We start from the raw sequence: 66226 nt of genomic DNA on the forward strand, positions 1-66226 counted from the left end.
AATTTGCAGATCACCTCAGTTTACAAATAGTGTTAAAACATAAATAAGTTGTTAAAGGTACTACGACTAAGATAAAAATAATATTACATTTTTATGGTTAATCAAACCACCTAACTGAATATACACTGCAGCCAACATTATCTTACTACTATAATGATTCAATGTTAGCTTACAAAACGATTTTAGTTTCATTGTTAGCTTCAAATATAGAAAAATGATCAAGGCAGAAACTAGTGAATATATGGGTGCAAGTGATCATTGCTCTATTAGGTTCAATGTTTTGTTACGTATGGATATAATAAATGATATTTTGATTACACATTTCTAAAAGCAAATTTTGAAAGGATGCAAAAAGTTATCTGTTGTGAATAGAGAAGTGGAGACACTGATTAGATGTGGAAAATGTTTAAAGTCAAATTTTTAAATATTCAAAGTAAACACATTCAATTTAGACAGAGAAGAGTAGTTACAAATAAACAAACCTCAATGGATCACAAAAAGTATAAGTGATAAAATTAATTAAAAGCATCATAAATTTTGACAGGAGATTTAGATTGTAGAAAATTAAGAACGTTGGTTGAACAGGAAATTAGGACATCAATAAGGTTGGTATGAGAAAAGTTGACAAAAAGGTAACAAAATATACGAATGGGGCAGGACCCTTGAAGGATAATAAAGGAAGATAAGTTTCTGATGATGATGAGATAACAAGGTCATTCATTTTACTTTTCTTACTAATAAAGAATTAAAGATGTTTACAATAAAGTTCCTATGCCACATACTTATTCCTCAAAGGTTCTGAAGGAGGTTAACACTTACTAATATTTTTTGAATAACAGGCAGGAACCAGAGGATTGGTATTTAGTTAACTTAATTCCTCTTTTCAAAAGAAGTGATAACAATTTTCCCACTAATTATAATCCCTATAGTCTTACATCAGTTGTGGGAAAAGTTTTGAAAGGACCAATAACATATGTTTTGTAAAGCCATTTAACAAATAGTAGAATTTTATTGGATAGTGAACATAGTTTCACTAAGGGAAAATCTTGCTTTACAAATCCTTTAATATTTTTGGAAAAAGTTACTTCTTATGTAGCTGAAGGTAAAGGTGTAGATTAGGTGTATATGGATTTTCAGAAAGCTTTTGACAAAGTGCTACATAAATGGTTTGTAAAGAAACTTAGAGGATAAGTTAACTAATTCGATAGAAGAGTGGCTGGATGGAAGAAAGCAGAAGGTTGTTATAAATAGAGTTCAATCAAACTGGATTAATGTTGTAAGTGGTGTATCTCAGGGTTCAGTCTTAGGACCTTTACTCTGTTTTATTTACATTGATGACATGGATGAAGGAATGGTCAATAAATTATTAAATTTACTGATGATATTAAGGTCTTGGGTGGAGTTAGTTGTGAAGAGGATGTTGCTGATTTACAAAATGATTTATATCATTTAGTAAGTTGGGTGAATAAATGGTAGATGTGTTTTAATTATAATGAATGCAAAATAATGCATGTGGGTTATCATAATTTGGATGGGAATAGCCTTAGAAGTGTCATGAATGAAAGGAATCTTGAAGTAATAGTTGATCACTCTCTAAAGCCATCCAAACAATGTGCTGTTGCTAATAGTAGAACAAATAGGATTTTGGAAATGTATACAGAAATATTGAATACAAATCTTAAAGAGGTTATAATTTCTAGTGAATTAAGGTTAAGGCCACATATAAAATACTGTGTTCAGTCTTGGGCTCCTTTACCGTAGAAGAAGGGTTGCTAGAATGGTGTCTCTGATGGAAGGGTTATAGTACGAGGAGAAATTAAAATTGTTTTCTCTTGAAAATAAGAGTTAGGTGAGGGACTTAATGAGGTGTTTAAGATTGTAAAGGGAATCTTTTTTTCATATTCAACAGCGAGAATAGTTCGACCAGAGGATAGAAACTTACATTTTGGCAAGATAAGAGTCATCTTCAGGTGAGACAGTTATATTTTTCTAACAGGGTGATTGATCTCTGGTATAGGTTAACTTTGGATGTTGTAGATACAGTAAATTTAAGTGAGTTTAAAAAGCTTGATAAGTGTATTGAATGATAAAAGCTGGATTTAAGATTTAAAAAACCATTCATTAATAGTTTAGAGGATGGAAGAGACAAGATGGATGGTAGGTCACATGTTGTCCCAGAATATTACGCTATAATATTACAATGCAATACAACTATAGTATGTCTGTTTGTAGCTGAGCATAAAGCTACACAAGAGGCTATTTGTGCAGTGACCACCATGGGTATCAAACCCTATTTTTAGAATTATAAGCCTTAAACCTTACCACTGTGCCATCAAAGGGCCCATACCAAAGGAGTATAACATTAATAGTATTCTAACAAAATGAACATTTTTCTATGTATGAAAGTTACAATGAGTTGAAAAATGTCTTCCTGTTGATAAATACTGCCTTTGGCTTTGTAATGGTCAGTTGTAACCACATCCATATAAAGATCAGCAGAGAAATACATGAATATTGGCTATTATCAGCAAAAAATGTGTTAATAATCAGGACAGTCATGAGTAGAACTTAATGTAGCTTAAAAAGATTAAAAGAAAACAAAAAAATTATTAGTTGTATGTTTAATACATTTTAATTCTGTCTATATGACAGTGTCAAAGAGTGAATGTTACAACCTATTACAGTGTAACATTTACACTTTACACAAATTCATCATCAAAAATGTCAGTAAACATACAAAAACAGTCTGTAATTAAACTTTGTGTATCATCTACTCTTAAAAACATAGTGTATCATTAAACTTTGTGTATCATCTATTCTTAAAAACATAGTGTATCATTAAACTTTGTGTATCATCTACTCTTAAAAACATAGTGTATCATTAAACTTTGTGTATCATCTATTCTTAAAAACATAGTGTATAATTAAACTTTGTGTATCATCTATTCTTAAAAACAGTGTATCATTAAACTTTGTGTATCATCTACTCTTAAAAACATAGTGTATAATTAAACTTTGTGTATCATCTACTCTTAAAAATATAGTGTATCATTAAACTTTGTGTATCATCTACTTTTAAAAACATAGTGTATCATTAAACTTTGTGTATCATCTACATTTAAAAAGTCTATAATTAAATTGTGTATCATCCATGTTTAAAAACAGTCTAAAATTAAACATTTTGTATCATCTATGTTTAAAAACAGTCTATAATTAAACTCTATGTATGATCTACATTTAGAAATTCTGTAATTAAACTTTGTGTGTCATATACATTTAAAAACAGTCTATACTTAAACCATGTGTATCACACATTTAAAAACATAGTCTAGAACACTATGTAACACAAATTTTGTTCCTGGATAGTATGCGTTATTTCTTAATTACTTATGTTGTAAACATACAGAAAATGGCCATTATTCCCTTCAAACTTTGCTTTTGTGACTTGGATAAAGAAATTAACCTATTTTTATTTTTTAGTAACCTATTCTTTTGACACTGTGCTTCCCCACAGAGATCTCAGTCCATTGTGGCTGGTGCTTCCTGTTGTAGTGTGCTGCAGTGTTCCTGCTGTCCCAAAGGCAAAGATAACAGGGAAACTTGGTAAAGCCACATAGATAGCAGATTGCTTGCAGCTTCTTGATGCCATCTCTGACAAAATCAGATAGGTCTATGTGTTCACTTAGGCAGCTAGAACTAAACTGAGGTGGTGAGCCCCTGTATATATATATATATATTACTATGGAAAGTTCTATAAAATTCTAAAAGGTTCTTGAAAAATCTTGCAAGTTCTACAACATTCTTGAAAATTCCTATCAGCTACTCAGCACTGAATCTACCTGGAATGTTCTGGAAAATGGGTAAGTTTGAAAATTTCATTACCAAGGTCATGAAAGCAGAGTTTGATGAGAAAAATACAGTTACGACAGAAAGTGTTTGTACCCTGCATCGCGGACTCAGATCTTTTCTCATAACTTCAAAAGTATCACGATTAGGATAATGAAAGTATAACATATTATAAATATTATACTAACACACATCTACATAAATTTTTATGTAAATTAAACGACAAATAAACTGTTTATAAACAAATAACCAAAATAGGAGGAGCAGAAAGTGTTCGTACATTTCAGAACGTGTGAAAATAACTGATATTCCTGTAAAAATTTTATTTGGTTTGGCAAATAAACTACATTATACCATTCCAGAACTAGACACTTGGTTCATAATTATTGGAATTTAGCCAGCAAAAAATTTACTTCTGGCAATTTCTTGCCGTCTCTGTCATTATCTGCTTGGTTATCACGGCGAACAGGAAACAACTGTCCAGTGATTTAAAAAAACGAATTATTGTGAAACACAAGTCTTGTGTGTCTCTTTTCAGTATTGCTATATCACTTAATGTGCCGAAATCTACTGTATCCCAGGCCCGTTTTTGAGCCTTCCGTGCCAAGTGGCAAGCAGGATTCCACCATGGACGAGGATATCGTGGAAAACGCGTGTCAAGGTTTTAGGAGTACACTGAGCAGCTGCTTGTATAATACAGTTAGTTACTGCTGCCACACAGTCATCTATTGATGGCTGATTCATGATGGCAGGATCAAGTTCTGTGAGAGCAGTGAAAGTGGACCAGTCTGCCTGATCCAGCTTCCACCAGGGCACGTGGGTAAGGTGGCATTGACCATGGCCAGTCTCTCTCAAAGGTATAGGAAAATGATCACTGCCTGGTGGATTATTGTCAACCCTCCATGAAAAATGGGAAAATAATGAAGGGGAGCAAACTGAGAGATCAATAGCAGTAAAGGACTGACTAGGTGCGTGAAAATAAGTGGAAGAACCAGTATTGAAAAGAGAAAGATTGTGATCAGAGAGCATACGCTCTACAGAGCAACACATCCTATCAATATCAGCACTTCCCCAGAGGGGATGATGTCCATTGAAGTCGCCCAGAATTAGAAATTGAGACGGCAACTGTTCAACGAGAGCATCAAGGTTTGATTGATCATATGTCTCCAGGGACAGGTAGAGAGAACATACAGTGATGGTGCGACCCAAGGAAACATGGATGGCTACAGCCTCAAGGGTGTGTTGAGTGACAAAGACAGGATGGGCACATGCTGATCAACCAATAGTACCACCCTTCCATGTACTTGTCCATCACACAGCCCATCATTTCTGTACAGAGAAAACTGCCGAATGGTGACTGTATCAGCAGGTTTTAGAAATGTTTCTTGTAAGGAAAGACATACAGGATGGTAGGAAGCAATCAGTGTTTTGATATCATCCAGATTAGAACGTAAACCTCGACACTTCAGTTGTATCAAGGTGGCCATTTTAATGACAGATAGGCTGAAGTGGCTGGAGAACCCTTCTGTTTAAGACCACAACTTTTTTCCTTACTGTCCTTATTCAGAGGAGGTCTATCGATCTCCAGGAATTCAAGGCCAAAGTGGTGTGTTAAGGTTGGGCCCCTCAACCACCAGGATCCTCTCCTCCCCTTTATGGGTCGCCACTTACGGCAAACACGTGGGTGGGTGTTTAGATCCCAGAGGAGGTAAACTGAAAGAACAGAACCTTCCCTTGGAGGTCCACTCATCACATACAGGGGACTATGAGGAGAGATTGTGCCAAGTAATTCACCTGAAAGGCTACACAACTGACCATTAAAGTAGATGCATGAACACTTTCTGTCCCTCCTATGTTTGGTTATTTGTTTATAAACAGTTTATTTGTCATTCAATTTACATAAGTATTTATGTAGATGTGTGTTAGTATAATATTTATAGTATACTACACTTTCATTATCCTATTCATGATACATTTTAAGTTACGAGGAAAAAACTACTCATGATGCAGGGGTATGAACACTTTCTGTTGTAACTGTAAGTCTTTTCCATTTACTGGAGGCATAAGCAATTGGGAAATTATACTTTCTGGCCAGAAACAAGAAAAAGTAAAACTTTTGTTACTTAGTGTTATTAAACTTTGTTCATCATCCATGTTTAAAAACAGTTTGTGATTAAACCTTGTGTATCACCTATGTTTAAAAACAGTCTATAATTTAACTTTGTATATCATCTAAGTGTAAGTCCACACTTAAACTTTGTGTATCATATACATTTAAAAACATAATCTATAATTATATTTCATGTATCATTTATGTTTTGACTTTAACTATCACACCTTCTTTATTTGTTAAGATATTAATAAGTTTGTGAAATCCACTATAATATCCCTCCCTCTGATTTTGAAAGCTTGTTAACAAACCTTATAAGGATGATGGGTATATAAATTAACAATAGAATTAGCAGATTTTCTTTTACTTTAATATTACAATTCTACATTAAGTTTCTCATCAATATGTCAACATTTAATTTTCCTTTCATGTCCGACGATGTTTAGCAAACAATATTTCATTACTACTGTCACATCATAATGTATGACACAGAACACTTCATACTCTCTTATATCATAATGTATAGCACAGTGGACACTTCATACTCTCTTATATCATAATGTATAGCACAGTGGACACTTCATACTTCCCTGACATCACAAGATATGACACAGTGGACACTTCATACATCCCTGACATCACAAGATATGACACAGTGGACACTTCATACTTCCCTGACATCACAAGGTATGACACAGTGAACACTTCATACTTTCCTGACATCACAAGGCATTACACAGTGGACACTTCATACTTCCTGACATCACAAGGTATGACACAGAGGACACTTCATACTTCGTGACATCACAAGGTATGACACAGTGAACACTTCATACTTCCGACATCACAAGGTATTATACACAGTGGACAGTTCATACCATTGTGACATCACATGGTATGACACACTGGACACTTCATACTTTCCTGACATCAAAAGGTATGACACAGTAGACAACACATACTTCCCTGACATCACAAGGTATCACACAGTAGACACCTCATACTTCCTGACATCACAAGGCATTACACAGTGGACACTTCATACTTCCCTGACATCACAAGGCATTACACAGTGGACACTTCATACTTCCTGACATCACAAGGTATGACACAGAGGACACTTCATACTTCCTGACATCACAAGGTATGACACAGTGGACACTTCATACTTCCTGACATTACAAGGTATTACACAGTGGACACTTCATACTCGTGACATCACAAGGGTATGACACAGTGAACACTTCATACTTCCTGACATTACAAGGTATTACACAGTGAACACTTCATACTTCCTGACATCACAAGGTATGACACAGTGGACACTTCATACTTCGTGACATCACAAGGTATGACACAGTGAACACTTCATACTTCCCGACATTACAAGGTATGGCACACTGGACACTTCATACTTCCTGACATCACAAGGTATGACACAGTGGACACTTCATACTTCCTGACATCACAAGGTATGACACAGTGAACACTTCATACTTCCTGACATTACAAGGTATTACACAGTGAACACTTCATACTTCCTGACATCACAAGGTATGACACAGTGGACACTTCATACTTCCTGACATCACAAGGTATGACACAGTGGACACTTCATACTTCCTGACATCACAAGGTATGACACAGTGAACACTTCATACTTCCTGACATTACAAGGTATTACACAGTGAACACTTCATACTTCCTGACATCACAAGGTATGACACAGTGAACACTTCATACTTCCCGACATTACAAGGTATTACACAGTGGACACTTCATACTTCCTGACATTACAAGGTATGACACAGTGCACACTTCATACTTCCTGACATTACAAGGTATTACACAGTGAACACTTCATACTTCCCGACATCACAAGGTATGACACAGTGGACACTTCATACTTCGTGACATCACAAGGTATGACACAGTGAACACTTCATACTTCCTGACATCACAAGGTATGATACAGTGGACACTTCATACTTCCCTGACATCTTACTTTTAGATTAACCCATGACAGTAACAAGACTGAACATGAACATCTTGACTACAAATGGGCCTTAACATTTTCTTTGGGTTTTTAAGTCAACCAAATGGCAGTAAGTGTACATGTAATCCAAGAACAAAAAAGGAGAAACACTGAGTTATCTAACCTCAAAAGTGAAAGTTTCAAAGAGGTTACAGCTGAAAACCTACTTACACAATTTTAAACCATAAACTAGTGTCCAGAAATATGTTTAATGATAAATCAAAAGACTAAACTTTTCAACATAATTTTTTATTCAAAATTGATTTTACTACAATTTATATATATATATATATATATAAAAACTGATAAAAATTGTAAGTACATTACTGTTTCAGCAACACCAACAGCCAATTATCAACATCCATTGTGTAGGCACTACAATGTTCTGGTCTTAAATTACTGAATAAATATGAACATACCACTCCTACACTCAAATATTAAATCAGGATAAACCCGGATGTATAGATCACAGCTGGAATGACCCTTTATTTAAAATAATAGTTAAAAAACAATAAACTTTACTAAAATAAAACAAAACTTATTTTTTCATATGCGCAGGGATATTCAGAGCTGAAAAGCAAATTTATGCTGACAAGGATTTTTGAAATTGTAAAACCCAATTTCTTTATTGCATTCAATCATCTGGTAGAGATTACCAAATGCATACAGCATGAAACATTTAGAGTTTCTTTCATTTGTAAGGCAATGCAGTTTTTTATGGTTAATGTATATTTATTTGAATACTTAGTTCTCTCAATTTTCAGTTGACCAAAGTGCTAAAGCCTAGTTCTGATTGAATAATTTTTAGTTTCTGCAAATATTATGAGTTACTTGACAGAATGACAGGACACTCAAGTAGTTTTATTTTTATAAGAACTGTCCATTTTACAACACTCTTTCTCTTTTAACCCTCTTTGAAAGTGTCAAAGACAAAAGAAAAACAGGTCATGATATTAACACTAAATAAGATAAGCCAACATTCAAGAAGTGAGGAGATCTTTCACTTCCCATTTCCTACATCTGTTTGTCCTAGGAGAAACAGTTTACTCAAAAAAAAGCATGACTTTTGAAGAGCTTCTAATCATAAAATTCAACAGAAAACACCAATACAATAAGCTGTTATAGAAGTTTAATGCATAAAAAGCATTAATGAAAAACAGAAAAAAGAACAGTGGGATAAAATTATAATTATGACAGAAGAGATTTTACTTCTGCTACACTGCATGATAAAACAGTTTCCATGCAAATAATAAAACTTTCTGTTACAATGAAATGAATGATGACTATGACTGAGAGATAAAATAAGCTATGGCTTCTATGTGAAAGATATTAGTCATTTTTTCATTGAAAGAAGGAGTGTTTCCACATAACATCATATTCAGTTTGTGACTGTCAGTGTAACTTTCTCACAGTATGGAGACATCTTGTTATTAAAACTGTTGTAGTATCAGTGCAACTTTCTCACAGCATGAAGACATCTTGTTATTGAAACTGTTGTAGTATCAGTGTAACTTTCTCACAGTATGGAGACATTGTTATTAAAACTGTTGTAGTATCAGTGTAACTTTCTCACAGTATGGAGACATCTTGTTACTAAAACTGTTGTAGTATCAGTGCAACTTTCTGACAGTATGGAGACATCTTGTTATTAAAACTGTTGTAGTATCAGTGTAACTTTCTCACAGTATGGAGACATCTTGTTATTGAAATTGTTGTAGTATCAGTGTAACTTTCTCACAGTATGGAGACATCTTGTTATTGAAACTGTTGTAGTATCAGTGCAACTTTCTCACAGTATGGAGACATCTTGTTATTAAAACTGTTGTAGTATCAGTGTAACTTTCTCACAGTATGAAGACATCTTGTTACTAAAACTGTTGTGGTATCAGTGTAACTTTCTGACAGTATGGAGACATCTTGTTACTAAAACTGTTGTAGTATCAGTGCAACTTTCTCACAGTATGGAGACATCTTGTTATTAAAACTGTTGTGGTATCAGTGTAACTTTCTGACAGTATGGAGACATCTTGTTACTAAAACTGTTGTAGTATCAGTGTAACTTTCTGACAGTATGGAGACATCTTGTTATTAAAACTGTTGTAGTATCAGTGCAACTTTCTGACAGTATGGAGACATCTTGTTATTAAAACTGTTGTAGTATCAGTGCAACTTTCTGACAGTATGGAGACATCTTGTTATTAAATCTGTTGTAGTATCAGTGTAACTTTCTCACAGTATGGAGACATCTTGTTATTAAAACTGTTGTAGTATCAAAGTAACTTTCTCACAGTATGGAGACATCTTGTTATTAAAACTGTTGTAGTATCAGTGTGACTTTCTCACAGTATGGAGACATCTTGTTATTAAAACTGTTGTAGTATCAGTGTGACTTTCTCACAGTATGGAGACATCTTGTTATTAAAACTGTTGTAGTATCAGTGCAACTTTCTGACAGTATGAAGACATCTTGTTATTAAAACTGTTGTAGTATCAGTGCAACTTTCTCACAGTATGAAGACATCTTGTTATTGAAACTGTTGTAGTATCAGTGTAACTTTCTGACAGTATGGAGACATCTTGTTATTAAAACTGTTGTAGTATCAGTGCAACTTTCTCACAGTATGGAGACATCTTGTTATTAAAACTGTTGTAGTATCAGTGTAACTTTCTCACAGTATGGAGACATCTTGTTATTGAAACTGTTGTAGTATCAATGTAACTTTCTCACAGTATGGAGACATCTTGTTATTAAAACTGTTGTAGTATCAGTGCAACTTTCTCACAGTATGGAGACATCTTGTTATTAAAACTGTTGTAGTATCAGTGTGACTTTCTCACAGTATGGAGACATCTTGTTATTAAAACTGTTGTAGTATCAGTGCAACTTTCTGACAGTATGAAGACATCTTGTTATTAAAACTGTTGTAGTATCAGTGCAACTTTCTCACAGTATGAAGACATCTTGTTATTGAAACTGTTGTAGTATCAGTGTAACTTTCTGACAGTATGGAGACATCTTGTTATTAAAACTGTTGTAGTATCAGTGCAACTTTCTCACAGTATGGAGACATCTTGTTATTAAAACTGTTGTAGTATCAGTGTAACTTTCTCACAGTATGGAGACATCTTGTTATTGAAACTGTTGTAGTATCAATGTAACTTTCTCACAGTATGGAGACATCTTGTTATTAAAACTGTTGTAGTATCAGTGCAACTTTCTCACAGTATGGAGACATCTTGTTATTAAAACTGTTGTAGTATCAGTGTGACTTTCTCACAGTATGGAGACATCTTGTTATTAAAACTGTTGTAGTATCAGTGTAACTTTCTGACAGTATGGAGACATCTTGTTACTAAAACTGTTGTAGTATCAGTGTAACTTTCTGACAGTATGGAGACATCTTGTTATTAAAACTGTTGTAGTATCAGTGCAACTTTCTGACAGTATGAAGACATCTTGTTATTGAAACTGTTGTAGTATCAGTGTAACTTTCTGACAGTATGGAGACATCTTGTTATTAAAACTGTTGTAGTATCAGTGCAACTTTCTCACAGTATGGAGACATCTTGTTATTAAAACTGTTGTAGTATCAGTGTAACTTTCTCACAGTATGGAGACATCTTGTTATTAAAACTGTTGTAGTATCAGTGCAACTTTCTCACAGTATGGAGACATCTTGTTATTAAAACTGTTGTAGTATCAGTGTAACTTTCTGACAGTATGGAGACATCTTGTTACTAAAACTGTTGTAGTATCAGTGTAACTTTCTGACAGTATGGAGACATCTTGTTATTAAAACTGTTGTAGTATCAGTGCAACTTTCTCACAGTATGGAGACATCTTGTTATTAAAACTGTTGTAGTATCAGTGCAACTTTCTCACAGTATGGAGACATCTTGTTATTAAAACTGTTGTAGTATCAGTGCAACTTTCTGACAGTATGGAGACATCTTGTTATTAAAACTGTTGTAGTATCAGTGCAACTTTCTGACAGTATGGAGACATCTTGTTATTAAAACTGTTGTTGTATCAGTGGAACTTTCTCACAGTATGGAGACATTTTGTTATTAAAACTGTTGTAGTATCAGTGTAACTTTCTCACAGTATGGAGACATCTTGTTATTAAAACTGTTGTAGTATCAGTGTGACTTTCTGACAGTATGGAGACATCTTGTTATTAAAACTGTTGTAGTATCAGTGTAACTTTCTCACAGTATGGAGACATCTTGTTATTAAAACTGTTGTAGTATCAGTGCAACTTTCTGACAGTATGGAGACATCTTGTTATTAAAACTGTTGTAGTATCAGTGTAACTTTCTGACAGTATGGAGACATCTTGTTATTAAAACTGTTGTAGTATCAGTGCAACTTTCTGACAGTATGGAGACATCTTGTTATTAAAACTGTTGTGGTATCGGTGCAACTTTCTCACAGTATGAAGACATCTTGTTATTAAAACTGTTGTAGTATCAGTGCAACTTTCTGACAGTATGGAGACATCTTGTTCTTAAAACTGTTGTAGTATCAGTGTAACTTTCTCACAGTATGGAGACATCTTGTTCTTAAAACTGTTGTAGTATCAGTGTAACTTTCTCACAGTATGGAGACATCTTGTTATTAAAACTGTTGTAGTATCAGTGCAACTTTCTGACAGTATGGAGACATCTTGTTATTAAAACTGTTGTAGTATCAGTGTAACTTTCTCACAGTATGGAGACATCTTGTTATTAAAACTGTTGTAGTATCAGTGCAACTTTCTGACAGTATGGAGACATCTTGTTATTAAAACTGTTGTAGTATCAGTGTAACTTTCTCACAGTATGGAGACATCTTGTTATTAAAACTGTTGTAGTATCAGTGCAACTTTCTGACAGTATGGAGACATCTTGTTATTAAAACTATTGTAGTATCAGTGCAACTTTCTGACAGTATGGAGACATCTTGTTATTAAAACTGCTGTAGTATCAGTGTAACTTTCTGACAGTATGGAGACATCTTGTTATTAAAACTATAATAGTATCAGTTTAAAGTCCTGACAGTGTGGAGACATCTTGTTATTAAAACTATAATAGTATCAGTTTAAAGTCCTGACAGTGTGAAGGCATCCTGTTATTAAAAGTTACAAACAAGTGCAACTACTTCTATTGATAGTAACAACAAAGTCCATCTCAAGTTTCGTTCTTTAACAACTACTGGAAACATGAATGCTTTATTTGTAACAACCACAACTCATGTTGAGTTCATGTTTTTATATGAGATCTTATGTTAATTATTTATAGTCCTATTTAAAATAAACATATTGGTGAAAATAGGGAAGAAGAGAAAAAAATGTACTACTGGTAATAATTAAGAAATACCATGGTAACATGGAAATACAGATTGTGGTAACAACACAGTACATAGAAGAAATGATCCTACTGACATCACAACACACAGACGTTTCCTGGTGACAACGGAACACTTAGAATAAACCATTCGTTTAAAACAAAACACATGGATTGAAGATCTCCTTGTGACAAAACAACACTTAGAAGAAATAATCCTGTTGAGAACACAACACAGATTAAACACCTCCTGGTGACAATACACAGAAGAAACCATCCTGCTGAGAGTACAACATATGGATGAAAAAAACCTACCTCCTTGTAACAACAGAGCACACAGAAAACAACAAACCTGGTGAGGATAGTAGAAACAGAAACAAACCCTATAGTACTGACAATATAGCATATGGAAGATAACCACCCTGATCATAACAGAATTTATGGTACTTCACTACTAGTTCTTGAACCTGAAATAAGTTTAGACATGGAAAATATGCAGTGTTTTAAATTCTGGATTACTCCTATTTCTGAGATAGCACAATGCCTGTTTTATATGAACATTAACACTGTGAACACAAAATCCTATGTTACATAATTATCATTATTTACAGCATCAATGGCAGAAAATTTCTTACAGATAACTTACAATACTGATCTCAACTGCTGCACAATGTGTATAAAAAAAAAATCAAAAATATAATTAAATTCTTTTAGTATGGCACTCACTGATAACAAAACATGAACAGTGACACATGGTAAAGAAAATCAATCAGAACATAATATCTTTATCTTTCATTACAAGTAAAATCAATAACTTATGGTTTAGAACTTAAAATAGGCAAAATTAAGGTATAGAACTACCACAAATAACAAATTATCTCTGTTGTGAATAATGTGCAGAACAAAAATTATTTTTGGCAAGTATGTGGCAGCAACTTTCAAGAAAGCCCATGAACATGATTTGAGCATTAGACTACACGATGTCTTTAAAAACACAGAATAACAATATTAATTACGGTCAACTATTAATAACACTGAAGATGGTGTATGGTTATTTATATTTAAATAACAGAAATATTCAAACCTCAGAAGAATTTAATAACTTTAAAAAATTTGACCTTTTGGTTGCATAAAAACAGTTCCGAGTAGCTGCCTACTTGTGGTCATGCAGTGCACCATTTATTATTTCTATTACAAAATAAGCTATCTTAATTAATCACTTTACAACAGTTCAGTTAATGTTCAACCTTCGGGGACAGTTTTCACCTTTTTATGTTTCCTTGGTAACCTCTCAAGTTTTTTCTGTTGCTTATCACGTGCACGCTGTTCTCTCTCATGAGCTTTCCTCTCTCTCTCCAAGTGAGTTCTGATTTCTTTTACCTTTTTCTTAATGATGGAGCGGTCTGAACTGTTACTTACTCCTATGGACTGAAAGAAATATGTTCATTTGCATATGAGAACAGACTTAGTTTCTTAATAAATATACTTCTGGATAACAACGTTTGATACAATAAGGAAAAACTCAAAAATATTAATGAAACCTTTTGAAAACATTCATGTTTCAAACTCTTAGATACTTAAATACACAATCAGTGTAATACACAAGTCTGCCAGGCCTGCTGGATCTTTCTCAGTTATGTCAGGCACTGAACCATGTTTACAAAGTCCTTTCAGTCTGTGATGAAAGGTTGTAAGTGTAACATTGTTCAAGTAATGAATCTTGTAATAATATTTCACATAATATACCTTATAATAGGGTTATCTGGGTAATATCACTCATGTAATTTCAACACATACAAACAAGAAATGTACAATAAAATTCTAAAACAAAAGTTTATATTCTATTCTTTTTTTTAAAAAATAAATAAAAAATTACTTACTAACAAATTATATAGACTTCAAATCTAAATAAAATAGAATATCAACTATGTATGGCTGATTTAAATGTACATGACAATCAGAATGGTTAAATACCACTACAGAAGACAGTGGTATCATAGGTCATGTGACTGATTTAAGCATACATGACAATCAGAATGGTTAAATACCACTAGAGAAGACAGTGGTATCATAGGTCATGTGACTGATTTAAATGTACATGACAATCAGAATGGTTAAATACCACTACAGAAGACAGCAGTATCATAGGTCATGTGACTGATTTAAACATACACAACAATCAGAATGGTTAAGTACTACTACAGAAGACAGTGGCATCACAGATTATGTGACTGATTTATATTTATATTGTGTGAACCAGAACAAGTTCAGTTTCACATCAGTCCCCAACTTTGTTACAATGTTGGAGAATATCAATATGAATTAGAACAACTTGTTACTTCTGGATGAACAGTACAGGTCATGATGACATGTGGTTGAACTGCATTAACCTTGTTACCTATGTATGATCAGTACTGGTGATGGTGACACATTGTTGAACTGTATTAACCTTGTTACATATGGATGAACAGTACAGGTCATGATATGCTGTTGAACTGTATTAACCTTGTTACATATGGATGAACAGTACAGGTCATGATATGCTGTTCAACTGCATTAACCTTGTTACCTCTGGATGAACAGTACAGGTCATGATATGCTGTTCAACTGCATTAACCTTGTTACCTCTGGATGAACAGTACTGGTCATGATGACATGTGGTTGAACTGCATTAACCTTGTTACTTCTGGATGAACAGTACTGGTGATGGTGAAATGTTGTTGAACTGCATTAACCATGTTAAATCTGGATGAACAGTACTTGTTATGATGATATTTCATGAACTGCATTAACCTTGTTACCTCTGGATGAACAGTACTGGTAATGGTGACATGTTGTTGAACTGTATTAACCTTGTTAAATCTGGATGAACAGTACTGGTGATGGTGACATGTTGTTGAACTGTATTAACCTTGTTACATCTGGATGAACAGTACTGGTGATGGTGACATGTTGTTGAACTGTATTAACCTTGTTACCTCTGGATGAACAGTACTGGTCATTATGACATGTGGTTGAACTGTATAACCTTATTACTTTTGGATGAATAATACTGGCCATGATTACATGTTGAACTGCACTAACCTTGTTACATCTGGATGAACAGTATTAACCTCATTACCTCTGGATGAACAGTACTGGTGATGGTGACACGTTGTTGAACTGTACTGACCTTGTTACATCTGGATGAACAGTATTAACCTCATTACCTCTGGATGAACAGTACTGGTGATGGTGACACGTTGTTGAACTGTATTAACCTTGTTACATCTGGATGAACAGTACTGGTGATGGTGACATGTTGTTGAACTGTATTAACCTTGTTACCTCTGGATGAACAGTACTGGTCATGATACCATGTGGTTAAACTGTATTAACCTTGTTACCTCTGGATGAACAATACTGGTCATTATGACATGTGGTTGAACTGTATAACCTTATTACTTTTGGATGAATAATACTGGCCATGATTACATGTTGAACTGCACTAACCTTGTTACATCTGGATGAACAGTATTAACCTCATTAACTCTGGATGAACAGTACTGGTGATGGTGACACATTGTTGAACTGTACTGACCTTGTTACATCTGGATGAACAGTATTAACCTCATTACCTCTGGATGAACAGTACTGGCGATGGTGACACGTTGTTGAACTGTATTAACCTTGTTACATCTGGATGAACAGTATTAACCTTATTACCTCTGGATGAACAGTACTGGTGATGGTGACACGTTGTTGAACTGTACTAACCTTGTCACATCTGGATGAACAGTATTAACCTCATTACCTCTGGATGAACAGTACTGGTGATGATACTATGTGGTTAAACTGTATTAACCTTGTTACCTCTGGATGAACAGTATTAACCTCATTACCTCTGGATGAACAGTACTGGTGATGATACTATGTGGTTAAACTGTATTAACCTTGTTACCTCTGGATGAACAGTACTGGTCATTATGACATGTGGTTGAACTGTATAACCTTATTACTTTTGGATGAATAATACTGGTCATGATTACATGTTGAACTGTATTAACCTTGTAACCTGTGGGTGAACAATACTGGTGATGGTGAAATGTTGTTGAACTGTATTAACCTCTTTACCTCTGGATGAACAGTATTGGTCATGATAACATGTGGTTGAACTGTATTAGCCCTGGTGAAATGTGGTTGAAAATATTAACTTTGTTGCATATGGGTGAAACTAGTGAGATACTAATATCTATGTTTGAGTGGTAAACTTTAACCTTGATCTATCTATCTGAAGTAACAACTGCCTCATAGATTAATGTCTATGTTTGTGTTCTAACCTTTAACCTTGATCTATCTATCTGAAGTAACAGCTGCCTCATATACTAATATCTATGTTTGTTATGCTAACCTTTAACCTTGAGCTATCTATCTGAAGTAATAGCTGCCCATTGATGTCATGCTCCTTGAACTTGCTTGTATACTGTTCTAAGCCAAGAGCAAGCAGCCACTGTCCAACCTGACCTGATGTCCACTGGTGGACAGGCCCTCCTTGCCACTGGTAGGACTTCTTGTCCTTTTCTCCTCCACTTACTTGTTGTAAGACTTCCTCCTACAACAGAATAAGATTTGTTAACACAGTACATGTTCAGTACATACCAAAATATGAATCTAAACCTTGGTACTTACTTACAAACAACAACTCTCTCATAACTGTTAGTTTCACTCAGAAACTGATTACAACATATTTGTTTAGGCATATATATATCAAGGACTATAGAATGAATACAGGAATTATTACTGATGGCTTGTATTAGTTTCTGGCTTCAGGTCAAACATCTGTAGTGGGAGTATTCTTTATAGTGTATTAGTTTCTGGCTTCAGGTCAAACATTTGTAGTGGGAGTATTCTTTATAGTGTATTAGTTTCTGGCTTCAGGTCAAACATCTGTAGTGGGAGTATTCTTTATAGTGTATTAGTTTCTGGCTTCAGGTCAAACATTTGTAGTGGGAGTATTCTTTATAGCGTATTAGTTTCTGGCTTCAGGTTAAACATTTGTGGTGGGAATATTCTTTATAGTGTATTAGTTTCTGGCTTCAGGTCAAACATTTGTAGTGGGAGTATTCTTTATAGCGTATTAGTTTCTGGCTTCAGGTCAAACATTTGTAGTGGGAGTATTCTTTATAGTGTATTAGTTTCTGGCTTCAGGTCAAACATTTGTAGTGGGAGTATTCTTTATAGTGTATTAGTTTCTGGCTTCAGGTCAAACATTTGTAGTGGGAGTATTCTTTATAGTGTATTAGTTTCTGGCTTCAGGTCAAACATTTGTAGTGGGAGTATTCTTTATAGTGTATTAGTTTCTGGCTTCAGGTCAAACATTTGTAGTGGGAGTATTCTTTATAGTGTATTAGTTTCTGGCTTCAGGTCAAACATTTGTAGTGGGAGTATTCTTTATAGTGTATTAGTTTCTGGCTTCAGGTCAAACATTTGTAGTGGGAGTATTCTTTATAGTGTATTAGTTTCTGGCTTCAGGTCAAACATTTGTAGTGGGAGTATTCTTTATAGTGTATTAGCTTTTAGTTTTCAGTTGAAGATACTCTATTCATTTCAGAAAAAACTTAAAATTATATTTATATTAAAAAATAAAATACAAAGTAAATTAAGATAAAAAAACATTAAAACTAGATGTTGAAAGGTAAGTACAAATAAAGTAAAGTACAATACACAACAGTAAAACTAGATGTTGAAAGGTAAGTACAAATAAAGTAAAGTACAATACACAACAGTAAAACTAGATGTTAACAAGTTAGGTACCAACAAAGTCAGATAAAGAATATTAACACTACTTATGTTAAAAGTTGATAATATAAACAAAGTGAGAGAGAGAGGTAAAACCAGTGATATTAAATAATATAAACAAAGTGAGAGAGAGAGGTAAAACCAGTGATATTAAATAATATAAACAAAGTGAGAGAGAGAGGTAAAACCAGTGATATTAAATAATATAAACAAAGTGAGAGAGAGAGGTAAAACCAGTGATATTAAATAATATAAACAAAGTGAGAGAGAGAGTAAAACCAGTGATATTAAATAATATAAACAAAGTGAGAGAGAGAGGTAAAACCAGTGATATTAAATAATATAAACAAAGTGAGAGAGAGAGGTAAAACCAGTGATATTAAATAATATAAACAAAGTGAGAGAGAGAGGTAAAACCAGTGATATTAAATAATATAAACAAAGTGAGAGAGAGAGGTAAAACCAGTGATATTAAATAATATAAACAAAGTGAGAGAGAGAGAGGGTAAAACCAGTGATATTAAATAATATAAACAAAGTGAGAGAGAGAGGTAAAACCAGTGATATTAAATAATATAAACAAAGTGAGAGAGAGAGGTAAAACCAGTGATATTAAATAATATAAACAAAGTGAGAGAGAGAGGTAAAACCAGTGATATTAAATAATATAAACAAAGTGAGAGAGAGAGGTAAAACCAGTGATATTAAATAATATAAACAAAGTGAGAGAGAGAGGTAAAACCAGTGATATTAAATAATATAAACAAAGTGAGAGAGAGAGTAAAACCAGTGATATTAAATAATATAAACAAAGTGAGAGAGAGAGGTAAAACCAGTGATATTAAATAATATAAACAAAGTGAGAGAGAGAGGTAAAACCAGTGATATTAAATAATATAAACAAAGTGAGAGAGAGAGGTAAAACCAGTGATATTAACTAATATAAACAAAGTGAGAGAGAGGTAAAACCAGTGATATTAAATAATATAAACAAAGTGAGAGAGAGAGGTAAAACCAGTGATATTAAATAATATAAACAAAGTGAGAGAGAGAGGTAAAACCAGTGATATTAAATAATATAAACAAAGTGAGAGAGAGAGGTAAAACCAGTGATATTAAATAATATAAACAAAGTGAGAGAGGTAAAACCAGTGATATTAAATAATATAAACAAAGTGAGAGAGAGGTAAAACCAGTGAGAAAGTAATGAATTTATTATATACACCTTGGGCACTTCATCGTCTTCACTTCTCTTTGGTGAACTCCAACGTTTCGACTCTACTGTATAAATATACAAAATTTAAATAAAAACAATATATTTCTTGCAATACAGTATTAAAAACATTCATATTATGTAAATATGAAGGTTTTAGACTGAGTGTATTTTAGATTGAAAACATAAACTAAATCTTTTGCATCAGACTGAGTCAAAAGCACAGAAAATTTACTTTGTAATAAAGATTTGTATAACTGTTTTGTTATAATGAAAGTCAAAACAGGATCACCTTACAATATTTGAAGTACCATTACACTAATTCCTGTTCCTACTTACTGTGTATTTTCTTGTACAATTACAGTAGATGCAAGCCATTCTTGTGTATACTTACCATGTACACAGAAGTATTTTTACATGTCCCAGGTACTTTTGTTGACAGATGTAGACTGAACTACTATTACAACACAGCCCAGGTATTTTTGTTCATACATATGTAGATTGAACTACTGTTACAACATGACCCAGGTAATTTTGTTCATACTTACAGAGACTGAACTACTGTTTCAAAATGTCCCAGGTATATTTTGTTCACACTTACAAAGATTGAACAACTCTTACAATATGTCCTAGGTGTATTTTGTTCATACTTACACAGATTGAACAGCTATTGCAACATGTCCCAGGTATTTTTGTTCATACTTACAGAGACTGAACTACTCTTTCAAAATGTCCCAGGTATATTTTGTTCACACTTACAAAGATTGAACAACTCTTACAATATGTCCTAGGTGTATTTTGTTCATACTTACACAGATTGAACAGCTATTACAACATGTCCCAGGTATTTTTGTTCATACTTATGGAGACTGAACTACTCTTACAACATGTCCCAGGTATATTTGTTCAAACTTGTGTAGACTGAGCTAATCTTACATGTTCCAGGTATTTTTGTTCATACATATGTATGTTGACCAACTATTGCAACATGTCCCAGGTGTTTTTGTTCATACTTACGTAGATTGAACTACTCTTACAACAAGGCCCAAGTGTTTTTGTTCATACTTACGTAGATTGAACTACTCTTACAACAAGGCCCAAGTGTTTTTGTTCATACTTATGTAGATTGAACTACTCTTACAACAAGGCCCAAGTGTTTTTGTTCATACTTATGTAGACTGAATTACTCTTACAAGGCCCAGGTGTTTTTGTTCATACTTATGTAGATTGAACTACTCTTACAACAAGACCCAAGTGTTTTTGTTCATACTTATGTAGATTGAACTACTCTTACAACAAGGCCCAAGTGTTTTTGTTCATACTTATGTAGATTGAACTACACTTACAACAAGGCCCAAGTGTTTTTGTTCATACTTACATAGATTGAACTACTCTTACAACAAAGCCCAAGTGTTTTTGTTCATACTTATGTAGACTGAATTACTCTTACAAGGCCCAGGTGTTTTTGTTCATACTTATGTAGATTGAACTACTCTTACAACAAGACCCAAGTGTTTTTGTTCATACTTAGGTAGATTGAACTACTCTTACAACAAGGCCCAAGTGTTTTTGTTCATACTTACGTAGATTGAACTACTCTTACAACAAGGCCCAAGTGTTTTTGTTCATACTTACGTAGATTGAACTACTCTTACAACAAGGCCCAGGTGTTTTTGTTCATACTTACGTAGATTGAACTACTCTTACAACAAGGCCCAGGTGTTTTTGTTCATACTTACGTAGATTGAACTACTCTTACAACAAGGCCCAAGTGTTTTTGTTCATACTTATGTAGACTGAACTACTCTTACAACAAGGCCCAAGTGTTTTTGTTCATACTTATGTAGACTGAATTACTCTTACAAGGCCCAGGTGTTTTTGTTCATACTTATGTAGATTGAACTACTCTTACAACAAGACCCAAGTGTTTTTGTTCATACTTATGTAGATTGAACTACTCTTACAACAAGGCCCAAGTGTTTTTGTTCATACTTATGTAGATTGAACTACTCTTACAACAAGGCCCAAGTGTTTTTGTTCATACTTATGTAGATTGAACTACTCTTACAACAAGGCCCAAGTGTTTTTGTTCATACTTATGTAGACTGAATTACTCTTACAAGGCCCAGGTGTTTTTGTTCATACTTATGTAGATTGAACCACTCTTACAACAAGACCCAAGTGTTTTTGTTCATACTTAGGTAGATTGAACTACTCTTACAACAAGGCCCAAGTGTTTTTGTTCATACTTACGTAGATTGAACTACTCTTACAACAAGGCCCAGGTGTTTTTGTTCATACTTACGTAGATTGAACTACTCTTACAACAAGGCCCAAGTGTTTTTGTTCATACTTACATAGATTGAACTACTCTTACAACAAGGCCCAAGTGTTTTTGTTCATACTTACGTAGATTGAACTACTCTTACAAGGCCCAGGTGTTTTTGTTCATACTTACGTAGATTGAACTACTCTTACAAGGCCCAGGTGTTTTTGTTCATACTTATGTAGATTGAACTACTCTTACAACAAGGCCCAGGTGTTTTTGTTCATACTTACGTAGATTGAACTACTCTTACAAGGCCCAGGTGTTTTTGTTCATACTTACGTAGATTGAACTACTCTTACAAGGCCCAGGTGTTTTTGTTCATACTTACATAGATTGAACTACTCTTACAACAAGGCCCAAGTGTTTTTGTTCATACTTACGTAGATTGAACTACTCTTACAACAAGGCCCAGGTGTTTTTGTTCATACTTATGTAGATTGAACTACTCTTACAACAAGGCCCAAGTGTTTTTGTTCATACTTACGTAGATTGAACTACTCCTACAACAAGGCCCAAGTGTTTTTGTTCATACTTGCGTAGATTAAACTACTCTTACAACAAGGCCCAAGTGTTTTTGTTCGTACTTACGTAGATTGAACTACTCTTACAACAAGGCCCAAGTGTTTTTGTTCATACTTACGTAGATTGAACTACTCTTACAACAAGGCCCAGGTGTTTTTGTTCATACTTATGTAGATTGAACTACTCTTACAACACAGCCCAGGTAATTTTGTTCATATTTATATAGATAGAACAACTCTTGTCCCAAAAATGTTTGTTCATGCTTATGTGGATTGAACAACTCTTACAACATGTCCTAGGTGTTGTTGTTCATACTTATGTGGACTAAACTGCTATTATATGTCCCTGGTGGTGTTTTTGTTCATACTGATGAAGACTGAACTAATCGTACAATATGTCCCAGATTTTTTTGTTCATATATATGTATATTGATCTACTATTATAATATGTTCCAGGTGTTTTCGTTCATACTACAGTAGACTGAGCTACACTTGTAACATGTTGAAGGTATTTTTGTTCACACTTATGTAGACTGAACTAAACTTACAAAATTTCCCAGGTGTTTTTGTTCATACCTATGTATATTCAACTACAATTACAACACAGTTCAAATATTTGTGTTCATACTTTTGCAGACTGAGCTACTCTTATAACATGTCACAAGCATTTTTGGTCATACATATGTAGATTGAACTACTGTTACAACATGTCCAAGTGATGTTTTATCATACCTATATAGATTGAAAAAAACTACAACATGCCCCAGGTATTTTTGTTCATACTTATGTGCATTGAACTGCTATTACAACATGTCCCAGGTATTTTTGTCCATACATAGGTAGACTGAATTACTATTACAACATGTTCATGTGATGTTTGATCATATCTATGTAAATAAAACAACTATTACAACATGTCCAAGTGATGTTTGGTCATACCTATGTAGATAAAACAACATGTCCCATGTATTTTTGTTCATACTTATGTATATTGAACTACTATTTCAACATGTCCTGGGTATTGTTGTTCATACTTATGTATATTGAACTACTATTTCAACATGTCCTGGGTATTTGTGTTCATACTTATTTATATTGAACTACTATTTCAACATGTCCTGGGTATTTGTGTTCATACTTATGTATATGGAACTACTATTTCAACATGTCCTAGGTATTTGTGTTCATACTTATGTATATTGAACTACTATTTCAACATGTCCTGGGTATTGTTGTTCATACTTATGTATATTGAACTACTATTTCAACATGTCCTGGGTATTTGTGTTCATACTTATGTACACTGAACTACTATTTCAACATGTCCTGGGTATTTGTGTTCATACTTATGTATATTGAACTACTATTTCAACATGTCCTGGGTATTTGTGTTCATACTTATGTACACTGAACTACTATTTCAACATGTCCTGGGTATTTGTGTTCATACTTATGTATATTGAACTACAATTTCAACATGTCCTGGGTATTTGTGTTCATACTTATGTATATTGAACCACTATTTCAACATGTCCTGGGTATTTGTGTTCATACTTATGTACACTGAACTACTATTTCAACATGTCCTGGGTATTTGTGTTCATACTTATGTATATTGAACTACTATTTCAACATGTCCTGGGTATTTGTGTTCATACTTATGTATATTGAACTACTATTTCAACATGTCCTGGGTATTTGTGTTCATACTTATGTGGACTGAACTACTTGTTTACACTAGTAGAACCTGCATGACCCCAAGTGATTTTACTTTTTTAACTACATGCATGTAATCTTAAGAAATGTTTAACATTAATATGTTTATTACTGTAGGTTTAACAAGTGCCTATTGTATACATGTTCATTAATGTAAGTTTAACACATTTTTACTATGTTGAAATGTCCACCAATATGGGTTCAACAGTAGAATTGTTCAACAGTATAGGTTTAACTAATGTTCACTCTGTAGAATTATTTGTTTGAGTAGGTTTAACAAGTGTACCATGTAGAAGTGTTCACTGGTGTAGGTTTAACAATTGTACCATGTAGAAGTGTTCACTAGTGTAGGTTTAACAATTGTACCATGTAGAAGTGTTCACTAGTGTGGGTTTAACAATTGTACCATGCAGAAGTGTTCACTAGTGTGGGTTTAACAAGTGTACCATGTAGAAGTGTTCACTAGTGTAGGTTTAACAATTGTACCATGTAGAAGTGTTCACTGGTGTAGGTTTAACAATTGTACCATGTAGAAGTGTTCACTAGTGTGGGTTTAACAATTGTACTGTGTACATATTTATTATTGTAAATTAACAAATGTTTACTGTGTGAACATGCTCATAAATGCAGATGTAACAAATGTTTACTGTGTACATGTTTATTACTGTAGGTTTAACAAATGTTTACTATGTAGAAGTATTGAACAAGTGTCCTGCAAATATAAAACAACAAACTTTAACAAAACACCAAGTAAATACAAAGACCTGGATTTGTTGTGGAAGTTACTGGTCGCTGGGAGAGAAGCACAACACCATCCTTTTGCTGAGCAGGTGGTTTCTGGGATGGTGAAGCTGATGGTGTCATGACCTGGGAATGTTTCTGACCTGTTCCACCCGTGACAGGTATCTTACTGGAACTGTGTTTTAAGGCAGTAGTTGTTGAGGTTGAAACCTTCTGATTCATACCACTGCTAGCAGCTGGAAGACCTAGCGGTTTTGAAAAACAAAGCGTGGATTGTGTGTGGCTGTTGGTGTTCTCCATGTGGAAAGCCTGGAGATTGTTCTCCAAGTTCATCTGCTGGAGTTCATGGTCTTCTTTCTGTTTCACTGAGACAACAAATAATTCACTTTCGATCTATAAGCATCACTGTGAAACATACACTGAGATAAAGTATCAGTGTAAACATACTATTTTTTATTTAAAAAGTCTAGAATCTTTCTCTTGTTAAGTAAGTAGAAACACTGAATAAAATACAAAACACTGTACCACTTGGATGGTATAATACAAAACACACCACCACTGTGGTAGTTTAATACAAAACAGAATGCCACTATGGTAATTTGATACAAAATGGAATGATACTGTGGTAATTTGATACAAAATGGAATGCTACTTCCATTGTTTAATTCGAAACACCACCACTGTGAATGTTTAATACAAAATACAGTACCACTGTGGTACTTTAACATAAAACAGAATGCCACAGTGGTAATTTAATACAAAACAAAATGCCACTATGGTAGAATAATACAAAATGGAATACCACTGTGTTAGTTTAATACAAAACACAGTGCCACTGTGGTAGTTTAAGACAAAACATAATACAACTTACCAAAATACAGTACCACCGTGGCAGTTTAATACAAAACACAGTACCACTGTGGTAGTTTAATACAAAACATAACACAACTTACCAAAATAGAGTACCACTGTGGTAGTTTAATACAAAACGTAACACAAAATACCAAAACACAGTACCCCTGTGGTAGATTAATACAAAATACAGTACCACTGTGGTACTTTAACATAAAACAGAATGCCACAGTGGTAATTTAATACAAAACAGAATGCCACTATGGTAATTTGATACAAAATGGAATGATACTGTGGTAATTTGATACAAAATGGAATGCTACTGCCATTGTTTAATTCGAAACACCACCACTGTGAATGTTTAATACAAAATACAGTACCACTGTGGTACTTTAACATAAAACAGAATGCCACAGTGGTAATTTAATACAAAACAAAATGCCACTATGGTAGAATAATACAAAATGGAATGATACTGTGGCAGTTTAATACAAAACACAGTGCCACTGTGGTAGTTTAAGACAAAACATAACACAACTTACCAAAATACAGTACCACCGTGGCAGTTTAATACAAAACACAGTACCACTGTGGTAGTTTAATACAAAACATAACACAAAATACCAAAACACAGTACCACTGTGGTAGTTTAATACAAAACACAACACCAATGTGGTAGTTTCAATACAAAACACAACACCAATGTGGTAGTTTCAATACAAAACACAACACCAATGTGGTAGTTTCAATACAAAACACAACACCAAAGTGGTAGTTTCAATACAAAACACAACACCAATGTGGTAGTTTCAATACAAAACACAACACCAATGTGGTACTTTAATACAAAATACAACACCACCATATAAAACACAGTACCACTGCAGTAGTTTAACACAAAACACAATACCAATTTGGCAGTTTAATATAAAACACAATACCAATTTGGTAGTTTAATATAAAACCCAATACCAGTGTGGTAGTTTAATACAAAACCCAATACCAATGTGGTGGTTTAATACAAAACCCAATACCAATGTGGTGGTTTAATACAAAACCCAATACCAATGTGGTAGGTTAATACAAAAAAAACAACCACTTTGAACAGTTGAACTGTATTGATAAGTATGAGACTTATAAACTGAACTGATTAAACAGTTAAACTGTATTGATAAGTATGATACTTATAAACTGAACTGATTAAATAGTTGAACTGTATTGATAAGTATCAGACTTATAAACTGAACTGATTAAATAGTTGAACTGTATTGATAAGTATGAGACTTATAAACTGAACTGATTAAACAGTTGAACTGTATTGATAAGTATGAGACTTATAAACTGAACTGATTAAATAGTTGAACTGTATTGGTAAGTATGAGACTTATAAACTAAACTGAGTAAACAGTTGAACTGTATTGATAAGTATGAGACTTATAAACTGAACTGATTAAACAGTTGAACTGTATTGATAAGTATGAGACTTATAAACTGAACTGATTAAACAGTTGAACTGTATTGATAAGTATGAGACTTATAAACTGAACTGATTAAATAGTTGAACTGCATTGATAAGTATCAGACTTATAAACTAAACTGATTAAATAGTTGAACTGTATTGATAAGTACGAGACTTATAAACTGAACTGATTAAACAGTTGAACTGTATTGATAAGTATGAGACTTATAAACTGAACTGATTAAATAGTTGAACTGTATTGGTAAGTATGAGACTTATAAACTGAACTGATTAAACAGTTGAACTGTATTGATAAGTATGAGACTTATAAACTGAACTGATTAAACAGTTGAACTGTATTGATAAGTATGAGACTTATAAACTAAACTGATTAAATAGTTGAACTGTGTTGATAAGTATGAGACTTATAAAGTGAACTGATTAAATAGTTGAACTGTATTGATAAGTATGAGACTTATAAACTGAACTGATTAAATAGTTGAACTGTGTTGATAAGTATGAGACTTATAAACTAAACTGATTAAATAGTTGAACTGTGTTGATAAGTATGAGACTTATAAACTGAACTGATTAAATAGTTGAACTATATTGATAAGTATGAGACTTATAAACTAAACTGATTAAATAGTTGAACTGTGTTGATAAGTATGAGACTTATAAACTGAACTGATTAAATAGTTGAACTGTATTGATAAGTATGAGACTTATAAACTGAACTGATTAAACAGTTGAACTGTATTGATAAGTATGAGACTTATAAACTGAACTGATTAAACAGTTGAACTGTATTGATAAGTATGAGACTTATAAACTGAACTGATTAAATAGTTGAACTGTATTGATAAGTATGAGACTTATAAACTGAACTGATTAAACAGTTGAACTGTATTGATAAGTATGAGACTTATAAACTATACTGAAAAAGAGTTGAACTGTATCGATAAGTATGAGACTTATAAACTGAACTGATTAAACAGTTGAACTGTATTGATAAGTATGAGACTTATAAACTGAACTGATTAAACAGTTGAACTGTATTGATAAGTATGATACTTATAAACTGAACTGATTAAATAGTTGAACTGTATTGATAAGTATCAGACTTATAAACTGAACTGATTAAATAGTTGAACTGTATTGATAAGTATGAGACTTATAAACTGAACTGATTAAACAGTTGAACTGTATTGATAAGTATGAGACTTATAAACTGAACTGATTAAATAGTTGAACTGTATTGGTAAGTATGAGACTTATAAACTGAACTGATTAAACAGTTGAACTGTATTAATAAGTATGAGACTTATAAACTAAACTGATTAAATAGTTGAACTGTGTTGATAAGTATGAGACTTATAAACTGAACTGATTAAATAGTTGAACTATATTGATAAGTATGAGACTTATAAACTAAACTGATTAAATAGTTGAACTGTGTTGATAAGTATGAGACTTATAAACTAAACTGATTAAATAGTTGAACTGTATTGATAAGTATGAGACTTATAAACTGAACTGATTAAACAGTTGAACTGTATTGATAAGTATGAGACTTATAAACTGAACTGATTAAATAGTTGAACTGTATTGATAAGTATGAGACTTATAAACTGAACTGATTAAACAGTTGAACTGTATTGATAAGTATGAGACTTATAAACTGAACTGATTAAACAGTTGAACTGTATTGATAAGTATGAGACTTATAAACTAAACTGATTAAATAGTTGAACTGTGTTGATAAGTATGAGACTTATAAAGTGAACTGATTAAATAGTTGAACTGTATTGATAAGTATGAGACTTATAAACTGAACTGATTAAACAGTTGAACTGTATTGATAAGTATGAGACTTATAAAGTGAACTGATTAAACAGTTAAACTGTATCGATAAGTATGAGACTTATAAACTGAACTGATTAAATAGTTGAACTGTATTGATAAGTATGAGACTTATAAACTAAACTGATTAAATAGTTGAACTGTATTGATAAGTATGAGACTTATAAACTGAAATGAGTAAACAGTTGACCTGTATTGATAAGTATGAGACTTATAAACTGAACTGATTAAACAGTTGAACTGTATTAATAAGTATGAGACTTATAAACTAAACTGATTAAATAGTTGAACTGTGTTGATAAGTATGAGACTTATAAACTGAACTGATTAAATAGTTGAACTTTATTGATAAGTATGAGACTTATAAACTAAACTGATTAAATAGTTGAACTGTGTTGATAAGTATGAGACTTATAAACTGAACTGATTAAATAGTTGAACTATATTGATAAGTATGAGACTTATAAACTAAACTGATTAAATAGTTGAACTGTGTTGATAAGTATGAGACTTATAAACTGAACTGATTAAATAGTTGAACTGTATTGATAAGTATGAGACTTATAAACTGAACTGATTAAACAGTTGAACTGTATTGATAAGTATGAGACTTATAAACTGAACTGATTAAACAGTTGAACTGTATTGATAAGTATGAGACTTATAAACTGAACTGATTAAATAGTTGAACTGTATTGATAAGTATGAGACTTATAAACTGAACTGATTAAACAGTTGAACTGTATTGATAAGTATGAGACTTATAAACTTACCTGATTAAATAGTTGAACTGTATTGATAAGTATGAGACTTATAAACTAAACTGATTAAATAGTTGAACTGTGTTGATAAGTATGAGACTTATAAACTAAACTGATTAAATAGTTGAACTGTATTGATAAGTATGAGACTTATAAACTGAACTGATTAAACAGTTGAACTGTATTGATAAGTATGAGACTTATAAACTGAACTGATTAAATAGTTGAACTGTATTGATAAGTATGAGACTTATAAACTGAACTGATTAAACAGTTGAACTGTATTGATAAGTATGAGACTTATAAACTGAACTGATTAAACAGTTGAACTGTATTGATAAGTATGAGACTTATAAACTAAACTGATTAAATAGTTGAACTGTGTTGATAAGTATGAGACTTATAAAGTGAACTGATTAAATAGTTGAACTGTATTGATAAGTATGAGACTTATAAACTGAACTGATTAAACAGTTGAACTGTATTGATAAGTATGAGACTTATAAAGTGAACTGATTAAACAGTTAAACTGTATCGATAAGTATGAGACTTATAAACTGAACTGATTAAATAGTTGAACTGTATTGATAAGTATGAGACTTATAAACTAAACTGATTAAATAGTTGAACTGTATTGATAAGTATGAGACTTATAAACTGAAATGAGTAAACAGTTGACCTGTATTGATAAGTATGAGACTTATAAACTGAACTGATTAAACAGTTGAACTGTATTAATAAGTATGAGACTTATAAACTAAACTGATTAAATAGTTGAACTGTGTTGATAAGTATGAGACTTATAAACTGAACTGATTAAATAGTTGAACTTTATTGATAAGTATGAGACTTATAAACTAAACTGATTAAATAGTTGAACTGTGTTGATAAGTATGAGACTTATAAACTGAACTGATTAAATAGTTGAACTATATTGATAAGTATGAGACTTATAAACTAAACTGATTAAATAGTTGAACTGTGTTGATAAGTATGAGACTTATAAACTGAACTGATTAAATAGTTGAACTGTATTGATAAGTATGAGACTTATAAACTGAACTGATTAAACAGTTGAACTGTATTGATAAGTATGAGACTTATAAACTGAACTGATTAAACAGTTGAACTGTATTGATAAGTATGAGACTTATAAACTGAACTGATTAAATAGTTGAACTGTATTGATAAGTATGAGACTTATAAACTGAACTGATTAAACAGTTGAACTGTATTGATAAGTATGAGACTTATAAACTATACTGAAAAAGAGTTGAACTGTATCGATAAGTATGAGACTTATAAACTGAACTGATTAAACAGTTGAACTGTATTGATAAGTATGAGACTTATAAACTGAACTGATTAAACAGTTGAACTGTATTGATAAGTATGAGACTTATAAACTATACTGAAAAAGAGTTGAACTGTATCGATAAGTATGAGACTTATAAACTGAACTGATTAAACAGTTGAACTGTATTGATAAGTATGAGACTTATAAACTGAACTGATTAAACAGTTGAACTGTATTGATAAGTATGAGACTTATAAACTGAACTGATTAAACAGTTGAACTGTATTGATAAGTATGAGACTTATAAACTGAACTGATTAAACAGTTGAACTGTATTGATAAGTATGAGACTTATAAACTTACCTGATTAAATAGTTGAACTGTATTGATAAGTATGAGACTTATAAACTAAACTGATTAAATAGTTGAACTGTATTGATAAGTATGAGACTTATAAACTGAAATGAGTAAACAGTTGACCTGTATTGATAAGTATGAGACTTATAAACTGAACTGATTAAACAGTTGAACTGTATTGATAAGTATGAGACTTATAAACTAAACTGATTAAAGAGTTGAACTGTGTTGATAAGTATGAGACTTATAAACTGAACTGATTAAATACTTGAATTGTATTGATAAGTATGAGACTTATAAACTGAACTGATTAAACAGTTGAACTGTATTGATAAGTATGAGACTTATAAACTATACTGAAAAAGAGTTGAACTGTATTGATAAGTATGAGACTTATAAACTGAACTGATTAAATAGTTGAACTGTATTGATAAGTATGAGACTTATAAACTGAACTGATTAAACAGTTGAACTGTATTGATAAGTATGAGACTTATAAACTGAACTGATTAAATAGTTGAACTGTATTGATAAGTATGAGACTTATAAACTGAACTGATTAAACAGTTGAACTGTATTGATAAGTATGAGACTTATAAACTATACTGAAAAAGAGTTGAACTGTATCGATAAGTATGAGACTTATAAACTGAACTGATTAAACAGTTGAACTGTATTGATAAGTATGAGACTTATAAACTGAACTGATTAAACAGTTGAACTGTATTGATAAGTATGAGACTTATAAACTGAACTGATTAAACAGTTGAACTGTATTGATAAGTATGAGACTTATAAACTGAACTGATTAAACAGTTGAACTGTATTGATAAGTATGAGACTTATAAACTGAACTGATTAAACAGTTGAACTGTATTGATAAGTATGAGACTTATAAACTTACCTGATTAAATAGTTGAACTGTATTGATAAGTATGAGACTTATAAACTAAACTGATTAAATAGTTGAACTGTATTGATAAGTATGAGACTTATAAACTGAAATGAGTAAACAGTTGACCTGTATTGATAAGTATGAGACTTATAAACTGAACTGATTAAACAGTTGAACTGTATTAATAAGTATGAGACTTATAAACTAAACTGATTAAATAGTTGAACTGTGTTGATAAGTATGAGACTTATAAACTGAACTGATTAAATAGTTGAACTATATTGATAAGTATGAGACTTATAAACTAAACTGATTAAATAGTTGAACTGTGTTGATAAGTATGAGACTTATAAACTGAACTGATTAAATAGTTGAACTATATTGATAAGTATGAGACTTATAAACTAAACTGATTAAATAGTTGAACTGTGTTGATAAGTATGAGACTTATAAACTGAACTGATTAAATAGTTGAACTGTATTGATAAGTATGAGACTTATAAACTGAACTGATTAAACAGTTGAACTGTATTGATAAGTATGAGACTTATAAACTGAACTGATTAAACAGTTGAACTGTATTGATAAGTATGAGACTTATAAACTGAACTGATTAAATAGTTGAACTGTATTGATAAGTATGAGACTTATAAACTGAACTGATTAAACAGTTGAACTGTATTGATAAGTATGAGACTTATAAACTATACTGAAAAGAGTTGAACTGTATCGATAAGTATGAGACTTATAAACTGAACTGATTAAACAGTTGAACTGTATTGATAAGTATGAGACTTATAAACTGAACTGATTAAACAGTTGAACTGTATTGATAAGTATGAGACTTATAAACTATACTGAAAAAGAGTTGAACTGTATCGATAAGTATGAGACTTATAAACTGAACTGATTAAACAGTTGAACTGTATTGATAAGTATGAGACTTATAAACTGAACTGATTAAACAGTTGAACTGTATTGATAAGTATGAGACTTATAAACTGAACTGATTAAACAGTTGAACTGTATTGATAAGTATGAGACTTATAAACTGAACTGATTAAACAGTTGAACTGTATTGATAAGTATGAGACTTATAAACTTACCTGATTAAATAGTTGAACTGTATTGATAAGTATGAGACTTATAAACTAAACTGATTAAATAGTTGAACTGTATTGATAAGTATGAGACTTATAAACTGAAATGAGTAAACAGTTGACCTGTATTGATAAGTATGAGACTTATAAACTGAACTGATTAAACAGTTGAACTGTATTGATAAGTATGAGACTTATAAACTAAACTGATTAAATAGTTGAACTGTGTTGATAAGTATGAGACTTATAAACTGAACTGATTAAATACTTGAATTGTATTGATAAGTATGAGACTTATAAACTGAACTGATTAAACAGTTGAACTGTATTGATAAGTATGAGACTTATAAACTATACTGAAAAAGAGTTGAACTGTATTGATAAGTATGAGACTTATAAACTGAACTGATTAAATAGTTGAACTGTATTGATAAGTATGAGACTTATAAACTGAACTGATTAAACAGTTGAACTGTATTGATAAGTATGAGACTTATAAACTGAACTGATTAAATAGTTGAACTGTATTGATAAGTATGAGACTTATAAACTGAACTGATTAAATAGTTGAACTGTATTGATAAGTATGAGACTTATAAACTATACTGAAAAAGAGTTGAACTGTATCGATAAGTATGAGACTTATAAACTGAACTGATTAAACAGTTGAACTGTATTGATAAGTATGAGACTTATAAACTGAACTGATTAAACAGTTGAACTGTATTGATAAGTATGAGACTTATAAACTGAACTGATTAAACAGTTGAACTGTATTGATAAGTATGAGACTTATAAACTGAACTGATTAAACAGTTGAACTGTATTGATAAGTATGAGACTTATAAACTGAACTGATTAAACAGTTGAACTGTATTGATAAGTATGAGACTTATAAACTGAACTGATTAAACAGTTGAACTGTATTGATAAGTATGAGACTTATAAACTTACCTGATTAAATAGTTGAACTGTATTGATAAGTATGAGACTTATAAACTAAACTGATTAAATAGTTGAACTGTATTGATAAGTATGAGACTTATAAACTGAAATGAGTAAACAGTTGACCTGTATTGATAAGTATGAGACTTATAAACTGAACTGATTAAACAGTTGAACTGTATTAATAAGTATGAGACTTATAAACTAAACTGATTAAATAGTTGAACTGTGTTGATAAGTATGAGACTTATAAACTGAACTGATTAAATAGTTGAACTATATTGATAAGTATGAGACTTATAAACTAAACTGATTAAATAGTTGAACTGTGTTGATAAGTATGAGACTTATAAACTGAACTGATTAAATAGTTGAACTATATTGATAAGTATGAGACTTATAAACTAAACTGATTAAATAGTTGAACTGTGTTGATAAGTATGAGACTTATAAACTGAACTGATTAAATAGTTGAACTGTATTGATAAGTATGAGACTTATAAACTAAACTGATTAAACGGTTGAACTGTATTGATAAGTATGAGACTTATAAACTGAACTGATTAAATAGTTGAACTGTATTGATAAGTATGAGACTTATAAACTGAACTGATTAAACAGTTGAACTGTATTGATAAGTATGAGACTTATAAACTATACTGAAAAAGAGTTGAACTGTATCGATAAGTATGAGACTTATAAACTGAACTGATTAAATAGTTGAACTATATTGATAAGTATGAGACTTATAAACTAAACTGATTAAATAGTTGAACTGTGTTGATAAGTATGAGACTTATAAACTGAACTGATTAAATAGTTGAACTATATTGATAAGTATGAGACTTATAAACTAAACTGATTAAATAGTTGAACTGTGTTGATAAGTATGAGACTTATAAACTGAACTGATTAAATAGTTGAACTGTATTGATAAGTATGAGACTTATAAACTGAACTGATTAAACAGTTGAACTGTATTGATAAGTATGAGACTTATAAACTGAACTGATTAAACAGTTGAACTGTATTGATAAGTATGAGACTTATAAACTGAACTGATTAAACAGTTGAACTGTATTGATAAGTATGAGACTTATAAACTGAACTGATTAAACAGTTGAACTGTATTGATAAGTATGAGACTTATAAACTGAACTGATTAAACAGTTGAACTGTATTGATAAGTATGAGACTTATAAACTGAACTGATTAAACAGTTGAACTGTATTGATAAGTATGAGACTTATAAACTTACCTGATTAAATAGTTGAATTATATTGCCAAGTAGACAAAAAAAAACTTGTGTTTATATTCAGGTAAATGTAGTTGGTTTCTTTAGTTACAATAATATAAGGTAATAAATTAGAAATATTAATTTTTGAGCTACCACGCGAAGATCAGTTGTGATTGTATTAATCTAAGTTAATTTATGTTGTGTTTCCTTATTTGTTTTTCTGCAAATAATCCCCTTAATGTTGGAGCTAGCAGGACCAAACTTGGGATGATATCCTTATATGTAATGTTACAGTTCTTGTTACTGATCTCAGATAACATGTAAGATTTATATATATCTATTTACCGTATTTTCCACCTAATAAGCCCAATTTCTGGCCCTAAATTTTGGACCTGATTTTTGGGGGTCGGCTTATTGGCCGATCACTCCTTTCGGAAATTTCTTCTTCTTAGGAAATATTTTTCTTTTGAAAATTACCATAGGCGGTAATTTTGTCCCATCAGCAAAGCACGTTAAGACTACAGTGAAACGTTGTTTCTGGAATTTCATTGGTTACCTAATTACAGTGAGTGGAGCCAATAACGAATGACATATTGATTCCATCTCTGTCTCAATACGACACGTTCTGCTTTACTACAGAACACCAATGATCACACACAACATGCATACTGACGCTGAAACGAGACTAAGAAATCATTTTGAAGAAACTTGTCACTTCTTAAAATGGCTTTGGCTTATTAGGTAATAAGCAAAACCCTCATTTTCAGAGCTGAAAATTGGCCTCGGCTTATTTGTCGATTCGGCTTATTAACCGGAAAATACGGTATGTATATTAAAATATACTGTCTTATCTCCCTTACTTATATATTGTCTTGGATAAAGTACTAATTTACAACTAATTCATAGCTTGCACACAGGCATGTTAAAGAGATAATAAAAATGACAATTACTTATTACACCAAACAGAGTTAAAATGTGACTCAGACGATATACTGTCTTGGAATAGGTTTTTAGACCCATCATCCCACCCCACAATCTTGGAGTACCGTTCTTGAAACTGTCTCCTACTCTCCTTCACAGGACAGAAGGAAGAAACATTGTGAAAGTTATCAGGGTATTTTAGGCTAGTGACACATTTAGTGTGGCTGTAGAAGTAACTTGGGTTAATAAAAGTGTTTAACTTTTTCTTTAAAAATACAACTGAATAACATTATGATCTACTGTTGAGGTGAAGTTTCTTGATGATGCTGAAGTCATATGATGGCTCCCACACTTCTTCAGAATCTACTGGGAAAAGGATTTGGTTTGGTTTGAATTTTGTGCAAAGCTGCACCAATTGTTCTTAATTTAACAGTGACAAACCAGAGAAAAGGTAGTTTGTTGTCACCACCCACCATCAAATCATGGAACTCTTTTAGCAACAGATAATGGAATTGACCATCAAATTATTATACTCAAACACCAACAAAGGTGAGCGTGTTTGGCGATGGAAGTTCAAATCCTTGAGCCTTAGATTTGGAAGGAAGTGACTTGGCAAAATGAATATTCTGGAGTTTCCTTAAAGAATATTTTCTGTAAAAATCAAGATTCTATGAAGACAAATCCTTTATTATATTTTTAATCACGTATTTTCTGATACACTATGTAATTTACCCCTTACATTTTATGGTCATTGTAAGGTGTTGGTATATTAGTACACTGATCTTAGCTTATAATATGTCCCAACTGTAAAACAATAAAAATGATAGCATATTTGGTGTGTGCACCATTTTGGATATTCCTAATTATAGAAATTCATGTTCTTCTCAGGTAATTTGTATACATGAGAAAATATAGTAATCAATACAAAAAGTTGTTGACCAATTATTAAATACTTACAGGTAACTTTAAATAAATTATCTCATGAAGCAACTACTGATAACAGACATACTGACTACAGTGAACTATTTTAACACTGCCTTAAACCTATGTAAAACTTTCTAAAATAACTGTCTTAACTATGAGCAATAGGTAAACCTTTAAAACTATTTTGCCTTATGTTATAACTTAAATAACTAACACTTTGCTTGTCTCTCCTGAACTGCAGCTCTGACCTCCTCTGCAAAGCTGGGTAGACAAAAGGTGGGCTCTGTAGGACGTAAGTTGTCAGTGGCAGTTGTACAAGAAGTGGGCTCTGTAGGACGTAAGTTGTCAGTGGCAGTTGTACAAGAAGTGGGCTCTGTAGGACGTAAGTTCTCAGTGGCAGTTGTACAAGAAGTGGGCTCTGTAGAACGTAAGTTGTCAGTGGTGTTTTCCTCAAGGACTTCCTCTTGCAATCCATTTTGGTGGATCATATTCAGCTGGTCCACAGAGCCACACTGATCATCTGTTGGTTTACTGTAAGAACCAAGAAACTGAACTTTACTAAAAGCTACACTTATATCAGAAAACTTCACATCTGTATGAAGTAACAACTTACACTATTGTTATCAATAAAAGCTACACTTATATCAGAAAACTTCACATCTGTATGAAGTAACAACTTACACTATTGTTATCAATAAAAGCTACACTTATATCAGAAAACTTCATATCTGTATGAAGTAACAACTTACACTATTGTCATCAATAAAAGCTACACTTGTATCAGAAAACTTCACATCTGTATGAAGTAACAACTTACACTATTGTTATCAATGAAAGCTACACTTATATCAGAAAACTTCATATCTGTATGAAGTAACAACTTACACTATTGTTATCAATAAAAGCTACACTTGTATCAGAAAACTTCATATCTGTATCAAGTAACAACTTACACTATTGTTATCAATGAAAGCTACACTTATATCAGAAAACTTCATATCTGTATGAAGTAACAACTTACACTATTGTTATCAATAAAAGCTACACTTGTATCAGAAAACTTCATATCTGTATGAAGTAACAACTTACACTATTGTTATCAATAAAAGCTACACTAATATCAGAAAACTTCACATCTGTATGAAGTAAAAACTTGCACTATTGTTATCAATAAAAGCTACACTTACATCAGAAAACTTCATATCTGTATGAAGTAACAACTTACACTATTGTTATCAATAAAAGCTACACTTATATCAGAAAACTTCATATCTGTATGAAGTAACAACTTACACTATTGTTATCAATGAAAGCTACACTTATATCAGAAAACTTCATATCTGTATGAAGTAACAACTTACACTATTGTTATCAATAAAAGCTACACTTGTATCAGAAAACTTCATATCTGTATGAAGTAACAACTTACACTATTGTTATCAATAAAAGCTACACTTATATCAGAAAACTTCATATCTGTATGAAGTAACAACTTACACTATTGTTATCAATAAAAGCTACACTTATATCAGAAAACTTCACATCTGTATGAAGTAACAACTTACACTATTGTTATCAATAAAAGCTACACTTATATCAGAAAACTTCATATCTGTATCAAGTAACAACTTACACTATTGTTATCAATGAAAGCTACACTTATATCAGAAAACTTCATATCTGTATGAAGTAAATCTTACACTATTGTTATCAATAAAAGCTACACTTGTATCAGAAAACTTCATATCTGTATGAAGTAACAACTTACACTATTGTTATCAATAAAAGCTACACTTGTATCAGAAAACTTCATATCTGTATGAAGTAACAACTTACACTATTGTTATCAATAAAAGCTACACTTATATCAGAAAATTTCATATCTGTATGAAGTAACAACTTACACTATTGTTATCAATAAAAGCTACACTTGTATCAGAAAACTTCATATCTGTATGAAGTAACAACTTACACTATTGTTATCAATAAAAGCTACACTTATATCAGAAAACTTCATATCTGTATGAAGTAAAAACTTGCACTATTGTTATCAATAAAAGCTACACTTATATCAGAAAACTTCATATCTGTATGAAGTAACAACTTACACTATTGTTATCAATAAAAGCTACACTTGTATCAGAAAACTTCATATCTGTATGAAGTAACAACTTACACTATTGTTATCAATGAAAGCTACACTTATATCAGAAAACTTCATATCTGTATGAAGTAACAACTTACACTATTGTTATCAATAAAAGCTACACTTATATCAGAAAACTTCATATCTGTATGAAGTAACAACTTACACTATTGTTATCAAATTAAAAAGTTTAAAGAAGCATAATAAAACTTAGAAGTAACATTTTTATCACAGAAGGTCAGTAACACTCAACAAGAAATTGTAGACATTTCTCAAGAGCAAATATTTAATATTTTACATGTAATATAAATGTTTCTCACCTCAAATTTTCCTCATCACTACCTGAACTTTCTGCAGAGTGAGATGAAAACTGAAAAACAAAATAAAAACTTTTTGTAGCTACTCAAACATGAAAATATTCTTCAATTCCTTTTATAGCACACTATAATAAGAAAAACAGGGAGAAACTACATACTTTTACAAACCTTTCTTCATTGTAGAATGTTCATGTTCACAAAGACAAAAACATTTTATTTTAAAGAAACTAGGATTTTGATTGTAATGAATACCATCTAAACATTGTTAACATGTTCAGTGACATGTACTCGCCTGGTGGGTAACATATCACAAACAGCTTCAAAGAGCTAATTAAACATAGTATACTTACCCATATAAATATTACATATCTGGGTTAAGAAGGAAGTATTAATACTGGTGGTGGCAGTGAACATGTTAAATATAAGATGAGAGAAATGCTGGCTCATTTAGTATTGAAGACAGAGATGGAGATTAAACATTCTACAAAATTTTATTAATACATCTACCTTATGTACTTGAAAGAGAACTTTCTATCACAAATCATCAGAGAACTGAGATTAAGAGTGTATGACAGAACCAATCATAAAGCACGAGTGAAAATTAGCTCAATATAGTAATTCATGTCACCATTTAAAGAAAATAAGGTAACATATGGAAGGAAAACAAAAGGCTTTAGGAGGATTCAGAAATGTGGAAACAGCAAATCAGTGAAGTAAACGTGGAGAGAAAGAAATAAACAATAAAACAATAAAGAAGACTTACAGAGAAACACACAGTAAAAGAACAAAGAAGACTTACAGAGAAACACAGTAAAACAAAAAAAGAAAACTTACAGAGAAACACACAGTAAAACAACAAAGATCTACAGAGAAACAAACAGTAAAACAACAAAGATGTACAGCAAAAGAAACAGTAAAACAACAAAGGGGTACAGAGAAATAAACAGTAAAATAACAAACATGTACAGAGTATTGTTTGTTTGTTTGTCTGATTTAGTGTTTTATGGCACAAAGCAGCTAGGCTATCTGCGCAAATGTCCAGTAAAAAGGTAAAAGTAAATTAAGGTAAAACAAAACAAAGTTAAAAAATAAATAAATAAATAGCATAAAACTAATATTTACATCTAGTCTACAACGTCAAGAGAAAAACTACAGTAATATAAGTTGTAAAGGACTTTCTGTAGCGTGACTGTAATAATCATAACTCATCAGGAAGACCAAGAGGTAAGTACAAAAACTACTGTCAGTCACCTGAAGTTGGCCTTTCCAGTCCTGGTTTCGAGTTACTTAATGTTACTGTCAGTTTCTAATTTCAAATTGAATAAGAGGAACTGTGATTTTTAAAAGTGAGTCACATTAAAAAGATCAATGGCCTTTAAAAAACTAAAAACATTACCAAGGTGGACAGTGTCATCATCACCAATAACACTGTCTAACGTTATGGACAAACCTTGGGACAGAACATGTTTAAAATGGTGCCGTTGTTGAGTGTCATGACAACAAGACAGTAAAATGTAGCTTATTTTGATCTGAGTGTTACACAGACAACACATTGGTGCATCAGTTCCAGATGAAAGAAAATGATGAGTTAAAAAACTGTGACCAATGCGAAGTCTAGTTAGAACAACTTCCTCTTTCCGATCCTTTCGGGAACAAGACGCCAAAGTCCAATATAGGGGTTTATTAGGAAAAGCTTGTTTCTGCGCTGCTCATTCCAAGTCGACTGCCAGCTGGCATGAAGCCGAGCCTTGAATACAGGACCATAGTCTATGTATTGAACAGGAACAGAGGTGATAGTGCCAGAGCAAATAGACTTAGCTGCAGTGTCAGCGAACTTGTTCCTGCAAATACCAACATGGCCCAGTATCCAGAAAAACTGGATAAAAGTAGATGTTGAAGAGAAATGGGCCAGTCGGTTTTGAATATTGATGAGAACAGGGTGAGAACCAACATGAAACGATTCCAGAACCAGTAGAGAACTAAGTGAATCAGTACAAATCATGCAGTTCGAGGATTGCTTAGCTTCTATGTGATCCAGGGCGAGAGAAATGGCGAACAGTTCAGCAGTGAACACAGAAGCTGTAGTGGGGATTCTGTGTGCAACCAGCAAACCACAACAAACCATGGCAGAGCCCACACAGTTACCTGATATCGAACCATCTGTATGAATAGGAATGGAAGGATGGTTCAAAAGATGTTCAGCAAATAACAGACAGTATTTCCAATCAGGAGTGTCACCTTTCCTCAGATGACTTAAAGACAGGTCACATTGGGGTACCATAAAAAGCCATGGTGGGATGGCCTGATCAGTGGATACAGCAATGTTATCCAAGGACAGACCCAATTCATCTAACTGAGCCTGGATACGAAGGCCAAAAGGAGCAATGGCAGACTGTACGGTCTAAAAAAGCATGGCCTATTGAGGAAGGAAAACACAACCACAGGTGGGATGCTTTGGTAAGGAGCGAAGTTTCGAAGAATACAGTAAAGACAGTTGCAAATGGCGGAGGTGCAAAGAAGGTTCATGAGACTCTATGTATAAGCTCTGAACTGGGGAAGTGTTGAAAGCCCCACTGCAGAGCTGAAGTCCTTGATGATAAATAGGGTCCAGCATCTTTAAGGCCGATGGTCTGGCAGAGCCATAGCCCAGTGATCCATAGTTTAGTTTTGATCAATAAGAGTATGACATATCTTTAGCATAGAAGATCGATCCACTTCCCAAGTGGTGGTAGAGAGGACACGGAAGATGTTCAGAGCTGTTGTACATTTGACCCGTAGCTGGTTGATGTGTTATAAAGGTTAGTTTATGGTCAAAGATAAGCCCTAAGAACTTAGTCTCAGAGACCACAGGCAACACAACTTCACTGACACAGAATTCATGATCAGGGTGAATACCCGCTGGCAGCAAAAGTGCATGCAAACGGTTTTAGAGAGAGAGAAGATAAAGCCGTTTGCTGTGATCCACTTCAGTAAACGATTGAGAGCAGTCTATAGCTGCCACTCAATATACCTCATGTTCAACGACTGACATGAAATGTGAAAGTCGTCGACATAGAGCCCGTTTGCAACAGTGAGAGGGGTTTGGTCAGTGATGGCATTAACTTTTATACTGAAAAGTGTGACACTCAGAACACAACCTTGAGGGACTCCAAGTTCTGGAAGGAAATAACAGGAAAGTGTCAAACCCACACAAACTCAGAATCTCCTGTCCATTAAAAAAATTTTAATAAAAAATGGGCAAATGGCCAAGTAACCCATATATATGGAGGTCTCGCAAAATGCCATACCTTCATGTTGTATCGTAAGCCTTCTCAGTGTCAAAGAATATTGATAAAAGGTGTTGTCATTTGAGAAAGGCTTCTCTGATTGACGTTTCAAGTCAAATCAGGTGGTCCATTATGGAGCACTGTTGTCGGAACCCATACTGAATGGAAGAGAGGAGGTTATTTAACTCAAGGAACCAAATAAAAGGAGCATTAACCATCCTCTCTAAGGTCTTACAGAGACATCTCGTCAAAGCAATTCAATGGAAGTTTAAAGGAATCTTGGAATCCTTCCCAGGCTTGGAGAAAGGCAGGACAATAGCCTCGCACCAGGCATCAGGAAAAACATTCTTCTGCCAGATCCAGTTAAAAAACAACCAGAAAGATAGCAAGAGAAGCAGGAGATAGATGGTGCAGCATCTCATAGTGAAAATCATCAGGCCCAACCAATGTACTGCCAGACCAATGAAGGGCTATTTTGAGTTCCACCAGTGAAAAGGGACAATTATAGTCATAGAAACAATCAGCTTGAAAGGAAAGAGGTGATTGCTCTGCCCAAGTCTTGATGGATAAGAAGGTGGAAGAAGAGGCAGAAGTGCTAGATACCCAGCAAAAGCTTTCACCCAGAGTATCTGTGATGCTCGGGGTATCAGTTACTTCCTGGCCATCAGAAAGCAAGATTGAGAGGGAGACAGAGTGATATTGCCCACTGACCTTTTGAATCTTGTCCCAAATCACTTTGGAACTGGTGCTAGAGGATATGCTGGTTGTGAACTTAATCCAAGATTCCTTCTGGCATTGACGTCTTACCCGTCGAGCATGGAAAGCGATGAGGTTCGAGAGTGTGGGATATCTCCGAAAGTATCTCAGGCTCGTTTTTGAGCCTTCCCTGCCATGTGGCAGGTAGGATTCCATCATGGAAGAGGATATAGTGGAAAACATGTCGAGGTTTTAGGAATACACTGAGCAGCTGCTTGTACAGGGTGTTTAGAAAGTCACTGTACACTTATATATTTATTAACAGGCAAAACTGCACAGTGACTTTCCAAACACCCTGTATAATACAGTCAGTTACTGCTGCCACACAGTCATCTATTGATGGCTTACAGACAAAGGCAGGATCAAGTAATGCAAGAGCAGTGAAAGAAGGCCAGTTTGCATGATCCAGCTTCCATCAGGGCACGCAGGTCGGGTGGCATCAACCATGGCTAGTCTTTCTCAAGATTATAGGAAAATGATCACTGCCTCATGGATTATTGTTGAAGGAGAGCAAATTGAGATATCAATAGCAGTAAAGGACTGAATAGGTAAATGGAAATAAGTAGAAGAACCAGTATTGAAAAGAGAAAGGTTGTGATCAGAGAGCATACGCTCTACAGAGCAACCCCTCCTATCAACACCAGCACTTTCCCGGAAGGGATAATGTCCATTAAAGTCCCCCAGAAAGAAAAAGGGAGATGGCAACTGTTCAATGAAAGCATCAAGGTCTGATTGATCATGTCTCTCCAGGTGACAGATAGAGAGAACAAACAATGATGGTGTGACCAAAGGAAACACGGATGGCCACGGCCTCCAAGGGTGTGTTGAGTGGCAAAGACAGGGTGGGCGCATGCTGATCAACCAACATTGCCACCCTTCCATACACTCATCAATCACAAAGCTTGTCATTTCTGTATAAAGAAAACTGCCAAAAGGTGACTATATCGGTTTCAGAAACGTTTCTTGTTAGGAAAGACATACAGGATGGTAGGAAGCAATCAGTGTTTTGATGTCATCCAGATTAGAACGTAAACCTCAACAGTTCCAATGTATCAGGGTGGCCATTTTTATTTATGTGTAGGCTAATTGAGCGGAGAACCCTTCTGTTTACAACAAGTCTTTCTTCCGTACTTTTCTTACTCGAGCAAGGTCTACAAGACCTCAATGGATCCTGCCCTGGGTCAATTGGGCCGGTCTTTGCTGTTGGAAGGGGATTCCAGAGACTGAGGACGTGAACAAATGATTGTTTTGTATCTTGGGGTGAGAGAGGAAGATGGATACGAGGAAATGCCTGTACCTGGAAACAAAGGATGTGGATCTTGTGGCTTGGTGGATTGTATATAAGGACAGAGATAGGTGTCAAAGTTGATTCATCAACTTTTTCAACCATCAAAGTCAAAAGACTTTTCATTTGTTTGGAGAATGATTCTTTAGGAGGCACAGAGAGATCTGTCTGTACTCCCACAGTAGTTGTGGAAAGAAGTGCAGCAGCATACATCCGAGATGAAGTGGTGGACAGTAATTTTGGAGCCTCAGGACAGATAATGTTATGAATCATTTTCAAATGCTGCACCTCTTTTCTTCCAACCATTTAGGCAAGAATGAAAGTAGAATGAGTGAAAATATTGCAATTGATGCAATGAGGGTCCGCTTTCACACTCATAGGCATCATGGTCCTTGCCACTGCAACGAGCACACATCAAGGAACCACGACATGATGTCTTTGAGTGACTGAGCCATTGACACTGGAAACATTGGAGAGGGCTTGGAATGTATGGCCGTACTCTGCAATTAAGATAACCTGTCTTGATGGTGGCAGGGAGACATAGTAACATAAATGTCAGAATGAGGACATTAGTCGGCACCATAATTCAATCTTTGCGAGTGGAGATACACCTCACTGCAGAAACTCCTTGAATGGAGAGACCAGCGAGAATCTCCGACACTAGGATGTTCTTCAAATCCCTCTCAACAATAACTCCTTGTGATAAATTCAAAATAGCATGAGGTGTAACCTCTATAGGTATATCTGCAATTGCCTTTGAATGCAAAAGGAGTTCACTGTGTTGAGACATGGATATTTCCACCAATATGTCACCAGATCGAAGCTTTTTTACTGACTTTAGAGAGCCAGCAAGTCCCTCTAGTCCCTTCTGAATGAAAAAGGGGACATTTGCCCTAAAGGTTTGTCTGAAAGTGAATGCAATATAAGAAAATAAGGTCCAACAGGTGGCACATATGGTGAGGATTGCTGCTCAGAACCTTCAAGACGTGGTCATTTACCTATACACTGTTTTTTCACTATTTTGTTAAGATTTTTTAATTGGAGCATCCATAATAAAGAAAGGGAAATTTCGGTGCCCACTGACCCCACCCACCATACAGCCCTATGAGGGGATGCACTACAATGCCAAACAAGGACATTGCAGCAACGCCAGGGTTTTGTGAGCACTATACCCAAATACCAGCATCAGATATAATGTTCACAACACCCATTGAGATCACCCAACATTGCTACTTGGTTGACCCTAGCCCAAGTGGACCAGCCGATTAACCCAAGGGGGGCACCCAAAGGCTGCCCATTACAGGAATTCAAGGCCAAAGTGGTGTGTTAGGATTGGATCCCCAACCACCAGGATGCTCTCCTCCCCTTCACAGGTTGCCACGCACGGCAAACATGTGTGTGTGTTTTCTTATAGCAAAGCCACAAAGGGCTATCTGCTCAGCCCACCGAGGGGAATTGAGCCCCTGATTTTAGCGTTGTAAATCCGGAGACATACCGCTGTACTAGCGGGGGGGCAGGCAAACATGTGGATGGATGTTTAGATCCCAGAGGTAAACTGAAAGAACAGAACCTTCCCTGGGAGGTCCCCTCACTACGTACAGGAATACACACCGAGGGAATGCACAGAGAAACAAACAGTAAAACAACAAAGATGTACAGAGAAACAAACAATAAAACAACAAAGATCTACAGAGAAACAAACAGTAAAACAACAAAGATCTACAGAGAAACAAAGAGTAAAAGAACAAAGGTGTACAGTGAAAGAAACTAAAACAACAAAGATGGATAGAAAAACAAACAAGAAAACAACAAAGATCTACAGAGATGTGAGCAAAATATGAAGGAAGAGAAAAATCAATTCTTAACATAATCATCAGAAAAAGTAAAATCAATGTGTCTGTTTCAAGTTTAATTTATGGGCTATAGTATACTTTACAAGAAAAAAATAGAAATCTTTTATAATTAAGTCACTTTAAAGAAAATAGATAAAGATATTTAGAAACCAGTTTCTTCTTGGAAAAGTTAAGTTACACAAAGACATTAAAATTATTTTTTTGTTATTAGATGCAACACATTGGATTGCACAAAATTAATTGGAAGGCTATGATACCAACCCATCCATCTAAGCTACTGGTACTGGACTGTTTCTTCAAAGATGGAGGTTGTCTGTTAGCAAGACTACCTTTACTTGCTAATTCAGCATTAGCTTTTGCTAGAGTACTGTCCAAAAGTTCAGTTTGGGGCACAGCTTTGAAAGCTTCTTCTGGGCAAATCTTCCTCTCTATTGTAGATACCTTTGAATTATTAGAGTTTTCCTCATCAGGACTGATTCCACACTTGGTTAACTCTGGATCAGACAGTTCACTGTCTGACATATCAATTTCCAGTCTCCTCACCACTAAAGAATGAGATTCATTATGTTACATCTACTAATTGTGTTTCTTGGACATTATTAAGTCTGAGAACTCAGAATATTTGAAGTGTTCTCAAAAATGAATACAAATTAATATGAAAATCTGATTTCTTAACTAATACTCTATTTGACAAAAGGACATTCACAATAAGTTTTAAATCTTTTTATACATTCCTAATAATATAAAACTTATTACCAAAAACTTTCTGTATACTATTGGGTTGAGGAATAATTCGTGAGCGTTTTTTCAAGTTAAAAAATATATTCATAAATGAAACGCTTTCAAAATATTTCATGTCATTTGGTAGATAATTTTTGCTCTAATAGATGGTGTGTTTGATTTTCATATGTCTTTAATTTTTGCTTTCATTTTCAGCTCATTAAATGGACTGTCAAGTGGACAAAATCGAGCATTTTCGACACCATCTGCTTTTCGCATTTAATTTCTTGCAATTTCGTTTAAAACAATGCATACTATATACCTAGGTATTACATGAAATAAAGTATCATAATAAATGTTTTGGGTGTAATGTGTTCATGCATTGAAGTATTGTATAGTCTTGCATGTAATGCTTGAATGAAATTATTTAAAAACGCTCACGAATTATTCCTCAACCTAATATATCAAAAGTTCATGGAGCCTCAAGTATGACTCTACCTCATCAATATACAAAAGAGAAGAAACTCAAAACTCGCTACTACACCACATACTGATAACACATGAATCACAGGTATTCACATTGCTACAGTACTGACATTACATAAACTTTAGATCCCATATTACTAAAATTAATAAAGTACCAACCCTTCCCCAATATCAAGTTGAGAGATCTTCTCATAAATCAGAACCACATTTTGGAAGTGACAGTAATTACAAGGTTTGTAATATTACTAAGAACAACACAGTATATTAATCCTTCGACTATTAACAAGGGCACACCATGAACCCACAAGTTTTGTTTAGATCATATTTCTTATTAACATTCATACATTTTGGTCCAATGACTTACAATGATTAATTAAAAATAAATCATTATTTCTCACAGAAAACAGTTTAAAACCAATGAAGAAAATCATGTATTGATAACATGCACACATGATAATTTGGTACTAAAAAAGTTCAGCAAAAGCCATGTTTAAGATTTACTATGATTTAAACTTCCTGTTAGATCAAAGAGTAATGAACTTTAGATACTAGTTAAATACTGAAGACTTGAGAGATGTCCTGTCAATAATGATACCATTAATAAAAGAGTCCTAATCTCAGTTTACCTTTTCTGTTTTCTGTTATTAAGTTAAACTTTTTCTTTAGCTGAGGTGTAGACAACTTGATTGTATTATCATATGGTAAACCAACATGCAGGCCTGCTTCTCTTTGAGTCTCAAGCAGGTTTTGTTCAAGGAGTATCACCTTAAAAAAAACAAACAGGTTAAAATATATACATACGTATTTATTAACAAGTAATACTGTAAGTTACTCTCTTGCACATTTTACAGAATACTAGAGGAATCCTTTATCTGGAACATAGATAAAACAAAACAGGTTAAAATATATACATACGTATTTATTAACAAGTAATACTGTAAGTTACTCTCTTGCACATTTTACAGAATACTAGAGGAATCCTTTATCTGGAACATAGATAAAACAAACAGGTTAAAATATATACATACGTATTTATTAACAAGTAATACTGTAAGTTACTCTCTTGCACATTTTACAGAATACTAGAGGAATCCTTTATCTGGAACATAGATATCGATTTCTATGTGCAGCATTAGGGTTAACTTTGTTTAACATCAAATTTTCATCTTTTGTCACACATTGTTTTGCTCAGTTATTTATGGTATTGAGGCAGTAAACTTGGGATGTTGTTTACTTATTAAATTTTTAGCTATTCAATGTCAATACTTGGGTCCTCCAGCAAGCCTATGAGTTTTTATTAAAACATATTGAGCTAGCTCCTCACAACAGTTGAAGAACTGATATACATAAATATATTTATATATATATAGTTTGTTATAAAGATAAACAAATAAAAAATACAAAACACTGCACCAATTGAAAGGATCCCTAGGGTATATGTGGGATATAAAATGTACCCTAGGTTTTGGAGGCATTTGATAAAGTGGGGCCTACATTGCAGTGGGGATACACTGTCTATCAGTTTTAACCTCTGTATGCCAGTCTAACATGAAGAAATAAAATAATACAATAAATAAAGGAATAGCAATAGAAATTAAAATGAAAGTAATAAAAATCAGGAGATGTGGGTTCTCAAGCTCACAACATCCCAGATCTATGTTACCCTTCACTGCCTACAGACTGTTGTGGGAAGGTGACTGTTCTCCAAAGTAAAGAAGAAGAAAAATAAATAAAAATTAAATGTAAAAAATACATAAATTACTATCATTCAGGGTAAGCCAGTTAAATAAACTTACCTTCTTATCCTGCACTACAGCCTGCACTCTGGAGAACCATTCACTTACCTTCTTATCCTGCACTACAGTCTGCACTCTGGAGAACCATTCACTTACCTTCTTATCCTGCACTACAGTCTACACTCTGGAGAACCTCTCACTTACCTTCTTATCCTGCACTACAGCCTGCACTCTGGAGAACCTTTCAATAGGTGAAACATTTTTATTTTTGTTTATAACAAACTACCAGTAGTCAAAGGTTTGGATTTGCTGTTTTTAGTGCAGTCCTTCCTTTTGATTTTGTTTGTCTTACTTAACTCTTCGGTATTAATATTTTATATAAAACAATGGAATATTAAATCTGTTTTTCTTTCCTTTTTTTATTTCTTGTTTCAGGATGTCATTTTACAGAAAATCTATAATAAAACATTTAAATACAACTCTTCAACTAAACATATTAAATAAAATACATGTGGCTCTCAAATGTACAAATATATGGTACACTCCTATAAATTAAGTACATTAAAGTACAGTGAGAAAATTAGTTATAAATTACTCATTATAATGTCTTCATTACAAACTATACTCTTTCTTGTTATTATTATTTAGAAAATTAGTTAAGAATTACTCATTATAATGTCTTCATTACAAACTATACTCTTTCTTGTTATTATTATTTAGAAAATTAGTTAAGAATTACTCATTATAATGTCTTCATTACAAACTATACTCTTTCTTGTTATTATTATTTAGAAAATTAGTTAAGAATTACTCATTATAATGTCTTCATTACAAACTATACTCTTTCTTGTTATTATTATTTAGAAAATTAGTTAAGAATTACTCATTATAATGTCTTCATTACAAACTATACTCTTTCTTGTTATTATTATTTAGAAAATTAGTTAAGAATTACTCATTATAATGTCTTCATTACAAACTATACTCTTTCTTGTTATTATTATTTAGAAAATTAGTTAAGAATTACTCATTATAATGTCTTCATTACAAACTATACTCTTTCTTGTTATTATTATTTAGAAAATTAGTTAAGAATTACTCATTATAATGTCTTCATTACAAACTATACTCTTTCTTGTTATTATTATTTAGAAAATTAGTTAAGAATTACTCATTATAATGTCTTCATTACAAACTTTCTTGTTATTATTATTTAGAAAATTAGTTAAGAATTACTCATTATAATGTCTTCATTACAAACTATACTCTTTCTTGTTATTATTATTTAGAAAATTAGTTAAGAATTACTCATTATAATGTCTTCATTACAAACTTTCTTGTTATTATTATTTAGAAAATTAGTTAAGAATTACTCATTATAATGTCTTCATTACAAACTATACTCTTTCTTGTTATTATTATTTAGAAAATTAGTTAAGAATTACTCATTATAATGTCTTCATTACAAACTATACTCTTTCTTGTTATTATTATTTAGAAAATTAGTTAAGAATTACTCATTATAATGTCTTCATTACAAACTATACTCTTTCTTGTTATTATTATTTAGAAAATTAGTTAAGAATTACTCATTATAATGTCTTCATTACAAACTATACTCTTTCTTGTTATTATTATTTAGAAAATTAGTTAAGAATTACTCATTATAATGTCTTCATTACAAACTATACTCTTTCTTGTTATTATTATTTAGAAAATTAGTTAAGAATTACTCATTATAATGTCTTCATTACAAACTATACTCTTTCTTGTTATTATTATTTAGAAAATTAGTTAAGAATTACTCATTATAATGTCTTCATTACAAACTATACTCTTTCTTGTTATTATTATTTAGAAAATTAGTTAAGAATTACTCATTATAATGTCTTCATTACAAACTATACTCTTTCTTGTTATTATTATTTAGAAAATTAGTTAAGAATTACTCATTATAATGTCTTCATTACAAACTATACTCTTTCTTGTTATTATTATTTAGAAAATTAGTTAAGAATTACTCATTATAATGTCTTCATTACAAACTATACTCTTTCTTGTTATTATTATTTAGAAAATTAGTTAAGAATTACTCATTATAATGTCTTCATTACAAATTTAGAAAATTAGTTAAGAATTACTCATACTTCATTACAAACTATACTCTTTCTTGTTATTATTATTTAGAAAATTAGTTAAGAATTACTCATTATAATGTCTTCATTACAAACTATACTCTTTCTTGTTATTATTATTTAGAAAATTAGTTAAGAATTACTCATTATAATGTCTTCATTACAAACTATACTCTTTCTTGTTATTATTATTTAGAAAATTAGTTAAGAATTACTCATTATAATGTCTTCATTACAAACTTTCTTGTTATTATTATTTAGAAAATTAGTTAAGAATTACTCATTATAATGTCTTCATTACAAACTATACTCTTTCTTGTTATTATTATTTAGAAAATTAGTTAAGAATTACTCATTATAATGTCTTCATTACAAACTTACTCTTGTTATTATTATTTAGAAAATTAGTTAAGAATTACTCATTATAATGTCTTCATTACAAACTTTCTTGTTATTATTATTTAGAAAATTAGTTAAGAATTACTCATTATAATGTCTTCATTACAAACTATACTTTTTATTTAGAAAATTAGTTAAGAATTACTTGTTATTATTATTTAGAAAATTAGTTAAGAATTACTCATTATAATGTCTTCATTACAAACTTTCTTGTTATTATTATTTAGAAAATTAGTTAAGAATTACTCATTATAATGTCTTCATTACAAACTATACTCTTTCTTGTTATTATTATTTAGAAAATTAGTTAAGAATTACTCATTATAATGTCTTCATTACAAACTATACTCTTTCTTGTTATTATTATTTAGAAAATTAGTTAAGAATTACTCATTATAATGTCTTCATTACAAACTATACTCTTATAATGTCTTGTTATTATTATTTAGAAAATTAGTTAAGAATTACTCATTATAATGTCTTCATTACAAACTATACTCTTTCTTGTTATTATTATTTAGAAAATTAGTTAAGAATTACTCATTATAATGTCTTCATTACAAACTATACTCTTCTTGTTATTATTATTTAGAAAATTAGTTAAGAATTACTCATTATAATGTCTTCATTACAAACTATACTCTTTCTTGTTATTATTATTTAGAAAATTAGTTAAGAATTACTCATTATAATGTCTTCATTACAAACTTTCTTGTTATTATTATTTAGAAAATTAGTTAAGAATTACTCATTATAATGTCTTCATTACAAACTTTCTTGTTATTATTATTTAGAAAATTAGTTAAGAATTACTCATTATAATGTCTTCATTACAAACTTTCTTGTTATTATTATTTAGAAAATTAGTTAAGAATTACTCATTATAATGTCTTCATTACAAACTTTCTTGTTATTATTATTTAGAAAATTAGTTAAGAATTACTCATTATAATGTCTTCATTACAAACTTTCTTGTTATTATTATTTAGAAAATTAGTTAAGAATTACTCATTATAATGTCTTCATTACAAACTTTCTTGTTATTATTATTTAGAAAATTAGTTAAGAATTACTCATTATAATGTCTTCATTACAAACTTTCTTGTTATTATTATTTAGAAAATTAGTTAAGAATTACTCATTATAATGTCTTCATTACAAACTTTCTTGTTATTATTATTTAGAAAATTAGTTAAGAATTACTCATTATAATGTCTTCATTACAAACTTTCTTGTTATTATTATTTAGAAAATTAGTTAAGAATTACTCATTATAATGTCTTCATTACAAACTTTCTTGTTATTATTATTTAGAAAATTAGTTAAGAATTACTCATTATAATGTCTTCATTACAAACTTTCTTGTTATTATTATTTAGAAAATTAGTTAAGAATTACTCATTATAATGTCTTCATTACAAACTTTCTTGTTATTATTATTTAGAAAATTAGTTAAGAATTACTCATTATAATGTCTTCATTACAAACTTTCTTTCTTATTATTATTTAGTTATTATTATTTAGAAAATTAGTTAAGAATTACTCATTATAATGTCTTCATTACAAACTTTCTTGTTATTATTATTTAGAAAATTAGTTAAGAATTACTCATTATAATGTCTTCATTACAAACTTTCTTGTTATTATTATTTAGAAAATTAGTTAAGAATTACTCATTATAATGTCTTCATTACAAACTTTCTTGTTATTATTATTTAGAAAATTAGTTAAGAATTACTCATTATAATGTCTTCATTACAAACTTTCTTGTTATTATTATTTAGAAAATTAGTTAAGAATTACTCATTATAATGTCTTCATTACAAACTTTCTTGTTATTATTATTTAGAAAATTAGTTAAGAATTACTCATTATAATGTCTTCATTACAAACTTTCTTGTTATTATTATTTAGAAAATTAGTTAAGAATTACTCATTATAATGTCTTCATTACAAACTTTCTTGTTATTATTATTTAGAAAATTAGTTAAGAATTACTCATTATAATGTCTTCATTACAAACTATACTCTTGTTATTATTATTTAGAAAATTAGTTAAGAATTACTCATTATAATGTCTTCATTACAAACTTTCTTGTTATTATTATTTAGAAAATTAGTTAAGAATTACTCATTATAATGTCTTCATTACAAACTTTCTTGTTATTATTATTTAGAAAATTAGTTAAGAATTACTCATTATAATGTCTTCATTACAAACTATACTCTTCTTGTTATTATTATTTAGAAAATTAGTTAAGAATTACTCATTATAATGTCTTCATTACAAACTATTCTTTCTTGTTATTATTATTTAGAAAATTAGTTAAGAATTACTCATTATAATGTCTTCATTACAAACTTTCTTGTTATTATTATTTAGAAAATTAGTTAAGAATTACTCATTATAATGTCTTCATTACAAACTATACTCTTTCTTGTTATTATTATTTAGAAAATTAGTTAAGAATTACTCATTATAATGTCTTCATTACAAACTTTCTTGTTATTATTATTTAGAAAATTAGTTAAGAATTACTCATTATAATGTCTTCATTACAAACTATACTCTTCTTGTTATTATTATTTAGAAAATTAGTTAAGAATTACTCATTATAATGTCTTCATTACAAACTTTCTTTCTTGTTATTATTATTTAGAAAATTAGTTAAGAATTACTCATTATAATGTCTTCATTACAAACTTTCTTGTTATTATTATTTAGAAAATTAGTTAAGAATTACTCATTATAATGTCTTCATTACAAACTATACTCTTTCTTGTTATTATTATTTAGAAAATTAGTTAAGAATTACTCATTATAATGTCTTCATTACAAACTTTCTTGTTATTATTATTTAGAAAATTAGTTAAGAATTACTCATTATAATGTCTTCATTACAAACTATACTCTTTCTTGTTATTATTATTTAGAAAATTAGTTAAGAATTACTCATTATAATGTCTTCATTACAAACTTTCTTGTTATTATTATTTAGAAAATTAGTTAAGAATTACTCATTATAATGTCTTCATTACAAACTTTCTTGTTATTATTATTTAGAAAATTAGTTAAGAATTACTCATTATAATGTCTTCATTACAAACTATACTCTTTCTTGTTATTATTATTTAGAAAATTAGTTAAGAATTACTCATTATAATGTCTTCATTACAAACTTTCTTGTTATTATTATTTAGAAAATTAGTTAAGAATTACTCATTATAATGTCTTCATTACAAACTATACTCTTTCTTGTTATTATTATTTAGAAAATTAGTTAAGAATTACTCATTATAATGTCTTCATTACAAACTTTCTTGTTATTATTATTTAGAAAATTAGTTAAGAATTACTCATTATAATGTCTTCATTACAAACTATACTCTTTCTTGTTATTATTATTTAGAAAATTAGTTAAGAATTACTCATTATAATGTCTTCATTACAAACTTTCTTGTTATTATTATTTAGAAAATTAGTTAAGAATTACTCATTATAATGTCTTCATTACAAACTTTCTTGTTATTATTATTTAGAAAATTAGTTAAGAATTACTCATTATAATGTCTTCATTACAAACTATACTCTTCTTGTTATTATTATTTAGAAAATTAGTTAAGAATTACTCATTATAATGTCTTCATTACAAACTTTCTTGTTATTATTATTTAGAAAATTAGTTAAGAATTACTCATTATAATGTCTTCATTACAAACTTTCTTGTTATTATTATTTAGAAAATTAGTTAAGAATTACTCATTATAATGTCTTCATTACAAACTATACTCTTTCTTGTTATTATTATTTAGAAAATTAGTTAAGAATTACTCATTATAATGTCTTCATTACAAACTTTCTTGTTATTATTATTTAGAAAATTAGTTAAGAATTACTCATTATAATGTCTTCATTACAAACTTTCTTGTTATTATTATTTAGAAAATTAGTTAAGAATTACTCATTATAATGTCTTCATTACAAACTTTCTTGTTATTATTATTTAGAAAATTAGTTAAGAATTACTCATTATAATGTCTTCATTACAAACTTTCTTGTTATTATTATTTAGAAAATTAGTTAAGAATTACTCATTATAATGTCTTCATTACAAACTTTCTTGTTATTATTATTTAGAAAATTAGTTAAGAATTACTCATTATAATGTCTTCATTACAAACTTTCTTGTTATTATTATTTAGAAAATTAGTTAAGAATTACTCATTATAATGTCTTCATTACAAACTTTCTTGTTATTATTATTTAGAAAATTAGTTAAGAATTACTCATTATAATGTCTTCATTACAAACTATACTCTTTCTTGTTATTATTATTTAGAAAATTAGTTAAGAATTACTCATTATAATGTCTTCATTACAAACTTTCTTGTTATTATTATTTAGAAAATTAGTTAAGAATTACTCATTATAATGTCTTCATTACAAACTATACTCTTTCTTGTTATTATTATTTAGAAAATTAGTTAAGAATTACTCATTATAATGTCTTCATTACAAACTTTCTTGTTATTATTATTTAGAAAATTAGTTAAGAATTACTCATTATAATGTCTTCATTACAAACTTACTCTTTCTTGTTATTATTATTTAGAAAATTAGTTAAGAATTACTCATTATAATGTCTTCATTACAAACTATACTCTTTCTTGTTATTATTATTTAGAAAATTAGTTAAGAATTACTCATTATAATGTCTTCATTACAAACTTTCTTGTTATTATTATTTAGAAAATTAGTTAAGAATTACTCATTATAATGTCTTCATTACAAACTATACTCTTTCTTGTTATTATTATTTAGAAAATTAGTTAAGAATTACTCATTATAATGTCTTCATTACAAACTTTCTTGTTATTATTATTTAGAAAATTAGTTAAGAATTACTCATTATAATGTCTTCATTACAAACTATACTCTTTCTTGTTATTATTATTTAGAAAATTAGTTAAGAATTACTCATTATAATGTCTTCATTACAAACTATTCTTGTTATTATTATTTAGAAAATTAGTTAAGAATTACTCATTATAATGTCTTCATTACAAACTTTCTTGTTATTATTATTTAGAAAATTAGTTAAGAATTACTCATTATAATGTCTTCATTACAAACTTTCTTGTTATTATTATTTAGAAAATTAGTTAAGAATTACTCATTATAATGTCTTCATTACAAACTTTCTTGTTATTATTATTTAGAAAATTAGTTAAGAATTACTCATTATAATGTCTTCATTACAAACTTTCTTGTTATTATTATTTAGAAAATTAGTTAAGAATTACTCATTATAATGTCTTCATTACAAACTTTCTTGTTATTATTATTTAGAAAATTAGTTAAGAATTACTCATTATAATGTCTTCATTACAAACTTTCTTGTTATTATTATTTAGAAAATTAGTTAAGAATTACTCATTATAATGTCTTCATTACAAACTTTCTTGTTATTATTATTTAGAAAATTAGTTAAGTTATTATTATTTAGAAAATTAGTTAAGAATTACTCATTATAATGTCTTCATTACAAACTATACTCTTCTTGTTATTATTATTTAGAAAATTAGTTAAGAATTACTCATTATAATGTCTTCATTACAACTATACTCTTTCTTGTTATTATTATTTAGAAAATTAGTTAAGAATTACTCATTATAATGTCTTCATTACAAACTATACTCTTTCTTGTTATTATTATTTAGAAAATTAGTTAAGAATTACTCATTATAATGTCTTCATTACAAACTATACTCTTTTTCTTGTTATTATTATTTAGAAAATTAGTTAAGAATTACTCATTATAATGTCTTCATTACAAACCTTCTTGTTATTATTATTTAGAAAATTAGTTAAGAATTACCTCTTATAATGTCTTCATTACAAACTTGTTATTATTATTAGAAAATTAGTTAAGAATTACCATTATAATGTTCCTCATTACAAACTTTCTTGTTATTATTATTTAGAAAATTAGTTAAGAATTACTCATTATAATGTCTTCATTACAAACTTTCTTGTTATTATTATTTAGAAAATTAGCATAAGAATTACCATTATAATGTCTTCATCACAAACCTATACTCTTTCTTGTTATTATTATTTAGAAAATTAGTTAAGAATTACTCATTATAATGTCTTCATTACAAACTATACTCTTTCTTGTTATTATTATTTAGAAAATTAGTTAAGAATTACTCATTATAATGTCTTCATTACACATACTTTTCTTGTTAATTAGAAGAAAATTAGTTAAGAATTACTTTCTTCTATTACAAACTTTCTTGTTATTATTCCACACTTTTATAATTTAATACCTTAACTTATTCTTCTCTTAGTAACAGATTTCATAATTTCAACTGATTTTACACAACCACTACTATTGCAGCCCTCTTACTACTGTCTATTTAGAGGAGCACCAGAAACATTGTAAAATATTTTTTGAAAAATATTGATTGATTGACTGATTTAATGTTTTATGGCACAAAGCAGCTAGGCTATCTGTGCCAAATGTCCATTAAAATATATTGAAATATATGCAATCCTTTGTTGCAGAGGAACCATATAAGTGTTCTGGAGTGGCCATCGCAGTCACCCAATTTCAACTGAATTAAAAACATTTGGCATGAGTGGAAGACCAGGGTTCATCAGCGTCATCCAAAAAACTTGCAAGAGTTGGAGGCCTTCTGTAAAGAAGAATGGAAGGAAATACCAGTCGAGTACTGTCAAAGCGATCGCAGAGGGCTATGAGGTTGATTGATTGATTTAGTGTTTTATGGCACAAAGCAGCTAGGCTATCTGTGCCAAACGTCCATTAAAAAGGTAAAAATAAATTAAATGTAGCAAAATACATAAAAGGAAATGAAGGTAAAACAAAACATTGAAAAACAGACAAAGCAACAAAAGGTAAAATAAGAAAAGTGTTAAAAGACATGCAGCAAAACACTGTCTAATGTTATGGACAAATCTTGGGACAGAATATGTTTAAAATAGTGCTGTCATTGAGAGTCTTAACCATGGCAGCGTAAAGTGTGGCTTACAGTGATTTGAGTGTTACACAAACTACACACTGGTGCATCAGTTCCAGATAAAAGAAAACAATGAGTTAAGAAACTGTGACCAATGCATAGTCTAGTTAGAACAACTTCCTCCTTCCGAACATTACGGAAGCTAGACGGCCAAACCCCAATATAGGGTTTTATTTGAAAAAGCTTGTTGTCACGTTGCTCACTCCAAGTGGACTGCCAGCTGGCATTGAGTCGAGCCATGAATACAGGACCATAGTCCATGTACGGAATAGGCACAGTGGTGATAGTCCGGAGCAGATAGATTTAGTTGTCATGTCTGCAAGAACATTCCTGGCGAATACCAATCGTGGCCTGGTATCCAGAAAACTGGATAGAAGTAGATGTTGATGAGAAATGGGCCAGTCAGTTTTAAATATCAGCTAAAAAACAGGGTGTGAGCCAATGTGAAGTGATTCTAAGGCCAGCAGAGAACTAAGAGAGTCAGTATAAATAGTGCAGTCGGAGTACTACTCAGCTTCAATATGATCTAGGGCAAGAGACATGGCGTGAAGTTCAGCAGTGAACACAGAAGCTGTGGAGGGAGATTCTGCACTAACCACCAAACTGCAACAAACCATAGCAGAGCCCAAAGAGTCACTTAATTTTGAACCATCTGTATAAATTGAAATAGAAAGGGTGTTCAAAAGATGTTCAGTAAATAAAAGCTGTACTTCCACTCGGGAGTATCTGCCTTTTCAGATGACTTAAAAAGGTCACATTTGGGGGCTGTAATAAGCCACGGGGATGTGGGCTGACCAGTGGATTCTACAATGTTTTCCAAGGACAGCCCCAATTCATCCAATTGAGCCTGAATAAGAAGGCCAAAGGAGCTACAGCACATCAGCTGTTTTGGAAAGGTAAGGCCTACTGATGAAGGAAAACACACTCCCAAGTAGGATGCTTCTGGTAAGGAGAGAAGTTTCAAGCACATACATTAAAAACAGTTGCAAATGGCTAAGGTGCAGAGAAGGTTTGTGAGATTCCATATATGAGCTCTGAACTGGGGAGGTGTGAAAAACCCACGACAGTCCATTCAAAGTCCTTGATGATGCATGGCGTCCAGCATCTTTAAGGCGAGAGTCTAGCAGAGCCATAGACCATTGATCCATAGTTGAGTTTTGAACGAATAAGAGCGCGATATATCTCCTTTACAGAACATCGACCTGCTCCAAATCGGGCAGAAGAGAGGACACGGAGGATGTTAAGTGCTCTTGTGCATTTGACCATTGGCTGCTTTCAGTGTGGTATAAAGCTCAGCTTACGGTCAAAGATAAGCCCCAAGAACTGTCCTGGTCTCAGGGACCAATGGCAGCTAAATTTCACCGATACAGAGTTCAGGATCAGGGTGGATACCCGCTGGCATGCAAAAGTGCATGCAAATGGTTTTAGAGAGAGAAAAATTAAAGCCGCTCGCTATAGTCCACATCACTAATTATTGAGGGCAGCTTGTAGTTGCCAGCTCAATATATCTCATGTTCAACAACTGACACGAGATGTGAAAGTCAAAGTCAACATAGAGCCCGTTTTGCAACAATGAGAGGAGTTGTTCAGTAATGACATTTATCTTTATACTTGAAAAGTGTGACACTCAAAACACACCCTGAGGGATCTCTCAAGTTCCTGTAAAAAAGAATGGGAAAGTGTCAAACCCACATGAACTTGGAATCTCCTGTCCATTAAATAGTTTTATTAAACATAGGTAAATGGCCAATGCAACTTAAAAAATATGGAGGTCTCGCAAAATGCCATACCTCCATGTTGTGTCATAACCCTTCTCAATGTCAAAGAATATTGACACAAGATGTTGGCGTTTGAGAAAGGCTTCTCTGATTGATGTTTCAAGTCAAATTAGGTGGTCCGTGGTGGAATGCTGTGGTTGGACTCACACTGGGTGGGTGAGAGGAGATTGTTTGAGTCGAGGAACCAAACAAGACAAACATTAACCATCCTCTCTAAAATATTACAGAGACAGCTTGTCAAAGCAATTGGATGGTAGTGTGAAGGAATCTTGGGATCTTTCCCAGGTTTAGAGAACAGTAAGATAATAGCCTGGCACCAGGCATCAGGAAAAACATTCTCCCGCCAGATCCGTTAAAACAAGTAGAAGAATATCAAGAGAAGCAGGAGAGATATATGCAGCATGTCATAGTGTACATCATTAGGTCCAACAGATGTACTGCCAGAACCGGCTAAGGGCAATTTTCAGTTCCAAAGTGTGTAAAAGGACACACTATAGTAAAAAAGACAGTCAGTTTCAGTTTGAAAGGAAAGAGGTGAACGCTCTGCCCGAAGTCTTGATGGCCAAGAAGGTGGAGGAACAAGCAGAAGTGCTAGATACCCAGCCAAAGCTTTCACCCAGAGTATCAGGTTACACTATGGACATCAGCTACCTCTTCATCATCAGAGAGCATGATGGAGAGGGGGACAGAATTGTAGTGCCCACTGACCTTTGAATCCTGTTCCATATGACCTTGGAACTGGTGGTGGAAAATATGCTAGTTGTGAACTTAATCCAAGATTTCTTCTGGCTTTCCGCGCCTTACCCATGTAGCATGTGCATGGGCCTGCTGGAAAGCAATGCGATTTGAAAGTGTGGGATATCTATGGAAAGTATCCCAGGCCTATTTTTGAGCCTTCCATGCCAAGTGGCAAGCAGGATTCCACCATGGACAAAGATATCCTGGAAAACGTGTCCAGGTTTTAGGAATACACTGAGCAGCTGCTTGTATAACGATGATCAGTTATTACTACCACAGTCATCTATTATTTGACTGATTCACGATGGCAGATGAATGTTCTGTGAGAGCAGAAAAAGTGGACCAGTTCTGCCTGATCCAGCTTCCATCTGGGCACGCAGGTAGGTGGCATTGACCACGGCCAGTCTCTCTCTAAAGTATAGAAAAATGATCACTGCCTGGTGGATTATTGTCAACCCTCCATGAAAAATGGGAAAATAATGAAATAATGAAAATAACCCCTCCTATCAATAACAGCACTTCCCTATAGGGGGATGATATTCATTAAAAGTCCCCAGGATTAGAAATGGGACGGCAACTGTTCAACAAGAGCATCAAGATCTGATTGATCATCTTTTCTTTCCTGGGATAGGTAGAGTAGGTACAAAGCAGTGATGGTAAGACCCAAGGAAACACGGATGGCTACGGGCGCCCAATGGTGAGCACATGCTGATCAACCAATAGTGCCACCCCTCCATGTACTGGATCCATCACACAGCCTGCTCCATTTCTGTACAGAAGAAAACTTACGAATGGTGACTGTATCAGCAGGTTTTAGAAATATTTCTTGTAAAGACAGACATATAGGATGGTAGGAAGCAATCAGTGATTTGATATCATCCAGATTAGAACGTAAAACCTCAGACAGTTCTTCTGTATCAGGTGGCCAATAATGTGACAGATGGTGGCTGGAGAACCCTTCTGTTTAAGACCACGCCTTTCTTTCCCTTACTGTCCTAATCTGAGGAGGTCTCTCCCACTCCATGGATCCTGCCCCTGGGCCATTGGGCAGGTCTTTGTTGTTGGAAAGGATTCCAGTGACTGAAGACCTAACGCAATGATTGTTTTGTATTGTAGGGTTGGAGAAAAGATGTACCCGAAGAAATGCCTGTATTTGAAACCGAAGGATGTGGATCTTAAGATTTGTTGGACTGTATGGGAGGAACAGAGATGGGTGGAGAAGTCAATTCATCAACCTTTTTTAACCATGGAGGTCAAAAGGCTTTTTCATTTGTTCTGAAAGCCATTCTCTTGGAGGTACAGAGAGATTCCGTCTGCATTCCCACTGTAGTCGTGGGGCGAGTGCAGTAGCATGTCCCGAGATGAAGTGGTGGACAGTAATTTTGGAGCCTCAGGACAGGTAATGTTATGAATCATTTTCAAATGCTGCACCTCTTTTCTTCCAACCATTTAGGGCAACAACGAAAAGTAGGAAGGGTGGGAACCATTGCAGTTGCCACAATGCAGGTCCGGTCTGACCCTCCAGGCATCCTCGTCCTTGCCACCACAACGAGCACATGTCAGGAAACCGATAGTGCGTGTTTGAGTGGCCAAACCACTGACATTGGAAACATCAAGAAGTTTGGGAAGCGGCCAGACCTCTGCAAATTAGATAACCTGTCTTGATTGTGGCAGGTGCACGTGGTAAAATGTCAAACGAGGATATTTGTCGGAAGTGTAACTCCATCTTTGCGGAGTGGAGATCGCCTCACTGCAGAAACTCCTTGAGTGGAGAGACCAGCAAGAACCTCTGACTCGGGGATGTTCTTCAAGTCCCTCATCAACAATAACTCCCATTGATGAATTCAAGGTAGCATGAGGGGTAACCTCAATAGGTATATCGCCAATTGCCTTTGAATTCAAGAGGAGTTCACTGTGTTGGGATGTGGATGTTTCAACCAATATGTCTCCAGATCAAGCTTCTTTACTGAGTTTGGAGAGCTAAAGCAAGTCCCTCTAGTCCCTTCTGAATAAAAAAGGGGACATTTGTTCTAAAGGTTTTCTGAAAGAGAATGTAATATAAGAAAAATGGGGTATGTGTAGTTACAGATGTTCAAGATTGCTGCTCAAAGTCTTCAAGACGTAGCAGTTTCACCTTCTTTGACTGTTTTCTCACTATTTTATTTAAATTTTTTGTTGGACAATCCATTGGAAAAAAAGAAAATTTGCACCCACTGACCCCACCCACCATGGAGCCCTCCCATGAGGGACGACTACAATGTCATGCAAAGACACTGCAGCAATGCCATGGTTTAGTAGAGCACTGTACCCAAACACCAGCATCACACACAATGTCCACAACACCCGCTGAGAACTTCAAACTTGGTTGACTCTAGCCCAAGTTGACCAGCCGACTGACCCAAGATGGGCCACCCAAAGGTCCGCCGTCTACAGGAATTCAAGGTCAAAGTGATGTTAGGCTTGGACCCTCAACCACCACTCCATCCTCTTCTTTCCCTTTCACGGGTCACCACGCATTACAGAAAAAACGCGGGTGGTTGTTTAGATCCCAGAGGAGGTAAACTGAAAGAACAGAACCTTCCCTGGGAGGTCCCCTCACCACTCTAACAGGAATCCATTCCGAGTTTTGTATATCTTTCATGTTTTACATGTCCAAAAAAAAACATGAAAATAAGGTTATTTAAAATGTGTTCTGCATACAGAGGGTTTTAGAATTTATCCTTAACCTTGTACTCATCTTTTCCCACCAACATAGAATTCAATATATATCACATATTCCACAAGATATGTTCTTAGAAGTACAATAATGCAATTAAGACAAACTAAACACATTTATTACTGTTTTTGTATTCTATGTCCGCGCAACCCAGTTACGCTACACCTTTATTAATGTTATACACTATTTTTCTGATTTTCATGTAACTTAAGTCATTGTACTTTCTCGAGAACAGGAAAATCTCCTTCTTTCAATAACCTACACAACATTTTATTTTCTCTTGTTGTAAATGATTTTATTATCTTTCAAGTTATAATTTTCCTATGGATAAATAATTAATTCTGTATGTTCTCAATGTCTTTCAAATTTATTCAATAAGAAGTGATAGAATTAATTTAATTTCAATGTGGACACCCTGTGTATATATATCTTTTGTCAGCAGTGCCAGATCAAATGCCTTCTGTTCACAGGTCTCCCACCAGCTCTACAAGTTAAACTAAAAATTAACTTTAAAGAAAAAATTTCATGGACCCATAGTTGTCATTGGGTCCTAGGTACAGTACCTACTGTTCCTTATAAATAATCTGGTATTCCCTGCCTCTGGTATTTCATTGGGTTTATTTCTT

At 32.3% G+C, this 66226-nt stretch overlaps 1 protein-coding gene across 2 annotated transcripts; it reads right to left on the reverse strand.

The window, feature by feature from the left end:
- Positions 1 to 13848: 13848 nt before the first annotated feature.
- LOC143256350 (uncharacterized) lies at positions 13849 to 50378 on the reverse strand. 2 transcript variants are annotated; one of them, XM_076513459.1, is made up of 8 exons: positions 49681 to 50378; positions 48110 to 48393; positions 40692 to 40741; positions 38440 to 38756; positions 25638 to 25979; positions 20320 to 20372; positions 17707 to 17907; positions 13849 to 14744 (listed from the first exon to the last, which is right to left on the reverse strand). In XM_076513459.1, the coding sequence occupies exons 2-8, from the start codon at positions 48368 to 48370 to the stop codon at positions 14559 to 14561; spliced, it is 1410 nt and encodes a 469-aa protein (XP_076369574.1). In that variant the 5' UTR covers positions 48371 to 48393; positions 49681 to 50378; the 3' UTR covers positions 13849 to 14558. The 2 variants fall into 2 exon arrangements, with proteins under 2 accessions (XP_076369574.1, XP_076369573.1); XM_076513458.1 differs by having other exon boundaries at positions 20320 to 20375; positions 49681 to 50375.
- Positions 50379 to 66226: the final 15848 nt, after the last annotated feature.

Source organism: Tachypleus tridentatus, chromosome 7, assembly GCF_004210375.1.
Source record: "Tachypleus tridentatus isolate NWPU-2018 chromosome 7, ASM421037v1, whole genome shotgun sequence".
NCBI lineage: Eukaryota > Metazoa > Arthropoda > Merostomata > Xiphosura > Limulidae > Tachypleus > Tachypleus tridentatus.

Coding starts and splice junctions, on each gene's coding strand:
- LOC143256350 (XM_076513458.1), bottom strand. CDS start 48,370: ATGTCAGACAGTGAACTGTCTGATCCAGAGTTAACCAAGTGTGGAATC. Junction 20,376..25,637: donor AACTTCCACAACAAATCCAG/GTCTTTGTATTT, acceptor ATATTTATACAG/TAGAGTCGAAACGTTGGAGT. Junction 17,908..20,319: donor AAGACGATGAAGTGCCCAAG/GTGTATATAATA, acceptor ATTCTGTTGTAG/GAGGAAGTCTTACAACAAGT.